The sequence below is a fragment of the Pelodiscus sinensis genome, chromosome 3, assembly GCF_052426305.1.
Source record: "Pelodiscus sinensis isolate ZL-2025 chromosome 3, ASM5242630v1, whole genome shotgun sequence".
Classification (NCBI taxonomy): domain Eukaryota; kingdom Metazoa; phylum Chordata; order Testudines; family Trionychidae; genus Pelodiscus; species Pelodiscus sinensis.
This window is the reverse complement of record NC_143054.1, coordinates 59,163,650-59,235,738: the sequence shown is the minus strand read 5'-3', so window position 1 is coordinate 59,235,738 and position 72,089 is coordinate 59,163,650. Positions and strand designations below refer to the sequence as shown.

General features: G+C 43.2%; 1 long non-coding RNA gene across 1 annotated transcript; it reads left to right on the top strand.

Annotated features, from left to right (window-relative positions):
- The first annotated feature begins 22,982 nt into the window (after positions 1-22,982).
- On the top strand, positions 22,983-57,607 carry LOC142827819 (uncharacterized). Its single transcript, XR_012902579.2, has 3 exons — positions 22,983-24,016; positions 48,820-48,878; positions 50,076-57,607. It is a non-coding gene; the product is annotated as an uncharacterized LOC142827819 (long non-coding RNA).
- Positions 57,608-72,089: the final 14,482 nt, after the last annotated feature.

The window sequence follows — 72,089 nt, the reverse complement described above, 5'->3', positions numbered from 1 at the left end:
TGTTAAAATAAAAATGGCCGCCGCGCTGTGCCGACTATCAGCTGATCCGGCACAGCACGGCAGTCTAGACGTGGCACGGTCGAAAAGGGAAGTCTTTGTTGACCGCTCCAGTAAACCTCATTTCACTCCTCATGCAACAGGAGTAACAGTTATTTCGAGGGAAGGATTTTGGATTGGACTACTGCGTCTACACATGGCGAGTTAATTCAGGCTACTGGCTTTTTAAAATGGTGACCGCCTATGAATATGCTAATAAAGCATGGGATATTTAAATCCCGCTCTTCATTAGCAACTTCGGTATGCTTCATTTGCCTCTCTTGTTCGAACTAGGGGGCAAGTGTAGACATACCCTGTATTATTAGAACATGTGCACAGGCTACCTGTGCTCCTTATAAGCAATGCCAGAAGGCAGTGAGTGTTATTTCACAGATTTTCAATTTCACCAGCTACAATTGCTTTTTTTGGATGACTTTAATTATATGACTTGAAAAATGTTCCAGCTGGGAGTGATCTCTTTTTCTGGATAAACTGTGTCACAGTGTTTTCTGAGTGGGCTGCCACTTTTGGGGAGAATGGGACATACTGAACTGAAGTGACTTGATTGCATAACAGGCAAGAAGAGAGGGAGAATACTCTTCATGCCATGTAGCTTAATAAAGTTTGGGCAAACTATCAGACATGTTATTAACAATTTTTTATAAGGGGCCAGTCCCAAGCCTCATTCAGCACTAAGGACAGCAGTACAAAACAGACTCACCAGTAGTCTAGCAAAAGGGTATGAAGAACTATTCACTTAAAAGAATTTTCTGATACTGTCAAGAATAAAAAGATTGTTGCACAAGGGACTATGTAGAATCTGAGTTTTAAAGGATTGTTTTTGTGGCATTTCTAAGAAATATTCAGTCATGTTACTTCAAATATGATTTTAAACTGCAGCCCGCCAATGTGTTCTTTTAGGGCATGTCTACACTAGGAAATTATTTTGAAATAACTTATTTTGAAATAATAACTCAGGAAATAACTATTTTGAAATAGAGCGTACACACTGTAGGGAAGCCTCGAAATTAGTCTTAAGCAGGCTCCTTTAACGTGTATGCAATACCTTGACTTAGAGCCCCAGGAAATACTGGGGAGTAATTACTTTGACTCTGGGGAGTAATTATTTCAAAATAGCATCAGTAGATCATCCACACTCCCACTATTTCAAAATAAGTGTTGTTCTCCCATGAAAAGCAGGAATTAGTTCTTTCAAAATGACCAGCCCATTATTTTGAAATAATCGGCTTGGTAGTGTGGACACTCTCCTTGTCATTTCAAAAAAAGGGGGAGTTATTTCAAAATAACTCCCTAGTGTAGACCAGGGTTTAGTGATTGTTTCAGGAAAGACGAGGTCTCTGGGTCCCGAGCTAAAGTAAGTCTCCAGGCTGAAAAATGAGAGTGAGTTAGGGATGCATTAATTTATAGATTCACAGGGGGCAGCGACTAACACAATCTATGTATGAAATAAATGGCCTTCTGTTGGCCAACTGACTTTTTAAAATGATTACATTTTACTGTGGTGTGGATATCTGTGACCTTCAACAATCTCTGAGGCCTTGTGGAATTTTGCTGATAACTACCACTACTAAAACCCTTAGCCATTGATAATAGTTTCACTTCCCAGTACTGTCAGCATAGAATGCTGAGCTAATGGCCTCAAAAAACGGTTCATGCTAAAAATGCTTCTGGGTCCACTCACTGTGAAGTAAGTTATTGTTTCTCACCCTCCTCCCCTCTCCCCAGCCCTTTCTTTTGGGTGTACTCACTAATATAATGTGGATTCCATGGCAGAAAGGATTCTGTGACCAGTTCTGTAGCAGCTCTGTAATTCAAAAAATTGCTTTGAGGACTAAAGAACTTGCCATCATTGGGCAAAATTCTCATTTTCGGTTGAGAAATATCATTTACTAATGAGTTAGAAATTGGTAAGAGCTGGGGTAGACAAACGGTAGGAATAAATGGTCAATATTCTACAAGGAGAGCAGGCATCACAGATCTAGTTGAACTTCTTCTACTGGACACAGTTGCCTCGTCTTTTAAAATAATGCTATCTTTCCCAAACCTCCCCAATAGCTATCACATGTTGCCCAGAATCCCAGTGACAATGTGAACCTTTTGGTTTATAGTTTACTCCTTCAGGAGTATGCAACAGTGAAAGCAAAGAGACCCACAGACTTTCCACAGGATTCAAAGACACCATTGCTTTTACTTACTAAAATGAGAGATACACAGACTTAGATAAAATAATAAGACGCCTACAATATCAACAGGAAATACCAAAAGACCTTTAAAAACACATAAATACACTTTTTGGAAGGTTGCAATGTAACATGATTTTATTTCTTATTATTTAGAACAATTGCATACAAGAATGCAAAAAAGAGAAAGAAAAGCGACTATGCCTTGCTTTAAGCTTGCTTTAAACTGTTCTACAAAGAAGTTAAGAGACTTATTGAAAGCCCCATAACAACCCACCTGGCAAAGCTAGAGTGAACTTCCAGGTCCTAGACCTGTGTGTTCTTATCTAGCTCACTAGTTCTAGATACTAGATAAAGTTAAACTTGCTCCCAGACACTTCACTAGAAAGCCCCCTGTCCTGCAAGCAAGACCAGGAACCCACACCTTCTCCTTACCAAATGAACATACACAGAGACACAGGCAGACTCTGAAAACAATAGTTTGCAATTCCCTTGCAGCCATTAATATATCACAATATGAATTTCCTGTGCCTCAGTTTCCTCACTACTCTGGAGAATTCTTCGGGCTGGAGCTGATGGTTCATCTTCAAAATCATGCCCAACTAAAGTTTTCTCATAGACTCATAGACTTTAAGGTCAGAAGGGACCATTATGATCATCTAGTCTGACCCCCTGCACAGTGCAGGCCACAAAATCTCACCCACCCCTCCTAGAATAATCCTCTCACCTATATCTCAGATATTGAAGCCTTCAAATACTTTGAAGACCCCAAGATGCAGAGAATCCTCCAGCTGTGGTCTGTACCCCATGCTACAGGGGAAGGCGAAAAACCTCCAGGGCCTCTGCCAATCTATCCTGGAGGAAAATTCCTTCCCGACCCCAAATATGGCGATCAGCTAAACCCTGAGCATGTGGGCAAGACTCATCAGCCAGACACCCAGAAAGTTCTCTATAGTAACTCCTATCATCCCTCCATTGACCTATTCCCACTGATAATGAATGGACAATTAGTTACCAAGATCATATTATCTCATCAAACCATCCCTTTCATAAACCCATCTAGTTTTATCTTGAAACCAAATTGATCTTTTTCCCCCACTACTTCTCTTGGAAGGCCGTTCCAGAACCTCACTCCTCTAATGGTTAGAAACCTTCGTCTAATCTCAAGTGTAAACTTCCTACTAGCCAGCTTATATCCATTTGTTCTTGTGTCCACATTGGTATTAAGCTTAAATAATTCCTCTCCCTCCATGGTATTTATCCCTCTAATATATTTAAAAAGTGCAATCATGTCCCCCCTCAGCCTTCTTTTGGTTAAGGTAAACAAGCCAAGCTCCTTGAGTCTCCTTTCATAAGACAGGCTTTCCATTCCTCGGATCATCCTAGTGGCCCTTTTTTGTACCTGTTCCAGTTTGAATTCATCCTTCTTAAACATGGGAGACCAGAACTGCACACAGTAATCCAAATGGGGTCTCACCAATGCCTTGTATAATGGCACTAACACCTCCTTATCCCTACTGGAAATACCTCGCCTAATACATCCCAAGATCGTATTAGCCTTTTTCACGGCCATGTCACAATGGCGGCTCATAGTCATTTTATAATCAACCAGGACTCCGAAGTCCTTCTCCTCCTCCGTTACTTTCAACTGATGTGTCCCCAGCTTATAACCAAAATTCTTGTTATTAAACCCTAAATGCATAACCTTACACTTCTCACTATTAAATTTCATCCTATTGCTATCACTCCAATTTACAAGATCATCCAGATCTTCCTGCATGATATCACGATTCTTTTCTGAATTGGCAATAGCTCCCAACTTTGTGTCATCCACAAAGTTTATTAGGACACTTCCACTTTTGGTGCCAAGATCAGCAATAAAAAGATTAAATAAAATTGGCCCCAAAACTGATCCCTGAGGAACTCCGCTAGTAACCTTCCTCCAACCCGACAGTTCACCTTTCAATATGACCCGCTGTAGTCTCCCCTTTAACCAGTTGCTTATCCACCTCTCAACTTTCATATTAATCCCTATCTTTTCCAATTTAACCAATAATTCCCCATGTGGTACTGTATCAAATGCCTTACTAAAGTCGATCCACTGCATTTCCTTTATCTAAAAAATCTGTTACTTTCTCAAAAAAGGAGATCAGGTTGGTTTGGCACGATCTACCTTTTGTAAAACGATGTTGTCATTTGTCCCAATTGCCATTAGCCTCAATGTCTCACACTACTTTCTCCTTCAACGTTTTTCCCAGGATTTTACATACTACAGATGTCAAACTAACAGGCCTATAGTTACCCGGGTCGCTTTTTTTCCCTTTCTTAAAAATCGGAACTATATTAGCAATTCTCCAGTCAAATGGTACAACCCCTGAGTTTAGAGATTTATTAAAAAATTTTGCTAATGAACTTGCAAGTTCATGTGCCAGTTCCTTTAATACTCTTGGATGAAGATTATCTGGGCCCCCCGATTTACTCCCATTAAGCTGTTCAAGTTTGGCTTTTACCTCGGCTATGGTAATATCTACCTCCTTATCTTTAGTCCCATTTGTTAACTTACCATTATCCCTAAGCTCTTCATTAGCCTCATTAAAGACTGAAGCAAAGTATTTGTTCAAATATTGGGCCATTCCTAGATTATCCTTAACTTCCACTCCATCCTTAGTAATTAGCGGTCCTACTTCTTCTTTTTTTTGTTTTTTTTCCTATTTATATGGCTATAAAACCTTTTACTGTTGGTTTTAATTCCCTTTGCAAGGTCCAACACTACCTGAACAAAGCTATGCCATTGAGCAGGTGCAGTTCAATGTGTAAGCTGAATGTAACCAAATGTCAAAGTGTACTATACATTAGAAGGAATGATTTGAAACCACAGGTTGGACCTCATTTGTCTGGCCCCATTGGGACCTGACCAGTTCTGATGGACCTAACCAGTCCACGGAAGGTCAATTCTGGCCCCTCTGCTGATGGACTCTGGGCAATCTTGGGGTCTACCAGCAGACCCAGTTGGGCTCCACACCTCCATCTGTCTCCTCTGCTGGCTGGTCTGGCTTCCATCCTGGCCACTGGCCTGGCTTCCAGGCTCCCTGCCCCCAGGCCGCTGGTCTCTGCATCTCCAGACAGGTTGCAGTGCCGGTCCAGCCCCTGGGCAGGCTCTGCACCCCTGGCTGGGCTGCGCTGCTAGGTCTAGGCTCCAGCCACTAGACGGTTATGTGCCACCAGCCGGGCTGCACTGTGGGCCCTGGCACTGGCCGCTAGGTGGGCTCTACGCCCTTGGACAGGCTCTGCTGTCAGATATGGACCTGGGCACCAGGTTCTGGGCTGCTAGCTCCCTGCTCCCAGGCTGGTTCTGCTGCCAGCCCATGCACTTAGCTCCCAACTCCTCTCCTGACCAGGGCTCTCTGGTCCTGCAACATCCGTGATCCTGCTGGACAACAGATGTTGCCAGATCAAAGAGTCCGCGGCCACAGAGTTTTAACCTGTACTCATACTGTGGATATTTTTGCTTGACATTCTTCAAGAGAAAAATCTAGAATAGTAGGAGTCATAAAAGCAAGCAAGATGTTGAGTGGTGTGCTAAATATTGTAATGTAATTATGTAAATCATTAGTATAACCCCATTTTTAATACAATTTTCTGTTCTAGTCATCCATTGGAAAAAAAAATACACTAGTAGAAAGTGGGCATAGTCCAGAGATGGATAACAAAATGATTATATTCAAGGAAGGATTTCCATTTACAGATAAATTTTAAAAGTTAGGATCAGATGAGAGAAGAAAAGAGTAAGAGGTGACATGGCACAGATGACACGACATATAAAATAATGAATGCTATGTAGAAGGTCAATCAAGTATTCCTGACATGTTCTCTATGAGAGACCCTCAACTTTGGAATTTGCTGATATGAAATAGCCTGAATCTGCTGACATTTAGTGCACTTTACAAAGTCCATCAATTTTCATTTCCTGGCTGATATTTATAGGGATTAATACTGTAAATGACTCTGAAATAGTAGGAACATTGAATGGGTGACTTATTCTATGTTTTATTATTGTAATTCAGATTTGTTATTGTTGTTGTGGGCTAGAAAATGTATTATCATGACAGGTGTCAGCAGGAGATATAGTTACCTGCATTCTTCCAAGTTCTTTTTCTTAATATTTGAGAAAATGTTGTCTTAGGAAGAGATGCTGTGTTATTGTGAGGGTCATCCCTGTGATCTGAAGTCCTAAAAAGTAGAGTAGCTCATTATTGATACCTGCTGGTGAATAGGAAGAAGAACAGTTCAAATCTGCTAAAGAAGTCTAGATTGATAGGGGTCCATAAAAGAGGGAACTCTCCATTGGCATCTGATGGTGAGCAAATGTAACTAATCCATGGAGCAGACCTCATGTTTTTCAGTTATGTGGTTGCTTGGGTCATTTTACTTAAAATATGGTTGAGGCTGGGGGCAATCAAATGCAAAAGTTAAAATGCAAGTCATCAAGAGTGTATCCCTCAAGGTCTCATCATCTGTAAATGACTCTTTTGTCCTTTAAGTCATAACAGGAATTGATCCTAGGTAGTTTTTGTGCTGCAGGATGGCTACCTTTAGATCTGCAATTGTGTGTCCAGGGAGATTGAAGTGTTCCCCTACAGGTTTTTGTATGTTACCATTCCTAATATCTGATTTGTGTCCATTGATTCTTTGATGGTAGCCATCCTGCAGCAAAAAAACTTCAGGACCAGACTTCAAAGAGAAACTGCTGAGCTACAGTTCATCTTCAAGTTTGACACAATCAATTTTGGATTAAACAAAGACTGTGAATGGCTTGCTAACTACAAAAGCAACTTCTCTTCTCTTGGAATTCACACCTCCAGATCAGCTACTAGAAGTGGGCCTCATCCTCCCTGATTGGATCCACCTCCTCATCTCCAGCCTGATTCTGGCCTGCATATTTGTACCTGCCTCTGGAAATTTCCACTACATGCATCTGACGAAGTGGGTCTTTGCCCATGAAAGCTTATGCTCCAACACTTCAGTTAGTCTATAAGGTGCCACAGGACTCCTCGCTGCTTTTGCAGATTCAGACTAACACGGCTACCCCTCTGATACTTAATCCCATTTGGGGAGTGGTAACCTTGGAAGCTGGGCTCAAAACTGCATTTTCCTTGGACCTGAACAGTTTCAGTGTCTGTACTGCTCCCCGGGAGAGCAGTGATCTCAAGTATGTGCCTTGGCTGGGGGAGACCAGGGAGCTAGCCCAGCAAGACAGGGTAGTAAGACGCCCCAGAGGAAGAAGGTGTGTGTCAGTGGCCTTGTCAGCACCCCGAAGAGGTCTTCTGTGACCTCACCCCATCAAAGGGAGATTCCAGAAGACTGAAAAGAGGCAAATATAGTGCCCACCTATAAAAAGGGAACTAAGGACAACCCCAGAAATTACAGACCAGTCATCATAACCTCTAAACCAGGAAAGACAATGAAACAAATGTGAAATTGTGGAACTATTAACTGGGTAAGTCTAACATCAGTAATGAGCAAATTAGTTGAAACTATAGTAAAAAATAAAATTGTCAGACACATAAATGAACAATTTGTTGGGGGAAGTCAACATGGTTTCTGTAAAAGTAAATCATGCCTTACTAATCTGCTAGAGTACCTGGTGCCCCAAATTTAGTGGTGTCTTATGCAGCTGTATATTCTTTGTATGCATATGAAGTTGAGGTATGATTCCTTAGAGAAAGGATCGCCTTGTGTGCTGTTTGATCTCTTCTGTTCCAGGACTGTTGTTTGTATAAAACAAGTTAGACCTAGGATAGACCCAGACTCTGCGTCACTGATTTCTCTTATACTGGGAAGCTGACCTGCATGTTCCTAGATATCTGCTACTATTCATCAGAGGCACCTGTGATATAAGAATGGGACCCTGGTGTCAGAAGAGGGGAGAACAATACTGAGTCATTCATCAAGGTAAATGGCATTTGAGCTATGATAGAGTTTGTTAGATATCAGCCTTCATAGTGTCAGTACATAACCAAAACATTTACTGCAGTAGGTAAGGAAGAAATTTACTTACTAGTCATAGGTATTGGTTGTGTAGTATTGGTAGGACAGAGGTTACATCCTTTTCTGAAGCATCTTATACCAGACCACTGTCAGAAATAAGACACTGGACTTGACAGAATACTAGTCTGTTTGATCTGACAATTCCATTGTCCCTGTAGTTTAGAATTACAGAAACAACACATGGCCTATACCACAATAACATATTTAAAAAGCACACACAATAGGGTGAAAAAACCCTGAACATCTCCTAGGACATTTATTGAGGCAAACAATGTGCCATCACTTTTTGACTGCTCTGCAAAATTGGAATAGCTGATGTCCAGCAGAGTCTTTTCAATAAGCCTGTACTGAAATTCTATCCTTTAACAAAATCATTTTAGTTTGGGGAATACGTTTACTTGCATTATATGTTTCTATGTATGTTGCTACACCATGTTAGTTGTTGCCACAGTATCTGAATATAGACATAATTTGGCATTTCTCTCCATGGACCTCTGTTTTGAATATAGTCCTCTAAAGCAGTATTTCTGAAAGTGTACCACAGAAATACTTTCAGAAGCACTTTAACTAGCCACCCCAGTTTGTTTATGTACAGGTGCTGCAGCCACGGAGCCTCACAGCTCCCATTGGCTCTGTTTCGTCCTTTGCAGCCAAGAAGAGCCGCAGGAAGCAAGGTCGGCCGAGCCGTTGCTTCTCACGGCTCCCCTTGGCTGCAAAGAACGAAATGGAGCCAATGGGAACTGCGTGTCTCTGGCCATGGTGCCGGTACATAAACAAACCAGGATGGCCAGTTAAAGTGTTTCTGAAAGTGTTTCCACAGTACACTTTCAGAAACACTGCTCTAAAGCAATGAAAACGTGGACAGGCAAGAGTTAGTATATTGGTGACTTAATCTTCCAGTACCAAAGTCAATAGGAGTTTTATTAGTGACTGCAAAAGAACAGTAAGCCATGGAAGAGGGATAATTATTTTGATGGTAAATATGAACTTCTTCAGATTGATTCCTCTCCAATTGTGAGACAGAGAAACATTTTGGAATTTTTGTTGTTTTGAAGGGCTCTGGGTGCAGAAAGTTTTGAAACATTCATCCTCCTTTTCCAGAGGCTAAAAGTCAGTGTATTGGTGTATATGTGAGGTTTAGATAACATTATATCAATGATGTTTAGCACACTACAATTCCTAACACACTTTTAAATAAGCCGTCGATAAGAGTAATTTATTATCATGCTCTAGTAAGCATAATACAAAGATCATAAATTCAGTACAAACATAAAGCAATGAAAATGCCTTACTCGTTCTGAAAACATTGTTTTGAAGTGTGAATCAAACCTACCATGGCTGTCTAATACTAGATACATGCAGTTTTACCCACTTGGTTTACCCAGTCTGACCTAGATCAATGTATTCACTTGACAATCTTCATAAATTCCCTTTGGTATTTCTTGCCTGACTGTAGTGGTTAGTACCGCATCTCATCTGACATTAGCTTGACTTCTTATATTTCACAAAGACTTCCCTTAACAAATGAATTTGCAAGACAAATGCATATTTATTACTTTCTTCATATATATTCACCCTTTTGACATAGTGTTTTTCTCATTTCGGAGAGATGAAATTTCTTAATGCATTATAATAACCTCATCTGTATTCCCGTGACATCCTTAAGTGCCTAGTGAAAGGATTTCAAGTCCACACTTATACCTGGTAATGCCAGAGAACAGTGATGCTGGCAGCAATACTGGTAACCAGAAAAGAGGCATCTTGAAGGTCATACAGCATGTTAATACTATTGATGCAGTTAGCAATGTTTTCTCATTAGGGTGGGCTTAAAGAAAAGCAAAAGAGCAGGTTTCACTGCCTACTTCAAATATAAAAAAATCATGTGCAATGTTCTCATGTCTAAAATACCCACTTACAATACCTGCCTCTCCCACTCCTTTCCCTTTGTCAGTTTTCTCCTGTCACCTGTTTTCCACAGTCATGTTTTCTATTCATCAGTTACCTCAGTGACATTTGCCATTCATCACAATCCCATCTATAATTTTTCAAACTTTTTAAAGTATCATTTGCTATGAAGTAGTATAAATCTTAATCCCAATGAAAGATCCATGTGCTATGATGCCCTCTTGCAAACTGTGCCATTTGTTTCAGAAATGAGTGAATATTTGGAGGGGAAACAGTCACATTTGCTTGTATAAAATGTGGCGCTTCTCTGAAAACAATAAGAATAAGTTTTGGTTTCAGTTAAAAATCAAATTTTTGATAATGAACCTTCTGAGAACAATCTGACTACAAGAGATACAGTCATTAAGAAGGTATGTCACCAGCACAATGTGTTAAAATTTGCTGAAAAAACAATAACAAATGGACTGGTAGCAATTTATAGACTAACAAAACATGTAGATGGTATCATGAGCTTTTGTGGGCACAGCCCACTTCTTCAGATGACCAGTGATAAGAGTAAATCCATATAAGGTGTATATCAATAATGTTTTTTGTTCATTAAGACTAAAGTAAAAGTCCACAATTGAAACTGATGTGTATTCCACTGCACACTGTGTCAAAGAAAAATACTGAGTCTGGTAACTGTAAGGATGATGTGTAGAAAACTAGTAGCCCAGCAGAGACTAAAATGGCATTCTCAAAGTGCATACAGGCAAATTAGGATTTGTCTGAGATTCAGTGTTTAGGCAAGACTTATAAAAAAGAAAGACATTGATACCAGCATAAATAGCTGCAAGCCATGACAACCTTCTCCTTTTCTATTTTTTTATATATTTTTTTTAAATTTTTGTCAGGTAGTAATTGGAGGAATTTCCCCAGCACATGCAGGCCCACATGTTTTGGGGATATTGGGTGGTTCACATAACCTGAGAACAACCCACTGATATTCTCAACTACATGTAGTGGGTCTAGTGGTGAAAATGTAAGGGTACATCTACACTGCATCCCTAGTTCGGACTAGGGATGCAAATGGAGACGACCGAAGTAGTTAATGAAGTGGGGATTTGAATATCCCGCACTTCATTAACATGATCTTGCCGACGCGCTAGTTCGAATCACCCTAAGAGATGGATCCAAGGCACTAGGTTTAAATTCAAATGTGGATCTGAACTTTCTCAAATCTTCTGAGTATCTGAAACTCTTCACACTGCCCTTTATAGAGATTATTTACTTTGTGTGGCAATAGAATATGATTTGTTTTGTAAGAGAAAATGTCTGCTGCAAGAGTTAAGAGAAGAGCTCTAAGATGGTCCCAACACACTGTACATGGGATAGTGCTTGCATCACCAGGGCTGGATTAACCAGTGCCAAACATATTTGTGGACCCCCCCCCATGTTGTTTTTAAGGGCTTCTATCAAGGTTGGGCCTGGAGTGGTGGCACCATTGGTACCACAGGATACCTGGTACTGAATCCCAGTGGCATTTTTCACATTGATCACATGCCTCAGGAAGACTACATATGGATTGTGATACATAGCTTCCTCTGCTCCCCCTTTTCCCCCCTCCCCCCCCAGTTTTTCTCATTGAGCTGTGAACAGAGCTTTCATACTGATTAGGGAAAACTCTCCAGAGATTTATCTCTGTCCTCATCCAGACATTGTTTAGCCATGTCTCCGGTACCATCCTATTTCACCCTACGCAACTCCCATGCTGGATCTGTGCAGACAGAGGGTGAAATATGTAGCATTGTTGCCTGTTCAGTTGGGGCACACAATATATCAGGGCCTTTGATACAATGTATCATAATCTAGGGAGGGAGGGGTGGCTGGCGGTTGGCCCATTTCAGGAGTTTATGGAGGACAGACAGGTAAGATGTTCCTTAGGGCCAGAGGTTCCTTAGGGCCAGAGGTTATGTGCTATGGTAACCAGGGTGGTCCTTGCATGTGGCATGTCTCACTGTGATGCAGAAGGGAAGGAAACGGGCAATAAGGGCCCCTTTTGAGTGCGGGTGTGGTGTCATGGCACCATTGTAAACCCGGTACTATACATTATAAATCCAAGTTACATATTCTTTCTCAGCATAGTACTTTCTGGGCTTGAAACCACATTAAAAGCTTCAATGTTCATTTTTCTACTGAGCCCAGGAAAATCAAAGAAAGAATTGGAGTTTTCCCTATGGGCATGAGTGACTTTCCCTTCAGCAGAAAAGAAAGAGTTGGACACACACACACACACACACACACACACACACACACACAACCAACCTTGAAAGCAAGCCAGGGGATATTTTTCATCTTTTCCTCAGGATCTGTCTATGATTAATTGTTGAACACCTCGGCACATTTGACCTGAGATCTGATCTGGCAGAGATGAAAGCCAATGATTTTCAGATCTATCTTCTTTTTGGCATATTTTAACTTTTAATATTCATTTTCTTCACTTGCATCTTATACAACCAAAGCTGCTCATCTGCGGTGGTTGAGTCCAGTAAACGAGTAATTTTCTGCTCTGTGTTATGTCTAAAAATTAGGGTGATATTTTAATTCTCAGTTAATTGGGCTTCTTTAAGTATTTCCATACTTAAAATAAATAGAGGAGCTTTGGCTTATATACAAGTGCAATTGCATTGCTTTCTATCTGTAGGTGTTAACTTGTACAATGGAAACATACTCTGAGAGAAGCTGTGATGCTTCCAAGAAGTACCAAGATCTATGAGTCACCTCAGTACCACCTGCCCTTAACATGAAGAACCCTTATCAGTGCTGTCAAGGATCAACTTCACCGGCCACAAACAGCACATTCATTCCTTTCTGTGCCTATGCAGCCTCCACTGTCCTTCTGTACGTTGGTGATAGGGACATTCCAACCCCAAGTTGTCCATGCAAGCTCTTGGAGTTTCTAGCCCCTGTTTTCCTATACATTAGCATCATTCTCAGATGCACTGCTGCCAAAGGAACACTATACCCAAGCTTCCTGGTTATGCCTCAGACCAGTGCTCTGCTTAACACACCACACTTTGATAAGTTCATAGTGAAAACAAATATGTGTGTCATAAACCAGTGGTGAGAAACCTGCAGGCCAGGCCACCACTTCCCACAGCTCCCATTGGCTGAGACTGTTGAACCATGCCAAGTGGGAGCTACAGGGCTCTGGGCCTGTGCATACTCAAACAAACCATTTTGCAGCTTGCCAGCAGCTAGCCCTGATGAAACACATGCAGCCTGTGGGCCAGGGGTTCCCCACCCCATCGTAAACTATAGAGATTCAAATGATAACAAGTAAAAATTTTGGAAACAATTTGTTATTTATAAAATAGGATCACAACATACAGTCTAGAATTCCTTAGAAGCTGCTCTCCTCTTTAGTCAAGTATTGCTCACCAGCACTTTAAAACACATAGGCTACGTCTACATTGGCCCCTTTTCCGGAAGGGGCATGTTAATTTCAGCGATCGTAATAGGGAAATCCGCGGGGGATTTAAATATCCCCCGCGGCATTTAAATAAAAATGTCCGCCGCTTTTTTCCGGCTTTTAGAAAAGCCGGAAAAGAGCATCTACACTGGCCCCGATCCTCCGGAAAAAGCGCCTTTTTCCGGAGGATCTTATTCCTACTTCAAAGACATCTAGGCACCATTGAAAATAGTTTGGGAGTCCGTTACAGTGTAATCAACATATCCAGTTACATGAAGAAATAAAAATGGTTGCTCACCATGTTGTTTGAGATGTCTTGCATGTGTCCATTACACAACCCATTCTCCTTCCTCGATGCATCAGTCTATCATCTGGGTTCTGGTACAAAGGAACATAAAGAATGTACATCCTTTATACCTTCAGCTCAGATCACAAGGGGAAAGCCAAGGTGCATGAATAACTACCCCTCTTAGTCCTAGTAGGGAAAACTCTCCAGAACTAATGCACAAGATATACGGAGACACTTTGATATATGTAACACATCTCGGAGCATAACAACTTCAAGAAGGTGTATGACCCTTTTTCCATTTTCTGAACTTTGGCTACAAGTTCAGACCAGGCTCTCCAATATTTGCCTGGTAACTTGCTTTCTGACGCGTACCCTGACAGCGCACACAACCTGTCTTTATAGCATTCTTCTCATTAGGTTTTTATATGTGACAACAGAAAGCTCAAAATAATTTTACACCAGGCAGGAAATTCTAACTTCTCCAAGCCTAGAAACCATAAGGCGATGCTAAAACTGGCCTGAGAATGAGACTGGTGCCTTATGGCTTCAGTCAGAACATTTTTGAGGGGGTGTTGAGGAGAGGGGAAGTGCAGGCAAGTCCTAGGCTACATGATCACACAGAAATGAAAGTGAGAAACAAAAGACAGCTTGTACTCAGCAACAGTCAATTTTATTTCATGAAGCCTCAAAAACTATGTAGAATATATTGCTTGAAACAGAGAATGTTTACAAACAAGTCCGGGCATCACAAAATATTTGATCTGATAATTTTGTGAACCCACAAATTTCACTTTGAAGTACTTGCTAACATTTATCTGACCTTGCTATTATGAAAATCTCTCAGTATTTGTGAAGATGGAAGATCTGAAGGATTTTGTTTATTTTTAAATAAAAAGTACCCCAACCGAATAAAAAAATGATCCTACTTCATGCTGCCTTACTGGATAAGCAATGTGATTTGTCCTTTTCATATGTGTTCATTTTTTTAATTGTATCCTTTGGTATACATGGTTGTGACTATTTTCTTCCACTATTTGATCTGAGGAAGTGGGTCTGGCCCACGAAAGCTCATCATCTAATAAACCATCTTGTTAGTCTTTAAAGTGCTACATTGTCCTGCATTTTGCTTCAGCTGTTCCATGCCTGGCTGTGAGGCACAGTCAGCTGCTCCTGGGAAAACCGCAGCATCACACCCCTGTGAGCGTGGACCCCACTGAGCCCCTCACCTGCTCCTGGTGCCTTGGCTGGCTCCCGAGGGAAGTCCCCACTGCGGCCACACATGTCCCTGGCTACGTGTGTGATGGCTAATGGGAGGGAGAGGGAAGGAAGCGCTCGGGCCGGCCCTAGGGCCACCTGAGTTTTGCTGCAAGGATGGTACACTCCCCAGTCACCCCTGGTTCCATCCAGGAGACATCCCACACGATGGGGATCTGAGAGCCCAGACCACGTCTGTCAGATGTGCTCCCAGGCACTGTGTGGGGATTCATCTCGCTTCCTGTCAAACACCATTGATTAGCTCAAAGCCTCAGCCTCCACTGGCAGGGAGTTCCACAGGTTAACACAACACAAGTGCCCTCCCACCCTCCATGGGGCCAGGACACAGACCGGTGGTTCCAATACATGGAGGAGAACCCTACTCCAGGGGCGGTCCTGTATGCAAACATACAGCACGAGGGGGAGGGGAGTAACTGAGTGGGCCCAAGCCACACTACTTGGTGTGGTGTCACCTGGGCTCGGGGTGGAGGGCATGAGGTGTGGGGACAGTGGCTGGGCTGCCTGACTGACCCATCCTTTCTTCTCTTCCCTGCAGTGGGACCAAGCACAAGCTGGGGACCCTCTAGTCCTGCAGCAGCAGCGGCAGCAGCAGCACCCCCAGCCCCCCAACCACCGAGGTAGTGGCTCCGCCACTGGGACCAGCTCCTTCAGCACCACGTGCAGGCCCTCGAGCGCATCAAGGCAGCCATCACTCGGCGCGTGGAGGCAGACCTGCAGTGGCGCCAGGAGGCCTGGGCGCCTTCCAGGTCCAGTGCGTCTGCATGGCGGATTCCATCGCAACCTTCACCGCCCACATTGGCCATGCTATCCATTATGGCATGGCCTTGCCCCATGCCCCCGCCATCCCTCCCCTAGCACTGCTCCTGGGGAGGGGAAAGAGTAGGGGATGGGAGGGAGTTGTAAAAGGAGACAAAAGGCAACCCTACTATGGGGCCTGGGCGAACATGTTCGTCAGGGCCTCCCGGATGCACACCCCATCCTGGTGCACCTAGCAGATGGCAGCTGTGTGGGGCTGTTCATAGGCCTGGCCCTCAGCTGCCATCCATGTGGGGAGGAAGGCCTCCCCACTCCACTCCACAAGATTGTGGAGCACGCATCATGCAGCCACTACCTCCGTGGCATTCTGCTCACCCATCTTGAGACGGGTGAGCAAACAATAGAAGCGGGCTTTCAAGTGGCCGAAGGCGCACTCCATGTGATTGCGGGCCCAGTTGAGGCGGTCGTTGAACCGGGACCGGTTCTGGTCTGGCCACCCCATACAGGGCCGCATTAGCCAGGGCAGCAGGGGGTAGGCCGCGTCCTCGACGACACATATGGGCATAGGCACATCCCCAACAGTAAACTCCCATTAGGGGAAGTAGGTGCCCGCCTCCAGCCTGCAAAACAGGCCAGAGATGCATAGTATGTGGGAGTTGTGTGCCCTGCCGGACCAGCCCGCATAAACATCTAGGAAGCGGCCACAGTGGTCCACGAGGGCCTGGAGTACAATCAAGCAATACCCCTTCCTGTTCATAAAATGGGCCACTCGATGCTCTGGGGACTGGACGGGGATGTGGGTTGCATCCAGGGCTCCCCCGCAGTTGGGGAACCCGAGGGCAGAGAAGCCGGCCACGATGGCGTCCACATCATGCAGGCGGATGACTCTTGGGAGCAGGATATCATTAATGGCATGGACGACCTGCAGAAGGGTGCCTAGAAACACAGGGGAACACATCACATAAGGCAGGGTGAGTGTGTGCTCCCTTGGGCCCGCCTCCCCCGTGATGCTCTCTGTGCTCACTCACACACACACACACGCACACAAACACCAGGGCCCTCTCAGTCCACACCCCTCTTCCCCACCAGCAGGCCTGTGCAAGGGAGGGATGGCCCAAACCCCTGAGTGATCCAGCCTGGAGTCTTGGCTGCCCCTGGGCATGGAGTGCAACACCCTTCCCCCACCCCACTCCACACTCCCCCTGGGACTTACCTCCATCACGACGACACCAACGGTGGATCTGCCCACCCCGAACTAGTGTGCCACCGATCAGTAGCTATCCGGGGTGGCCAGCTTCCATAGTGCAATGGCAACTCTCTTGTCGACAGGGATGGGTGTCTGCAGCCGGGTGGTGGCTCTCTGGAGTACAGGGGTGAGCCAGACACACAGCTCCAGGAACATCCGCTTTTGCATGCGAAAGTTCTGAAGCTATTGCTGGTCGCCCCATTGCCCCAGGACCAGCCGGTCCCACCAGTCCGTACTGGTGTCCAATCTCCACAGTGGCCTCTCCACCCTGGGGTGGGGATGCCACAGGGACGCCATGGCCTCCCTGGTGAGGGAGTCCAAAGCGATCTGCACCTCCAGGTCCTGGAAAAGGAGAGCAGCAGCCTGGAGCAGCAGCTGCAGGCACTCCAAGATGGCTGGAAGGGGCCAGAGCAGGCACATGGCCACCCCTGGCTCCATGGCAGAAAAAACAAGGGAGATGGAAAAAAAACAAGCAAAGGCACTAAGTGACAAAAGGCAGTGGTGACCAAAAGGCAGAGGGCAACCACCAAAACTGCTATGGCTGACAGTCCCTGCAAGAGGTCCTATAGCACGCAGCAGGAGAGAAACAGCTGTCCAGGAAGATCCCTTTAAGCACGTGTCTCAAAGGAGATCCAGCTCCCACCCCCGGAAAGGGCTGGTGCCCTTTTGCCCTCTTCAAAATGGTTCCGGGCTTCTGCTTCTGCGCAAAAGCATCCCGCCAATGTAGACGCGCTTTTGCGCAAAAGCGCATCGTTATAATGATAACTGGGACCAATCTAGACGTGCTTTTGCGGAAATACTTTTAACGGAAAAATTTTTCCGTTAAAAGTATTTCCGGAAAAACATGCCAGTCTAGACATAGCCTATAAGCATAGAGGGCAGAACTAAGTCACAGCTGGGTTATGGGCAACCAGACTTAGTGGTTGTACCAGGAGTCCACAGCCACAAGAGTGGAATCAATCAGGCAAGATTAATCAGGCCAGATCAGTATACTAGAGTTCAGAACAGGCCTGTACAACATATGGCCCATGGGCCTCATGCAGCCTGCAGGGGCTCACTGTGCGGCCCGTGACGACTACGGGCGGCGCGACCCTATCTGATCCACCAGCCAGGCGAAGGAGCAGAGAACCAACGGGGCAGGGGAAATGTGGCGATTCTTGCCACCGGGCTGCCTGTGTGCAGCTACGGCATGAGGAGGCAGGGCACGAGCCAGAGGGCGGGATGCCAACAGATGCCAGGACGCTGGCGTGATGTGTCATCGTGATGTCACAGCCGGCGACCACCAGATTAAAAAAGGCTCTGGCAGCCCTGCAAACTGGAAGGCAGAGGCCAGGTAGGGGAGGGGAAGGAGCTTGTGCTCAGGGGAGGGGGGCAGGTCAGAAGAAAGGGGAAGGCACCAAGGGGCAGGGTGCAGGAGAGACAAATGCCAGGAGACCAAGTGCAGACAATGAGGAAAAGGGCAGGAGGGGAGGTGTTAGTGGGAGGAGGGACAGGGTGATGCTAGGAGAGGAGAGGGTAAGGGCATTGGGAGCCGTTGTTGTGCAGGCCTGATTTAATTGAAAAAAATCTTAATAAAGTATCACCCTGCCCCCCCCCCCCAACCTACCCTTGTGGCCTGCAGCTGTTTTCTTTGGAGTAATATGGCCCTCGCCACTTTCCGAATTGTGCAGGCCTGGTTCAGAAGCAGGAGACAAACTGAGATTAGAACCAGAGGTCAGACACCAGAAGTCAATCCAGGTCAGGATGCCAGGAAGTCAACTGGGGCATCAGGAGCAGGAAGCATAAGACACATAGTCCAGACATGGGTAACTCTGTTTGTTTAGGCAACTTCCTGTTCCTGCTGCTGGCTTAAGTGGATTCAGAAGGTCAATCAGCTGTTCTGGTACTCTGTCAATAGGAACTATGCAGCAGAGTCTTACACTGGGGTTAGGCTTCATATGTCCTGGGCAAGTGGTTGTCAGCACATTGTCAAGTAGAGGGTCAGCATATGGGTGCTCCTACGAACCCTGCAGACCTGGGTTTAAAGCTAGTGGGCCATGACATCACCCCAGAGATGTTTACTTTCTAACATTCCAGGGCTGCTCCCTGATTCTGCCCCAGGCCTTCCCCCATTCCACCCTTTCTCGTAAGATCCCATTGCTACCCTGTCTCTTCCTGCCCTGATCCTCCCTCCCATGTACCATGATTTACCATTATCGATCCTGGAAGTTAGAACTTTTTGGTCCCTGTGTTCCTCCTGACTTTGTGTGTGAAAACGTCTGGGCTTTATGGAAAAAATAAGTGTTCTCAGTAGGGTTTTAGGAGTGAACCAAGGAATACTGGGTAGATTGTAAGGACTCGAGGGAGCTAGAGCTCAAAGGTGACCAGGCTGTTTTGTAAGTGAATGTGATATGAGCCAAGGCTGCAGTGAGCTAGTTCCCAAGAGGGTTTGTCTGTGCAGAGGTGTTCTGTAAAAAACCATACCTTTTGTCCTATGCATAATGCCTTATTACCTATGCATAAGGCTACATTTTAGTTCACTGGCAGTAAACAAAAGTTCTTGGCCTGTCCCCTGTCCATGTCTCATACTATAAACCCCTTACTAAGCCTTTGTGCTTTGGGTGGAGGCAGCCCAGGGGTGTCACAGGTGCTCTGCAGGGGAGAGAGCAGCCTGGGGGTGTTATGTGTGCTCAGGTGGGTAGTTGGTGGTCTAGGATGCCCAGTGGTGCTGAGGGTGTTGACAGTTCTGGCAGACTCCCTACCTGGCTCTGCATGGCTCCCTGGAAGCAGTGACATGTCCCTCCCTCAGCTCCTAGCTTGTGTACTGCCCCCACCCAAGTGCCAACTCTTCTGCAGAGGCAGCACCTAGGGGTGGAGGCAGTATGCAAAGCCACCTGGCTATGCCTAAGGAGGATATAGTGCCACTTCTGGGGAGTCCCCCAAGGATAGCACCACACAGAGTCCTCACCCACCTCACACCTCCAGTCCTGAGCCCCGTCCCACACCCAAACTCCTGCTGGTGCTGCAGAGGGGAGCACAGTGACCTGAGAATGCCCCAGCAGCAGCCATATGGCTGGCCCAAGGGCTGCCTGAGCTGCTCAGGTGCCTCCAGCCACCCATACCAGGTTTGGTATCACAGAGTCATTGTGGTCCAAACAAGCTGTCATGGCTGTGTGTGGACAGCCACACCTATTGGACAGTGCCAGAGTCCACAGTCAGGAGTCAAGAGTCAGCTGGGCCAGAAGCAAGAGACAAACTGCAATCAGAACCAGAAGCCAGATGCTAGTGGTCAAGCTGGACTGGAATGCCAGGAAGTCAATCTTGGGGAGCAGGAGCAGGAAGCACAAGACACACAGTCCCAAACATGGTGGATCAGTTGTTCAGACAGCTCCCTGTTCCTGCTGCTGGCTTAAGTAGTGCCAGCTGGAATTCCACCAATAGGACTTCAGGGGCAGAGCCTCACACTAGAGCTGGGCTTCATGGGTCCCAGGAAAGCAATTGTTAGCAGTTTTTGGTGCATAGCTGTTCCTGCACACCTACGTTCATGGGTCATGATAGGAAGGGACTGTTGTAATCATTCTAGCCTGACCTCCCATGTAACATTAGAACATAAAGTTGCCCCACAATAATTCCTAGAGCACAGCTCTTAGAAAGACATCCAATTTTGAAATTATTAGTGATGGAGGACCCCCCACTACAACCCTTCTTAAATTGTTCCAATGGTTAATTCATCTATTAAAATGTACAGATTAGTTACACCTTGAATTTGTCTAGTTTCAACCTTCAGCCATTGAATTTTGTTGTATCTTTCTCTGTGAGTCTGAAGTGCCTATTTATAAATATTTGTTCTCCATGTAGATACCGATAGCCTGTAATCAAGTTGCCCTTTAATCTTCTCTTTGTTAATCCATATAGATTGTGCTCTTTGAGTTTATCACTATAAAGCACATTTTCTTACCCTTCCGTCAGTCTTGTGGTTTTTTTAAAATCATCTCCAATTAATCAACCTCCTTCTTAAATTGTAGACACCAGAAGTGGACACAGTATTCCAGCAGCAGTTGCACCAGTGTCAAATACCCTAGTCCTACAATGGATTCTCCTGTTTAAACATCCATTGATTTGGTTAGCCCTTGTGCCACAGGGTCACACTAAAAGCTCATGTTCACCTTATTCACCACCACAACCCTCAAATCATTTTTTCAGAGTCACTGTTTTCCAGAATGCAATTCTGTAAGTATGGGTTACATTCTTTTTTCTTAGATGCTTATGTTTATATTCGCCTTTTTAAAACACATTGTTTGCTCATACCCGATTTACCAAGTGATCAGTCTGAATCAGTGTCCTGGTCTCTTCATTTATTTACCATTCCTCTCATTTTTGTGTCCTCTGCAAACATTATCACTGACGATTTTATGTTTTCATGAGGTCATTGACAAAAATATTAAACAGTATATGGCTAAGAAACAATCTCTGATCTGAGGGAACCCATTGAATTACCTGCTCTCAATGATAATTCTCCATTTTACATCATGCTTTGATCCCTATCAGTTAGCCAGGTTTTAATTCATATGATATGGGCCATATTAAATTAATATCATGCTAGATTTTTAACACAAACATCAGTGCTGCTACATTTATCAACCAAACATGTATTTGCATTTAAAAAATCAAATTAGTTTAACAGGTTATATTTTCCATAAACCCATGTTGATTTATATTAAGTACTTAACTTTCCTTTAATACATTATTCAGTCTTGCCCAGATTGATGTCAGGCTGACAGACCTATAAATTCCCAGGTCATCCCATCTACCTTATAAAAATTGTCCTATTAACTTTCTTTCTGGTTTTGAGAACTTCTCTTGTGCTCCAAGATTTCATGCAAATCAACATTACCGTCCAGTTTGCTTCTCACATTTTTTCACAATGTAGTGATTTAAAAATGTTTAACTTTCGTAGCTGCCATTTAACATCCTACAAAGTTACTAGTGGAGTGGAAAGAGTGTTATCATCATATAGAATGAGAATAAAACATCTGAATATATTCCCCCTAAGCACAGGAAAAAAATATTTATTGAACAAATTTGCTACTCCCATTTTGACAGAGTACCACACCTCCTTGATCCTGTTATAACCATTTATTTTTAATATTCCAATTGTGTGAATCATTCCACCAGGTTTCAGTAATATTAACTACATCAAATTAGTACTCAGAAATTTTATTCCAATTCTTCTTAGTTATTACCCAGTCCCCCAGCATTGGTGTATAGGCATTTCAGGAATTTATTTTCTTCATGTCCTCCAGTTCCTTGATTAATTTGTTCTCAGTGTATTTCTTTTCTGCTGAGCACTCATATCTTACCTCTTTTTACCATCCTCTTTAGCTATTAGTTTAACACCTTCCTGAATACTCCAGCTACTCTGTCCTTGAACTAGATCTGTCCCATTCATTGCACTCCCCATACTGCAGGCTTTTGGGTGGCCCCTGCACTCAGCAGCAACGGCAGGAGTTGCAGGAAGCAAAGCAACCCAGAAACCTGCTCCACTCTGCCCCACCATTTCCCAGATGCATAGTTCTGCTTCTTGCTGCCATGGTGAAGCAGAGCAACTCCTCTGGGAGTTGGGCTCTGGGGATCATGACACGCTGAGGCCAGATTGCTCCACTTCTCATCATCACAGTGAGTGTGGAAGAGCTCAACCCGTGCTCCCAGAGAGGGTTTGAGGGAAGGGGAGGAGTTGGGGTAGACAGGGATGGTGCAGGGGTGGGATAAGGCAGGGTGGGGACAGAGCAGGGATAGGAACAGAGCAGGGGTAGAGTTTGGGGCAAGTGCAGGAGCAGAGCAGGGTTGGGAAGAGGTGAACGAGGGACACAGCCTGGGGCAAAGCGGAGGGTTGTCCTAGGCCCCACATTCCTTGAGGGACGTTGCTGCCCTGGACAGATTGGTTCTCCTTCTACTGACATGAAAACCCTTCAAACTATATACCCCTCTGTCCTCACTGAAGGTGGACCAATATTTCTGCTTCTGAGGTCATGAAGTAATACAGTATGGTGCGGTGCCACCCACTGCAAAATGATGTGCTTCTGTGAAGTACAATAGTTATTGCACTTTGTGACAGGGTGTGCATATCCTGCACTGGTACCCAAATAAGGCGCACTTTCCAAAAAATGTTGTTGAATATTTAAATATTTTCACAAAGGGGAAAAAGTGTTCTCTGCTGCTATAAACACTAGGGCTGCGTCTAGACTGGCATGATTTTGTGCAAATACTTTTAATGGAAAATTACAAAGTCAGTGTTCTTGCACAAATACTCGTGGTCAGTGTAGACAGGTGGCAAGATTTTGCGCAAAAGTAGTTGCTTTTGTGCAAAATCATGCCAGTCTAGACACACCCAAAGTGTTCTAACATTGAGGGGTTGAAGCATGGGTTTATGTAAATAACTTCAGGCATATGAGTTTGCATACTTCTGTGCATCGATCCTAATGCGCAACAAGAGTCCCAATCCATTTAGATAATGCCAGGTTAGTCAACCATTTTTATACATAGTCTGCTTTGGCTTGTCTTATTTAATACATAGGGACTAATATGTATGTAAGAAGCTCCCATTCCACTCACTGAGAATGGTGGCTAGAACTTAGCCCAGGACTTTCAAGCTGTCCATATGCTTACAGGAAATACACTTAAACTTACTGTTAAACTATTTTAACCAGAGGTACATGTCCATCATAGGATGAAGATATAATGCGCTTATGCTGTTTTAATGTTTTATCTTCTTAGGTGCAGTGTCTCTGTGTAATACTGCCAAAAGAAGTGAGAAGGACTCCAGGTTCACAGTAAGTCCTCTGTCTTTCTTCCAAACTCCTTTAACTGGTGGTCAAATGCTCAAGTCATTAGTTTAACAAAACTTCCACTGATTTCACCTTTACATCTTGACTTTTTAAAATTGTGTCTTCTTTTGTCCTGAAAGATGATTGCAGGCACTATTATCTACCATTTAATTGCTAAGGAATAACTGAATAATTGACCTAAAAAGAATTCTGTGTCATTAAAATCCTTGACTCTCTCACGAACAATTGATCTAATAAAAAATATTACCTCACCCACATTGTCACTCTAATATACTTGACTCAGCACTGCAAACAAGGTATAAATAATATCAATTAGGTGCCTAATTGCTCAATTGCACCCTCTTGTTGAAAGGATATCTGTCATTAATGCCCACAGTTCATAGTGCATGAAAAATTGCACATGCATATATTTATAGCCACAAAATGAAAATATATTTTTTTAAAGCTGTCCCTTTGTGGTTACTTTTCTACCAATTGTTTTTTTTGCCCTAATTCTTCACTTGCTTTCTTTATGCTTTTGAATTTAGCAGAAGCATCTTTAAAACCATGTTTTGCTCTTTATTCAAAATATAATTGAAAGGTGCCTAACTTTAAGGCACCCTAGCTGAGTTCCCAGCCCTTCCCATCTCACTTCACCAATATTTTATCATCTTTCTTTCTGTTTCTCCTGCTTCTCTTTGTTCTGTCCAAAAAAAAAAAAAAAAAAGTTTTGAGCCTGGAAAGGGGGCATATTAAGTCTCCAATCTGTACTATGCCTTTCTAAGTCAGGATACAAAATTATATTTGTAAATTACCCATAAAAGAGGGATATCAGAATCATTACTTACATTTAATATATTAGTATTTCAGGGAGCGCTTAGTTGCAGTCTCCTTAGAAGGGATTATGTTTCCCAAATCTCAAAAGACCAGGGAAGTACTATTAAAAGAATAGTCTTTTTTCCCTATTTGCTATATCTTCCATTAGCAATGAGGATAGTTCATATGCAAAGCACAGAGGTCTTTGTTACACCTACAGGAACATTTACTTTCTAAAACAGTTAAATGGTGGCATTAGTAATGCAAACACTTGCACTATATTATTTAATAATAGACACTTCACCCGTAAATTTCCTGTCTGACATGACATGCTGCATTTATTGGCTGCAAGGTTTAAAAACCATGAAACATGTATTGTAATACTTTAAAAAAATGGCAGCATCTGGGGAAGAAAATATAGGATGTTTGCTGCTAAAATTTTCACAGAAAAATAAATTGCAATGTTTCTCTGCAAATATGTCTATGTCCAGTGTAACTTTAGGTCACAACAGCCTACTGCAAAGCTTGAATTATTTTTAATTTCTAGATAACACAAACCTATTTAGCAGGGAGTTGTGGGGTGGAATCAGTTCTGTAAATGCAGAACATCATGAATCAACTCCTGAGAAAAAAATAAAGATATTCCCTGTTCGATCTCCCTCCTACATCCAGTCTCTGGCCATATGACATCTAGCCTCTATTACGCTGTAGCTGAATTATCTCCAGCAATTAGAACATTGGACGCTGTACATTAATGATGAATAGCTGTACATTTTTTACCAATTATTTAAATATCCTTATTATTACTAGCTGCTTAGTTGGTATGGTTTCAAGTTATTCACCTGAAATCAAGATTCTTGCCTCAGTTTCTCATTAAGCCCTGATCTACACTAGGGAGTTATTTCAAAATAACTCCCCTTATTTTGAAATAACCAGCAAAGCGCCCACACTACAATGTCTGTTATTTCAAAATAAGGGGATGGTTATTTTAAATAATAACTCCTGCTTTTTGAGGAATAATGCTTATTTCAAAATAGTTATTTTCAAATAGTAGTAGTGTGGACTCCACGGCTGCTATTTCGAAATAACTACTTCCCAAAGTCATGCAGAATAATTACTCCCCAGGGCTTCATAGGGTTCTAAGTCGAGGAAGCCAGTTCACATTAAGGGAGCCTGCCCCAGACTAATTTCAAGGCTTCCCTATACTGTGGACATGCTATTTCAAAATAGTTATTTCCGGAGTTATTATTTCCAAATAAGTTATTTTTAAATAATTTCCTACTGTAATCGTGCCCCAAGAGAGAAAAAACTAGGAAGCAATCAACAAAGGATAACTATCCCTTTGGTTTAAGGAAATATTTTGTGGCTGCTACTTTCCCCTCCAACCATACCCAGCTTTACACCTCCAAGTATGGAAGCCTCTCTTGGACTAAAAATAGATATTATCCCTCCTTGCAGCATGGGGGTGGAACAGTGGAGTGAGAGCTTTATATCTGTCTGGGACAGCAGGGGAAAAAAACCTTTGGCCCCTTAAAGGATTGTACCCTCTTTCTCCTTTTTGTGGGTTCTAAGGGCTGGTCTATGCTAAAGCTGTAAGTTGACCTAAGTTATGCTACTTCAGTTATGTAAGTTTTGTACCTGGGGTGAATTTAACTTAGTTCGACTTACACTGGTATCTGCACCGCTTTGCGTCGACGGGTGATCCTTACTTTTCTTGGGGAGCTGGTGTACAGAAATCAACAGGAGAGCCCTCTCCCATCGACTTTACGAGTCTTCACCAGACAGGCTAAAACAATACTGTTGCATCACTCTCAGCAGTGCCAATTTAGTGTAAACCTGGCCTTAGTTTCCTGATGGGCTTGAGAAGAAGGGCTCTGTGACTGATTGCCAGAAGAGTGCAGCACAAGGGTGCTGAGAAGAAAAGCTTCTGCCTTCTAAAATCAGAGTAGAACTAGGTTTGGGAGTTTTGTTGTGGGGCTAGTCTCCTTTTTAGGGATACGAAGCACAGGCACCGACTTTGCGCTGTGCTAGAAGGTGCTTGAGTCCTCACTCTGCCCAGGCCCCACCTCCAATCTAGCCCTTCCCCCAAGGCCCTGCCTCGATTTGCTTCTTTCTACCTGCACTCCACTAGTGCCCCACCTCCTCCCAGCCTTGTTCTTACCCCCTGAGCTCCCTTTCCTCAGCTTCCAGCATGTCATGAAACAGCTGATTGCGGTGGGCAGGAGGCACAGGGAGGGGCAGATCAGCGGGCCCTCTGACAGACAGGAGGCACTGGGAGGGAAAGAGGAGCTGATGTTGACCTGCTAGTGGCTGCTCAGGACCCATCATTCTTTCCCCCAAAGTTGCTGCCTAGACTATGAAGGATTATTTTTCTCACTTTCAGATTGGCTCAAGCAGTGTAAAATTGTTTTACTTTCACTTCAGTAGCCCACAGGTCCAGAGGGCAGGTTAGGCTATAAAATTATTTTGTCACAACTTGGCTCATACCCAGTGTGACGGGGTCCGTTATGGGCCTGAGCTTGTGCCCCTCCCCATCTTACTGGTCTCTCGCGTACCTCTAAGGTTGTGGGCGCGAGCTCGTGCCCCTCCCCGAGGGTCACGGCCCAGCGAGCCCTAGTCTACCCCTTCGGTCCAGGAGGTGCCGGTCCCACCTCCCAGGGGTCACTTCCTACTCCGGGTCCTTGTCTCTAGTCCCCCCTGCGGGGGACAGTGTGCAGCATTGTGGGCGGGGGCTAGGGGGACCCAGGCCCACCCTCTCCACCGGGTCCCAGCCCGGGACCCTAAGGGCTTGGGGGTTACCACTCCCTCACCCAGATGACGGGGTTCCAACCCGTAGCGCGTCAGCCCATGGGCGCCAAAAGATCCCTGTCCCAGGCTGCTTCCTAGCCGCCCCCGTAGGGTCGTCCCTGACCCCCGAATCACCTGGTCTCACCTCTTCGCTCTCGGCAGCGTGGGTGTCCCCGCACCGGCACGAAAGGGGCTGGGTTGTCTCTTGGCATGCCCTGCCGGGGCCGCGCACGTCCGGCTCGCTCTGCCGGCCCCCGCTGCCTGCAGCTGCCACCGGGCTTTGCTCCCCGCCGCGAGCGGCAGGCGCGTTTCCCTGCCGGTGCGCCAGCGCAGCCATCCCTCCCGGGGTTTCTGCCGGCGGCGGGGCTGTTGCCCGCCCCGTTCTAGTGCGGGCCACTGCTGGCCCGTCACACCCAGTGTAATTGTTCCACAAAGGGTCCAGCTCCCCAGTAAATCAGAATTGGAAAAGGAGTAGGGAAAAGTGTGTGGTATAGTGAGGCTATAACCCCCTCTTCCCAAAGCCATTTAACCCTTGTACAAGGGGATGGCAGTGGAGTCCCAATTATGGTGGTGAGTCCAGGGAAATAGAGCAGAGAATAAATCTCATCACATGTTCTGATGAAACATTTCTTCAAAAACGAATGATTAGTTAAGCCTGAAATTTCCCTGGGAGCAAAGTGAGAGTGATGAACAGCTGATGAACCATAGATTTCCTCCTTGGTTTCCTGCCAGCTTGCCTGGTGGGCTTCTGAATACCCAGATCCAGTGTCTGCAACTCCAGGGCATTGCACCATGTGGACTATGCCAAGGCTGGGGATGCAAAGGCTTCCAGAGTTCTAGGCCAACTGGCTCCCAGACCAGCTCCAGCTCCTGCAGCTTGGTGAGCCAGATGGCCTGGGGAGACAGGCAGCCCAGAGCTATGGATTTCCTGTTCCTGGAGCGGTCTGCATGCTGAGGCTGCCAGGAACAGAGGCTCTGGGACGCCCCGGCAACTGCTCAGAAAATTTGACATTCTTGCCTGCATCACCACAGTTCACTGTTTAGTTGTAGCCCAGCCCCTGAAAAAAATCATGTCAAGTTCACTCAGAAGCTACCAGGGCTTCCAAGGGAGCAAATTCCATTTCAGATACACCACAGAGAATGGGAGGAAGAGTCACCTGAAAGCCTGGTCCCTCATGCAACCACTCAGCAGGCAGAACTGGATCAATGGGCCGTCCTTCTGTGAGGCCTCGCCTGCTCACTCTGTTGCTCTTCCTCCCCGAATCTCATTCACTAGGCTGGGGTACGGGTTCAGGCTCCAGTCTTGGGTGTGTGGCAAATGCCTTTTCCCCTCGACCACTCCAGGGTCCACCCCCCGCTGCCTTCAGGAGGTCCCTTATCCTGCCTTCCTAATGCAGGAGCCTGGTCCATCCCTGGGGCAGCCTGTGTAACCAAGTTATTGCAAATGGTTCTGAGAAGTTGCTATTTACTGAAGTTGCAGTCTAGTTACACTACTTTCTGATATCTGCTCTTACTTCCTGTGATGCCTCGCACAATGGGCCTTGTTTTACTTTATGTAAAACTAAGTAGGTTTTCTAGGTTGCCTTTCTTCTCCTTATTAAGATACACTATCAAGCACTCAGGCAGAAAAGTGCAGTGGAAGCCCGCCTTGGCTGATGGGTAGCTTCAATCTCCATCTAACAGTAGTGTCCTGCCAGGATTTTGTTTTTGTTTTCCTTTCATCTAGGTCAGCTGTTTCAGGTGGCTGTACACAGGGCTACAACAAATAAAAAGTAAAAATGTTTCTCACAGATGAGTCATCTATTCCAAACCTGTGTGCTTTGTTCAGAGCACTAGGAATTTGGATCCCATTAAGAATTGTAGGTTTGGCCCCATCGAGAAATGACTCACATTTGTTTCATGAAAGATTTTTTTTCCTCACACAGCTAATATTCTCTTCCCACCTGCTCCTGCAGTAAAATCAAAATACTAAATTTGGGAGATTACATTCCCTACCATTGCAACAAACTGGTGTCATTAGACACAGGATTTAAAAATAAAGACACCGTCTGGTGAAAGGAAAACATTCGTATACAAACATAAGCATATTTAATTATAACAAGAGCTCTGCTAAGTATTAAAATTGCTTCTTATAAATGTTTGCCAGTTCAGTTTAATCCCAGCATGAAAAATCTCCCCTCTTTTGTATGGACACCCCATCCTTGGAACAAAAGTAAATGGAGAATAAAATTGGGCTTTGAATGTCTAGCATTCTCTTGCATTCCACTATTCATAATGGCATTCTTTAAATGCTGATTTTTCCTCTTTGCTTTCTTTAAGGGAAAAAGAAATATGAGGTAAAAAAAGGAAATAATAACATATATGTACTGCAGAGACTGCAGTGTCTCATTGTGAGCCATTCTGGTTAGTCATAAACTATATGATCAGTCAGTTTAAACTCAGCTATGTTCTAAATGATATCTGAAAGCCTAACATGCAGTCACAGAATGTAATTAGGACTTTTATTGTGCATATTGAAAATTAATGATCAAATGGTCAGCCCAGGACCAACAACATATTTCAACATTCACAAGATATTAACATAACCAATGCAAGCTTCTGTCCACTCACATAGAGTTGTGACAGGAATAAGCAATGCGGGGATGGGGGGAGAGGAGGGAGGTAATGCTTTATACCCTAATGCATCCACATAGGGTAAATTACAATCATTACTTTAATTTTTAATATCAAAAACATTTATGAATCAAATTGAGCCTGAGGTAAATGAGTGCCCTAGGTGTGACCACCTCAAATTCAAAAGTGGGGTAGTGCTCCGCTAGTTCAAACTTAATTTGAACTAGCGGAGCGCTTAATTCGAACTAGGTAAACCTCATTCCACGAGGACTAACACCTAGTTCGAATTAAGTAGTTCGAATTAAGTAGTTCGAATTAAGGGCTGTGTAGCCACTTAATTCGAACTAGTGGGAGCTTAGCCCTTCCCAGCTTGCCCTGGTGGCCACTCTGGCCAACACCAGGGAAACTCTTCTGTCCCCCTCCCGGCCCCGGAGCCCTTAAAGGGCCACGGTCTGGCTACAGTGTTTGTGCCAGTTGCAAGTCTTCCAGCACCCAGCCAGCAGACTCTGCACCTGCCACCTGATGAGCCAGCCACCCGCTGCCCCCCAGCCCTCCCCCTCTTCCCGGGACCAGGCTGGCGACTCACAGGAATCTGCCCAGGGCCACAAGAGGTGGGCGCCCGCTTGGTCAAGTGCGGAGATCGTGGACCTCATCGAGGTTTGGGGGGAAGCCTCCAATGTCCACAATCTCCACACTAGCCACAGGAACGCGGCTGTGTACAGCTGCATGGCTGACAGCCTGGCCGCCAGAGGCCACCAGCGGAGCTGGGATCAGGTACGCTGTAAAATTAAGGACCTGCGGCAGTTCTACTCCCGGGCCTGCCAGCCAGGGGCCGACCTGGAGGCCTGCCCCCACTTTGAGGCCCTGGACCATATCCTGGGGGCTCATGCCATCCATGCCCCCTGGGTGGTGATCGACCCCGGGGCAGAGGGACCCGTCCCGGACCCGGAGGAGGAGGAGCAGGAGGACGCCGAGAGCCAGGAGCCTGCCGGGAGCCTGCCCAGGACCCCCGAGGCACCCCACAGAGCACAATGCCTGTGTCGTCCGAGGCCGGGGAGGCCTCTACATGTGAGTACCATCATGCTCCCCTTATGTGTACGGGAGGGTTGTGGGGGGAGAGGGAGCCCAGGGACCATGCACCTGGGTCTTGCCCGCCATGGAGCAGCAGCTGGGTGTCATGCAGGGGCCCTGGCCTTGCAGAGGGGGGCTGGGTTTCACCCACCTTGTCCCCAGGGAGAATTGACCGCTGCTCTTGTTTCACCACAGCCGCAGCACCTGGGACTGCAGGGCGCACCACCCCGCCTGCAACAGCCACGCGCACCCGGGCCAGCAGGCGTGCCAGGAACAAGGAGGAGTACCAGCGGCGGCACCTGCTGTTCCTGGATCACCAGCTCTGCACCCAGGACCACTGGATCCAGGAGAACCTTCGGCTGCACCAGCGGAGTTTGGAGGTGCTGGAGGAGCAGGGCCGTGCCCTCAGAGGCCACCTCCAGACCCTGGTGGATGGGTTCCTGCCTCCTCCTGCTCCAGCTCCTGCGGCTGACCCTGCTCTTGCTCCTCCTCCCACCCCTGCTCCCCCTGCTCCTCCTGCCCCTGCTCCCCCTCCCACTTCCTCTGCACCCCCCATCCCTCCTGCCCCACCCTCCACACCCATTCCCCCCCGATGCCCCCGTACCCGCAGTGCTGCGAGACAGGAGAGCCAGACAGACCCCCAAGCCTGAGCTTTCCCTTCCCTTCCTCCCTTTCCTCCCCTTCCAGCTCCCTCCTCCCAGGTTTCCCCCTCCCCTCTCCCACCCTCATTCCTCCCTCCCCCCACCCCAGTTATGTAAAATAAAAAGATAATTTTGTTGGCAAAAAGGTGTCTTTATTTGACATTAGGAAGGGGGGCTAGGGAAGGGAAGGTGGAAGAAGGCCACAGTGGGGCATGCAGGGAGAGTTCAGTCCTCCTCCTCCACATGGAAGCTCTCCCGCAGGGCTTCCCAGATCCGGATGGCCCCCCGCTGGGCTTCCTGGATGGCGGCGGTGCGGGGCTGAGCGTAGTGGTCAGCCATGCGGTCAGCCTCAGCCATCCAGGCTGGCAGGAAAGCCTCCCCCTTCCACTCACACAAATTGTGCAGCACACAACATGCTGCCACCACGGGAGGGATATTGTGCTCTGCAAGGTCGAGACGGGAGAGGAGGCATCTAAATTGGGCTTTCAGTCACCTGAAGGCCCCCTCGATGATGCAGGCCCTGGTCAGCCTGGCATTGAAGGCCTGGCAGGATGGGTTGAGGTTCCCCGTGTAGGGTTTCATGAGCCAGGGCTGTAGGGGGTAGGCCGCATCCACCACCAGGCACACGGCCATGTCCACGTCCCCGACCCTGATTTGGCAGTCGGGGAAGAAGGTCCCGGCCTGCAGCCTCTGGCACACGGAGGAGTTCCGGTACACCCTGGCGTCGTGTGCCTTGCTGGACCAGCCCACATTAATGTCCATGAACTGTCCCCGGTAGTCACACACAGCCTGTGGGAGCACGGAGAAGTACCCCTTGCGGTTCACGTACTGGGAGGCCTGGTGTTCCGGGGCACAGATGGGGATGTGCGTCCCGTCGATGGCTCCCCCGCAGTTGGGGAAGCCAAGGGCACCGAACCCCCGGATGACGGTGTCAGGGTCGGCGAGGTGGACCACCCTGCGGAGCAGCACCCGGTTGATGGCCTTGACCACCTTCAGAGAGACACAGCAAAGCGCGAATCACTGGGGCGCCTGGGTGGCTGGGAGTGTTCATGCCCTGGCAGTGCCCCGCGCCCCACTCCTGGAAGCAACCCCCCCGGGCGGCATGTAGTATGGCCGGGACAGACCGACCCCCTCAAATAGTTAGAAGCAAAGGATTAATAAAGGAACAAAGATATAGAAAGGGGAAGTCACATCGGAGATCAGATACAGAGCTGAGAACCGAACCCAGGTTTCTTAATACCCAATTCTCCTTCATATCTGTTATACCCAACTGCTTCCTGATTTAATGGCTATAGACACAAGAACTTTGTTGTGGTGTGTTTTGCCATATATTTACATTATTGATAGGTTACCCTGCAGTGATGTATCATACATTTCCTGATGACTCCTAGTCTATTCCAAACTCCTTAATTTGCAAAATTCCCATTGATTTTAATATTACTTTTGTCTGAGAAAGGAGTTCAAGACTGGGATCTGTAGCTGAAGTAAACATGAAATGTTGACTCAGATTTGTCTGTTCAAATATATTCATTAAAGCAACTCCATCTGTTTAGCTGTCACAGTCCAGGTAATGTGTCTGATCCCAGAATCAGAAGAGAAGAGACCTCAATGTGTGGTCCAGCAGAACAGAAAATGAACGTGACCTAGGGAAACGCTGCCTTCTGAAGCTTGAAGAGACTGCAAGGGAGTAGAGAACAGGTAGACAATTCAGCAGAAGTGAGTTTTAAGAGAGGATTTTAAAAAGTAGCATACTTCAGTAATGAAGGTGAAAAGAGACTATCTGTTGACCATATCTTGGATAGAAACTGATTCAGAACTATAAATTAATCCCTGTTCTGAAGACTTAAGAACAAAAGCTCCTTGCAAAAAGCTCCTTGTAATTAATGAAAAACCTTGTATTGTTAGACACTTAGCAGCCACATTTTATTTCATTTGCATTGTGCTAACCAACAAGCTGGAATTTCATTTATAGTGGTTTTTTTCTCTCTTGCTGATCCTTCATTATCATTGACCTAACAAACAAAACTGTGTACTGACCTCATTGATGTCACTCCAGGAAGACCACTAAAAGACATATACCACCATGTCTCCCTTTGGGGCATGCAGGATTCTAGCTGCAGTGGCGCTCATACAGTCCTGCAGTGCAAGGGGAAGAGAGCTTGAGGATGTGTAAATCTGAGTGCAAGTATACAGCTATATACCACAGTGGAATGAGTGGTGAGAAGCAAAGGCACAGAGGTATTTAGCAGCTGAATGTAACTCTGCTTTGTGGCTTTAAAAATGTTTGAAATAATATGTGACTAGACCACTGAGACTTGCAGAAGGGAAATTTCAAATATTACATTTCTGGCAGCCCTTTCCCATTAAAGCATGTCTGGGGAGCAATGTTATCCTGATATTCTTCAAATATATTGTTGCAAGATATACAGCAAATATACTGCTCAAGGGCCAAATTTTGTCAGGTAATCTGTCCTCCCTACATTAGTGTCCCTCCCATTCCTATGAACAGGAGTAGTACACTTGTATTACAGAGACAGCAACTATTTGGAAAAATATTACCAAGCACTTATGATAGGAGAAAATTTCCCTACTATATAGTGTATCATATGTCCTATGAATACACTGTCATGTTGTCTTAGGGATGGTGTTCGACTCCATTATGACAAACTAATGTAAGCTTTAGAAGAAGATCAATTCTTCTATAAGTATTAGTTTTTTCATATTCCCAGGATTATTCGTGTCATTTTTTCTACAATGAAAAAAAAGATTAAATGGTTGTTATGGAACACAAATAGTTTTTTATTTCATATGCAAGTGAAATCATCATCAAAGTGAACCAACATCAGTGCTTTTAGCCATTGTATACATTGCTCTACACAATTCTGTGAATGTCTTTCCACCTTGATCCATAATACTCTTCTTATTACAGTCTGAGGCTTCTATTGAGCAGATATTATCAATAACTCTGAATTGTACCAAGATGTTTGGATTACAGTTTTCTTAAAATGTGTCTAATGTAAGACAACAAACTAATTTCCCCTTGAACTCTGGTCTCCAGAGATGAAAGACTAGTTGCACTGAACTTCTACTGCATCCTTACCTCCTGCCTACTTAAAAGGGTTTGTTTAATCTCTGTCTTTCATATCTGTTACTCATGGATATCCATTATTAATTTAACCTGTTATTTATGATAACATTTTATTTTAAAAAATGAGAAACAAACAGACCCTATTACTATATTGCAATTTCTCATAAAGATCATCTAATAACCCAGTCTTATTTCGTACTTACACATTTCAGTATCACTCTACATATGTTTAATTTAAGCCATAGAAAATTCAGTTTGCTGCCATTTTGTTAGAGCGTTAACTAAAATATTTCTTTAGTTCATTACATATGTGAAATAAAAAAGCATCTGCCTAATGCTTTAGATTATTTAGCCAAATATTAAAGATATAATCCACAAATTGAATAACCTATCCTTATCCCTTATGGCCAGAATTAATAAACCATAAAACTGATTGATCAAAAATACTGCACCCTCCCTACAGACATTAACTCAGTTTGTGCTTGCTGTCCCCAAAAGACTATGAGCATATACTACTATGTAAAGTAGTGCATACCAAAGTAAATTGGAGACATAACATCAAAAAATATAAATAACTTAAACTAATTTTTAAATGAACCAATTCAATTCGACTGAAATGCAAATTGTGTAGATTTCCAGTGCAATGCTGATTGAAACATGCATTTAGTGGAAGATGATATGAAATGATGTGGTATTTCTCACTACCGCATATTTGAAGTTATGTTAAATGTGTTATGAGGCACAGTCACAAACACTAATTCTGTGAGCTACTTTATTCAGCATGGCTTCTGCTAAGGTGGATTTTTAGCTGAGTTTGACTTCAGTGGTACTATCCCCAAAACCAGAGTTACTCATATGTGTCCGAAGGCCTCCAAGATGCCCATTTAAGTCAATGTGTGGTGTGAAAAATCAGTAGCTTATTCAAGAGCTTATGTCTCCATTACCATAGGTCTTTCCTGCCAAGTATGAATGTAGAGATTTTTTACCCCAGAACCTCAACAAAATTCACCCTGAGGGAAATCCCTTGCAAGCTATGAGGCTACTAGATGATATCTGGTACTTTTTCAGTCTCATTGTTCATTACACTTGAGGGCCAACAGCTACAAACTTTTGCATCACTCCAAGAAACTCAAGAATTAGGATACAAAATTGTAAGCTTTTCACACACAAAATTCGTATTCAAGTAATCAGGAGTTCCACTGACACAATTTGCGGGATTAGGGCACTGATATTTAGAAAACTAATTCTGGGACTTTCAGGCAGCAAGTTTACTAAATTTTATAAACGGTCAGTTTTTGTAAATGGTCGAGTTAGGTCTGAGAACAGTCAGGCTATTTACAGGGATTTACAAACTGGGAGTTGCAAGTTTATGTGAGTGTCATGACTAAATGCCTCCCAGCTAGCTAGCAAGTCTGCTATAAAAACTGATATCTGTATATTTTTAATATCACTTTTCACAGCCTCCCAGCTAACTAGCAGATTCACTGTGAAGTCTGTGCTGGTAAGTCTGCTGTGAAAAATGATATTAATAAGCATATAAATATCACTTTAGTGTTAAATATAAAATCTTGGGCTTAATTTATGAGGGATCCACTCAAAGGCTTGCTGTGTGTGAAAGGGGTCACCAATACAAAAAGCATGAGAACCACTATGCTATAATCTACTGGTCTGTACTGAATGAAGTCCTGAGTATATTCCTGTGCTAAAAGGCTTTGGAAGAGCCTACCATTTAAAAGTATTATATTGTATTAAAAGTATAATATCTTCTTTCCTCTTGCATACTCTTATGAATGGGGTTGCCAACTCTCCCAGTCGGGATGGACCGAATGCCATTTGCAGCAATGGTGTCCAGTTTGATTGAGTTGACAACCTTACTTCTGTAACACATTGTATCCAGCATCAGTTAAGCTCCTTAGTTTAATATTTGTCAGATAACTAATGTAGTTTATTAATTAATTCATTAAACTATTTTTACAGTTTTAGATTTGCTATCTTTGCCTACTTTTCTTGCTGGGTGTTGTAATTGCCTCTTCTTATTAATTATTTTAGTAGAGATTTTTAATCTCTAGAGACCTGTTCTTGTACACTGGAAGCCCTTAGGGATGCAGATAGCACTGTGATATGTAATATCTGGCCTTCATGACCCTCTACATGAGGCCTCCCATTCCTGCTACATACCCACCCCAAGAAACAGTGCAGGGACAGGAAAAGAGCAGTAAAGGCAGGTCCTCCACTTGTCGAGAAGAGTTGCCAATCTTGGTAGAAACCATACAGACAAAAGGAGGAAGCTGGTCTGTTGTGATTTCTGGTTTTAGAGAAAAACAAGGTAAGAAAATTTGTGGGTTTTTTGTTTTTGTTTTTTAATTGACTGTTTATTCCTCATTCACTGTTGTTAAATGGATGCAAAGAAGCTAGTGAATGGAGATTTGAAAACTGCCCACGTTTCAGAAGTGCTGTTTAGGAATTTCCAAATGTGCAGTCTAACGGAGAGTCGAAACAGGATATAGATTTTAGTGGTGGTATTGTAAGTGACTCAGCATAGAGGCACAAAAAAGGTTGCCTTTTCATCAACTGCCTGCATAGCAGTACCTGTATAAGAGGCAGCCACTATCTCAGTTGCTGAACACCTAGAAGTAGAGTGAATTAGAGCACAGTCAGCAATGCTACATTCTTTACAGAATGAGGAGCTGGGCCATAGATATGGCTCTATTAGCACTGGCTGTCCAACTCACCCTAGCATATGCCAGGCACTCTTTCAAAATGTGTAGAACTTGCCACTTGAGTTGATGCTTCCCTATTGGGCCTCAGGCAGACAGGTTGTGCTGGGCACCTCTGGACCTTGCTGCTATGGTGTATTAAAGCCACAGCAAGTTCCACATAAATATTTTCCTCCACTAGCCATGGTGTTTATAGATGGCTAACCCAGTTTTTAATTGATGTGTGTGGGTTTGTTTCAGTTTTTTTTTTTTTTTTTTTTTTAATTTTCAGGCCTGGGTTAACTCCCACTAACTCTAAAGCAGTGGTCTACAAACTTTTCTTGTCACGCCCCACCTTACCTGGTTTTCACCATGGCCTGGGGCTGTAGCTGGGGTTCAGGGCCAGTATTGAAGCTGAGAGCCAATTGGCAAGGCAGAAGATGTGGTTGGGGCCAGAATAGAGCAGGGGAGCACACTCTCCCTACCCCGATAAGGGTTGGTCCAGGCCACACCACACACCCCTAAAAGCTCTTCTTAGGTTTGGAGACTACTGCAAAAATTGCATTATATGAAAATTATTTGTCTAGAAACTATCTACATTTATGGATTATCTCATCTGACTTGTTGGATGTCACTTAGGTGCTCATATGTTGTTCAGACATGGTATAGGAAATAGGTGGCAAGAAAAGATTATTTTAGCAGGATAATTTAAATAACACAGAACTGTTGTCTTGTTAACAATAACTCTCTTTTTTCTGGCTGAACAAGGAAGCAATTATTCCCTCATGAAGCTATCTGATACATTTCACCTGTTCACGCTTTGGTGTCATAATGATTCAATCAAAGCTCTCCAGGCATTCTTGTCCCAGAAGTGTTGGTCATTCTGGCTAGGGATATAAGAACATGTGTTCACATTATTTAAAGCATAAATGTGGCTGGCCTAGAAAAAGACAGCAGGCAAAATATTCCTCATTTGCTTTCTCTTTTTCTTCTGTTTCTTGCTGGAAACCCTCCCATTGAGGCTTCATCATTTCAGTTTGAAAAACTTTTCTTGATTCTTTTTTTATCAAATAACTTGTATCCTCTAGAAAAGGATTTCAGAGAACTGACTCATCCTGCCCCTTGCCTGTGTTTTAATCACTCTAATTAGCTATTAGGCAGTACTGATTATTTTCTCTCAAGTGGGTCAAGTATTAGTAGTAACTTGCATTTAATTAAATCTGCTTGCCTATATTAATTTCTCTTTCAACTTGCTCATAAATATAAACAATGCTTGTTCACTTTCACTTTACAGTTTAGCAAAGTCTAACACCATTCCAAACATTATAAGTGGAAGGGAGGATATTCAGTGTCTGCCAGGTGGCATCTAGCACTTTGCAGAATTGAATCCTAGGTGATTATTCAATAATCAGATGAAAACAAAACTAACACATGTTGGTAAACCTTTCTCAGCTGTATCCAAAGTCCACGTCAATCAATGGGCATCCTCTTGTTGATTTCAGTGATGTTTGGCTCAGGCCCTGAATTGAAAGCTAGACAGGCTCTTCTACATTTATCTTTATAATATTATCTATAACTGTATATTTAAATAAGGCTTATATGCTTCCAGATACTCAGATAACTGAGACTATAATATGAAAATAGTTGAGCCAGGGATATAGAATAGTTCAGAGTGCTCCTTGCACTGTTACTTTCTCTAGCTAATCTAGTCATATACATTGCAAATTTGTTTAATTTATATAAGAATTTTAGGCAGATTCTGGTGTCAAAATAAACAATAACAAAAGAGAGGCCTTTGCTATCTATATCGTAAGTTGTTTTAGCAGATTCATTTCCACTTCAGTGTGCTAATTATTCTATAAAATTCTAATACAAATTAAAGATAAAATCTCTACCAATTGGGTTACACTATTACAAAAAATAATGAAGATCTAGAGAGATGGAAATCTCTCATTTTTCCCATAAATTGCAAGAATAAATTTCTAAAAATAAATGCATTTGCTAGCTTAAATTAACTTTTTCAGGTTTTATGTTACCTGAACCCTCATTAGGAACTCACCAGAAATTATATTTAGTCTAACAAATGACCTGAAATGGGCAGACTGCCTGTATCACATATTGGAAAATGGCAGAGTTTTTCTCTAGATTTTAAATTTTATTGCTTTTTAGGTCAAATGAGAATTCTGCTAAATTACCATAATAGCAGCTCTCAACAAAATTGAATTGTAAGAGAAGTATCTGATTTATTTAATGTTTTCTAAAGGAAGGCTGGTAATGGCTATGTCTACACTGCGTTTTTTTTTTTTTCAGAAGAGGATATGCAAATGGATGTTCATTTGCATACTTTCTTCCAATTCTTTTTGTGGAAGAAGTTTTGCTGCTAAAAAGCCCTGTGTAGACAGGGCCATTTGTTGGGGAAAAAAACACTCTTTTTCACAAGACCCTGTAAACCTTGATTTTTGAGGACTAAGGGATCTTGTGAAATAGGGTTTTTTTTCCAACAAATGGCCCCATCTATACGGGATTTTTTAGTGGCAAAACCTCTTTCCCCAAAAGAATGGGAAGAAAATATGCAAATGAGCATTCCATTTGAATATCCTCTTCCGCAAAAAAGCGACAGTGTAGACATAGCCATGAGTGATCACCCTTTTACCTACGATTCATTTAGCTGAGGCCAAAAAGTGCCTGTGGCCTTCCTCATTTATCTCTTCTTTCTTCAATACATGGCATGGGGTGGGGGACATTGTTTGTTTTTTTTCTGGTCTCTTCAGAGAACTTCAATTACTGGTTAAATAAAAACTTTACTGAATAGAATCTTTATTATCCAACTTTAGAAACTTTATGATCCAACTGCAGGACTAGAGTCTGAAAGAGTTTGTTAACAATAATATTGTATAATATATACAGGAACAACTAATGCAAATTTTTTGAAGTATAAAGATGGACACATACGTTGTTATATTCCCAAGACTGTAGCAAATGATCAGCTAGGGCCATTATTAACATGTGTTGGAGTTAACCATTTAAATAAAATTAATGAGAATGAACATGCCCCTTGAACTGGAATTTGTCAGTACAATTAATCTGGGTGTCATACTGTTCTAAAGAACAATTTCTCTGCTTTCCCATAGCTAGAGTCACTGGGTGCTAATTACTAGTATTTAACCTGACTAAGATTACTGTTACTGGGGAAGCTAATAGGTGGCAACTACGCAAGTAGAGATCTATTCAAATAATTTATTAGAAATTCAGAGTTACAAAATAGTGGAGGTTGTGTGGCTTAGGAAGAGGTATGATAGACTGAGGACTTATGGGAAAGTGGAGTAGAGGAAAAGCTATTGATTGGCAAATAGTGGTGCAATATTTTTTATTTTAAAAAGAAAAGGTTTAAAAAATTGAATATGAAAAAATTTGTTTTAAGTTGAAAAAAATTACTCCAATTCTCCAGGGGAAAACTTGTGATAGAGTAACACAAAATGATTCTCCCCTGCCTTTTTTGTTTGTTTGTTTGTTTGGTTAGCAAACTAGACAATCAATTATTTGCAGAGCTCTCACACCAGTCTTGCATATTTTAAAACAGTTAAAAGGGAAATGTCATTCTCTTCAATCTCTTTATGCTCTCACTCTAGCTAGAGGTGACCTTTTCCCCACAAACTCCAGAAAATTTACAATCCAGGCCCTCATCTTTTTACCCTGTAACTTAAACAAACAAACAAACAAACGAAGTCCTTAATTATTAGCACCACTCCTATTATTAGGGTTGTCATGGGACAGGAGCACTCTGTACAACTGCGCTTGAGAAAGTCCCTGAAACTTGCCAACGTGGAATCCCTGCCTTGTGTATTTGCACAGTACAGTTAAAATGTTTGATACATGGTGAGATGTTGGGGGGAATTGTATGTCTTGGATATAGCAGAGTGGGAGTTCCCCTCCTCAATCCTCCAACAGTCCAGTGTCATGTTCTGACAGATTTGGGATAGACTTTGTGACTTTTAAATTTTTGAATATGTGTCTAGAGACCATGATGGCTGCAGATGTAAATAAATATAGAAAAATTAAGGCTCCTAAGATGCTATAAGAGACAAAGAGATACTAACACATTTCTTTAAACACTCAGCAACCCAGACATCTGTAGCCTAAAGAGAAATAGATCTTATTATTTTTGCTAATATGACTGGGACATAGAATTTCTCTCTTTTTTTGTACTTCCTGTCCATGATTTTTGATGGGCTTTCACCAAAGTAAAACAAACTGTAACATTAATAGAAGATCTGAACTGTGGGTGTCTGAGCATTGTGTAAAGTGCCTAGGATAAAGGAGAGGTAATTTCCAGCATCAAATCCGAGAGGCGTTTGCAGGTTTGTTTATTTGGTACAGCTCATCATCCCTTTGTGTGGCAGAGAAGCTGGTATCTGTCAGCAAATGATATTTAATATGGAGCAGAATTATGCTAAGATGATTTGCATAAATCTATAATGAGATGTTGAATTGATTTCACCTGGCATGCCAGAAGCTGTCTGCTTACAGGAAAAAGTTAATCAGTTTAAAAGATGTTAATTAGCATCCTTAAACACCTTCTTTGTAACAATAGACACTCATTTTGAAGATCCAGAATGTTTACAGAAACCTATTATGAACCTATCAAGAAATACCTATGTGAGAGTGGGAAGAAGGGATGTGAGTAGATAATAAAGAAAAGCAATCAGGTAATCACATTTGTGAGGAATGTCAAGGCAGATAAATCAACCATGTGAAAGAAATGTGAGGAATATGTCTGGAAAAGGTTTTGAACTGGCAAGAAATTGAGTTGTAGAAAGGAGAAATGTCTGTATTACTGACCAAAATGTCCAGAGGGGAATGCAGCATTCTAGAATTTTAGTACCCCTTTCTTTTTACTGTACCTAAGCCAACGTAAGCCTACTTTGATGATCTTTGCAGATAGGTCAAACCATTTATTTTACTTTAATATAGTGGTGATGGATTTTTCTTTGTTATAATTTTTACAAGACAATATGATCATAGATTGTTTGCCTGAGTAGCTTCGTGCATACCATACCAGAAGAGAGCAAAGTCTTCTGTCTCAAAGCAAAAAAGTAGACAAGGTGAAAAAAATCTAAAATGTTAGTCACAAATCTTGATCAAAGAAGTTCTCCCAAGAGGGTATGTTGCATACAGAGCTGAGATCATGAGAACAAAAGGTAGATACCTACAGACTAAGGAGGAGACATGACTAGGAAAGGATTCAGAGGACAGTCTGCAGGACTAATTTTTCTGATATTAGTTGAACTCTTTTGAAGCAGTCATCAAGCTGCATCAACCTGTCATGTGGCGTGAGGGCTGGACGGAGAAGTAAATGTGTATTGGGAATTTTTGGTCACTGCTGTCAGTTCTTTCTACCTCAGGTTTCTACTAGATTATTCACCTATGAAGCTATAGTTTCATATTCTGCCAGTCACTTTTACTAAAGACTCTCAGCACTTTCCAGTCTCTGCTTTCTGAAAACACTGGTAATCTTTTTTATGTCTGTCTTTGCATGACTTTCTTCTATCTGATGACAAGAAGGGTGAGGATAAAAGAGTAAAACAAGGCCTGGAGAATCTAATCATAAATATACAACAGTATTGTGCTGTCAATGATATCAAAACATTTCAAGAAATATGCTTCTGTGTTACTGAATCACAAACACAAGAAATATGAATCAACCTACAAAGTTTCATTTTATTATCCTTTTAAACCCAAAGACCTCATTAGTAATTCAGCACCTGAGTTCCTTCAATCTGAAAAATATTTCCTGCTTACTCTATAATTAATTTACACTATTGGCTGTTGACTTTAGCAATCTCTTCTTTATTCCTTACATTAAGGAAATGCTGCTTGAATTGTTTAAACTGTACATTAGTCTTCTTCTCAGTATTAGGCCAAGACTTCTTGTAGCAACCCATTTCATTTTGTTTTTCTTACCTTTCCGGACACTGCACCCTTCTGTGACTCTTCCACAAAATGTTTAGAATCTGCCTGACTTCCTCTCACAACTTTTATTTCCTAAATTTGGGATCTCTTTACTTGTTATTGCTGAAGTCAGGAAGAATGTAATCAAAACTACACACAACAGGTCTCCAATGGTATTTTACTAGTGACCCATAAAGTGCTGGAATGACTGTTTAAGTATATTAGTGTTGGGTGAAATCTTAATTCAATTTTTTATTGAAATAACTGAAAAAATGCAGAAAGCATCTGTATTACTGTTTTCAAAATAAGGTAAGTCACATGGCTCTGGATCATTGACTTGGTGAACCTACCTCATGTGATAGCATTGGCCTCCTTGTTTTGTTAATTTTTGTTCACAGAAATGGCTGCATTTTTGGTGTTTTATTATAGAAGAGGTAGGGATAGAAGGGAAAAAAATCACAAAAGATGGTAGGGTCTTGTTTCTGTTTATACGTACTACTCATACTACCCAAAGAATGTCCAGGGGTATAGTGGCATTCCCGGTGGTGATCAAATCAACCAGGAGGGTAGGCAAAGTAGGAATGCATATGGTGGACGCCCGTATGCAATCTTCCATGAGGACATGGTGTCCATAAGGCTGATCCCAAGGTCATTCCTGAGGTGATATCATGATTTCTCATCAACCAAAGCATCTGCTTGCCTGTGTTTTTATGCTATGCCATAGTAGGCAGGGAAACGGTGAACTTTCATTCCTTGGGTACACAGTGGGCCCTTGGTTTTTTACCTATTGAGGACAAAAATGTTCCAGAAGTTGCCTAGATTTTTTGCCTCACTTGTGGAGAGGAAGATGGGGAAAGGCCATTTCTGCCAGAGACTGTTAAAGTGCTCAAGATGCACAGCACTTTGCAATAAGCTGTGCAAAGTCCCTTTGCTCCATAAAGTAAGTGGGTATGCACCACAGTTAGGAGAGGATCAGGAGGTACAATAGGAGTTTTGGGACACATTTTCCCTTATTGGAAACCTACCACTCCAAAGAAGATCTAAATGCACATGCTAGAATATAGAAAAGGCCAACCAAATTTGGAAACATAACTTTCAGAGGGAAACAATCGTGTGTGTCAGGCATTTGTCATGGTGATTGCAAACACCCATGTTTAGAAGAGGGAAAGCCACTTACACCAATGAAGGATATAAGTCCTAACATGAGTTATTTATAACATGAAGAATCAGTAGATTACAAGTAATAATTTGTAAATTAATACTCATCTAGTGTGTTGTGATCCAGCACAGACTTCTTTTTATGGACATCAAAATGCAGTGATCTGAGAAGCTTCTGAATCCTAGGGCACTGGAAAGGCCTAAGTGGTGAAAACTTAGATGGGAATGAAAACATGTTTAAACAGCTAATGTGCTGACTTTCTGACAGCACACAAAGGGATGTGTGGAGGATAAGTGGTATAAATTCTGATCATATTGCTGGAAACTGCACATGAAGTCCTCGGAAATATGAAACCAGGGCTAGAAAGATAAGAAGGGAGACTTGGTGGTGGAATCCTCAAGTAAAAGGATCTGTTGAAAAGAAGAAGGTAACTGTTAAATTTGCTGCCAGAGTGGGAATGACGTATATATTGAGGCAACAAAGGAGGCCAAACAATGTTGCAGCAGGCAAATTTTTGGCATGTGAAGAGGCATAGAACTGACTAAAATGATATGGGCAGAGGAAGAATACTATGTTCAAACTCACTATGGCAAGAGAATGAAAAATGACTGGTGAAAGGTTGCTTATATTAAAAACAAATATGGTATATTGAAAACGAATGGTGAATCGAAATCTGGAGTGGATGTTTTGAAAGAGTGATGAAAAAAGGGAACTAAGAACACATAAGCCGAACTGGGACATGATAGATTGCTTTCACAAGGAAGATGTTGTAGAGGCACTTACATGCCCTCTCTTTTTTTCATTGTCCTGGTCCAATGGCTGAAGTCATTGGGAAGGGAAGGTGTAAATTATTTTACAAGTCTGTTCAATGATGTTCTTAAACATAAAATGCCAGATGAATGCTGTAAAAGCTTTGTAGTGCCCATTTTTACAAGTTTTCAAATCCTTGCCACGTAAATATCAGAAACAAGAGTGATTATAACAGTCGTGTTTTTGTTTAAAGACATTATACAATAATATAGGAATTTGATCTTTTAACTTAACAAAATGTTACTGCATTTGTCTGTGAGCATATTTACACCTATGTTTCTAGTGATTTTTATTAAATTGAGTGAAATCTCCAGACACATTTCTTAACAGACCAATTATGTCTATTCAATGTTATACTCAAAAAATTGAACTGTTGTGCTATTTTTCATAAGTGAATATACTCTGACTACTGAATAAAAGGTAACCATCTAATTATCTATCGGTCCTCTGTCTGTTTTGCCAGCATGTAATTGGAGTGTTAACTTTTCCATACTACAGCCTCATATTTGTATAAGTCTCAGAGGGATAGTCATATTAGTTTGTAACTTTAAAAACAATTTTTAAAAACAACGAGTAGTCCTGTGGCACCTTAGCCCTGGTCTACACTAGGGAGGCATTTTGAAATAACTCCCCTTATTTTGAAATAACAAATGGAATGTCCACACTACTCAGTCCATTATTTCAGAATGGTTATTTTGAAATAATAATTCCTGCTTTCCTTTGGGAATAAGCTTATTTTGAAATAGTTATTTCAAAATAATTTCCTAGTGTAGACATGCCCTTAGACACTAACAAATATATATAGTATCATGAGCTTTCATGGGCAAAACCCATTTTTTCAGATAAGATGTCCCCCTTTTTTTCTGCACTCAAGATTATCTCTGTGACTTCATTTCCCATCTGTAAAACATTGTGTGGTCCATTTTAAGTTCTGCATAAAGGCTTTTAATCAACGAGTCATTTTCTGATAATGGAAAGATGACTGAGTGACTCTTCCTCTTCACAGCAGTAAGATTTGGTGCTTTCTTCTGCCAGTAAGCTCTTCAATTGATTGTGATAATACTTCATATGCCTGCTCTCTCCATTATTTTGAATCTTGAGGAAACTCTTCATTAATATAAGGGGGATTGATGTATTAGATTTATGAATTATGTCATCCCATTGCTAGAGAAGCGTTCTTGTTGATGATCTCATCTAATCCCTATAATATGAATGGGAATATTTTAAGTGGGCACTTATAGACTTCAGTTGTTTAATTTCCTCCACTAAGCACATAGTGTTTGCCCAGTAAGATCAGTGTTTAAAGGCATCGATCATGCCTTAATTGAATAGACACAATGAGGATTATTCTATTTGCTCATATCAATTTTAGATCCTAGATTAGTCAGAACTAGTTTTGAATCCTCATGGTTCCAGGTCCTAAAGGCTGAATCTTAATTTTACTAATGCTCTTTTGAGAGTCACATGGAACATGTTAACATTTTTTATTATTTTAACACATCCTTTGTGTTAATGAGCAGACAGGAAAATTCAACTTTGAAAGAGTTCAATATATTCCTTTGTGTCCTAGACTTAACCATATAAAATCTGCACTTGAAAGGTAACCTGATTTGGATAATTGGTGTCATTTTTTAATGTTCCTCTTTCACAGTGAATGTTTGGGAGCAGAACTAAACATTTTTCAGTAAAGTGGATTTTTTTTAAATGATATAATTTTTTTTTAAAGAACACCCTGAAAAGCCTCAGGTATGTTTGCCATAAGCCTATGTAGGAGGTATAGCACTGAAAGTAAAGGCTTTCATTTTAAAAAAATGTTTTAACAGGAACTGCCTTCAGGATCCTCTTTGAAGTCAGTGAAGCCAAAAGCTACTAAAACTTGACAGCTGCTATGCTAACTTGTAAAGGGTCGTCTCCCCCGGAACAGAGTTAAGGCTTGTTGGCTGGGTAATGTGCAGAAGCTTGCACTGCCACAGGCTGTGAATTTGTAAAGAAGTTTGTTCTCCAGGACTGTCAGCACAGATCCTTTTATGAGTGTTAAATTAGAGGGGATAGTTCACCCTCTGCCCATGTTAACCCTTATAATGTAGAAGGGAGGCAGGGGAATCCTCCTTGTGGAGGTTTCATACCTGAAACAAGATGCAGATGCTGTGGAACAGTGAAGTAAAAATGCTCCTTAGATTGTAAATCACACCAGCCCTGTCTGGTGGCTATCATGGGTCAGGCAATTACAAAGTATCGCTTAAGATAGTTTGTGTAAATATAGTACTAAGTCAAGAAAAGATACTCTTGAATGAGCTTTGAATGATGCTTGGATGAGCTTTGCACCAGTGTGAAGACCTGCTAATTCTAGTGGGGGCTCTGAATAGGCATGCAGCTCTGCTCACAGGGAACTCTATGCAGAAGCAGAAAAAGCTTGCCCCAGATGAATTGTATGGCTGTTCTCCCATTGATTTCAATGGGTGCAGGATTTCACTCTGTCTCTTTAAAGAACCAAATGAGAAATATTTCTCAGTAGAACTTTTATCCTTAGAAAATGACTGCTCTTCTGCCTTACTTCAGCTGCAAGTCAGTAATGTATATTTTGTTTGAGATAAAGATTTCAGCCGCGCTTCTTTGGGGCCTGTCATTGCCATCAGATTAAGAGTTTCTTTAGAGGGAAGACCAAGTAAAGTCTTATCTCTTTAAGACTTTACTGAATAGGTGTAAACACTAAAGGGTGTTACCATGGGAACCAAAGTTTGTAATGAGGCAACACCATTTTGAAGGACACTTGAACATGTTACACTCAAGAGATCATGGTGCTTACTTCATGGTAACCAGAAAATAGCATTCAAAGTTACCACTCATCAAAGAGAAAGGAAGGTGTTGTTATGTTGTGAAAATATTTTTAAGGTTTTGAGCATAGAATTTTATAAAATGGTTGTTCTGAGCAAAGTAGTGGAGTAACAGAAAGACAAAAGTGCTGGAATCTCTTGCAACTGGATGTGGAGGTAGAACATTCAAAAAGGGATGGGCTTTGTTGGGGTTTTTTCAGTTTTTTGGTGGGGGGGAGTTGGATGTGTGCATGGACTTAGCGAGTGGGAGAAGCGAGGGCAATTGGCAGAAACGGGAATGGGGAGACTGGAAAAATGCTGATCCATATAGAAATGTCCCCTTCATGTTACTTATGTCTCTGGCAGTGACTGCTGCTTACAACAGCATTAACCTCCACCCTTGTGCCAGTGCTTGGTGAAGGGAGGTAAGGATGAAGAATAGTTCACAGCTATATTTACTACAGGAACACTGGAGAGTGATTCTCTGAAGATGGCATCCAATGACCCTAACCCTAACCAGACTCCATCTACAAGGTGAAACAGAAGGAGGAAAAGTGGCAGATTGTCAGTGTAAAAATTCCTTTTCTTGATGATTAGTCTTCAGAAGGGAAGGATACGGCCCAAAAAGAAGAATCATTCTTCTGTTTGGGTAACAAGTAGGAATCTGGGCTTATTCATTATCCAACTGTTGCAAGGATATAAAAGGCAGTATTTTCTCTGCCATATTTGTGTTTTCATGCCTCAGGATATTCTTAAGGTTTTTTACACAAAACCAGCCATTTTTGTGCAAAAACCTGCAGAGCGTCCACACCTCAAGCGTGTTTTTGCTCTAGAAAATTTACAGTAAAATGGCAGAACAGAGGGCTTTTTGCAGGTATACCTCTTTCTACGAGGAATAACTCCTTTTTGCGCAAGAGTTCTTGCACAAAAAGGTGTGTGTGGATGCTCAACAGGGGTTTCTTGCTCAAAAAGAGCCTATACAAAAAAGTACAGGTGCTCTGATGACCATTCTGTGAGTGGCAATCAGAACTTTCTTGCGCAAGAGTGTCCATGCAGTGTGGACAGTCTCTTGCACAAAAGCATATTGCTTTTGCGAGGAATTTTTGAGGTGTGGACACGCTTTTGCACAAGAAGTTTTTGCGGAAGAAGTTTTTGCGCAAAAACCCTTCAATGAAGACAAAGCCAAGGTGTGCAAGTACCCAGTGACCTTGATACACCTTGATACAGGAGTGCAGTTGCATATCTGTTAGCATACACTCAAAATTACTTAGGATTTGTACAGTGCATCCAGGATAAATTGCTGTTTAAGTGTTAACTTTGTATAAATACACATAGCTATTCAGAATCACCCTTAAAAATATTTATGAATTTTTTATACTAATTGAGAAGAAACTTGGCCATATAATTTGCCTTAGTGAGTATGAGCTACAATGTAACTAAGTTTATATAAACTAGTTAATTATTAATAGCCACTGATCTCTTCGTCACCACAAAATATTTCTGAACTTTCAGTCCATTCATTTTAATAGGCATTTATAGGACACTCAGCATAGTCACATAGTTTAGGAGTGACTTTAAGGATACAGCCTAAATCCACCCTTGTTTCCTCTTTCTTTTGACAGACTGGCCTGACCACATCTTTTACGGTGCTTTATGATTTTATCATATGTCAAAATGTGCACCATCAACACAGATATGACAACAAAAAAGTTTAGTTTCTGTTTACAGAACTGACAAACATAACAGACTCCAACAGAAAGTACAAATAATATATTCAGGTAAGTCTAGAATCTGCTTTTGCATGACTTGCTGTACATAAAGGTACAATTAACATACCTTCTAGTCATCTCTCTATTATTATTAGTCATAGTAGAAGATATTTATTATTGAGCTTATTGTCACAGCTGCTGTGTGACAGGCACTTTTCAAATATTGAAACAGAGTGAAACCATAAAAGATGAAAACCCAAAAGTGAAGAATAAATAAGCAGTTTTCTCATAAACACAGATGACAGTTAAAGAATGTGTAAATCTTGAATGACATTTGTTTAGTGGGCAAATAAAAACTGCATTTGCATTCTAGAAACATACATTTCACCATAAATATTCCAGTTTTCACAACAGCTTGATATAATTTGATAAGCAACTTGTTATCTGAACTAATATTTGGTCACATTTTTTTTTGGCAGAACTTACATGGTGTATCTCAGGTCAAAACTTTTGTTGCTATGGTAATGTTCTCCTCCCATGTAGGTTTTTAATTGTCTTGCACAGAGATCAAAAAATATATGGGGAAAATGGCTCATAGATAAGCTATTGATTTCCCTTGTAATGGAATTATCCTTGTTATCCTTATTGCAAGCATCTGGCAATTTGCTATACATGCTGTCTTAGGATCTAACCACCTCTCCCTTCACCCACTTCCCCACACCTTTCCCTCAGAAGCCACTGTGATCTTGCATGCACTGCATCATATTTACTGAATGCTTATTTACCCCTCTCTTACTCAGGAGGCTGGCATTACTTTCAAGGAGTTTGATCTACACTTATATCCCCTTTCTGCTGTCTGTCACAGCCTTAAGGCAAATTCAGTCTGCTGTGTATGAAACGAACCAAAGTTATTTAAGATCAGTATTATCCTTTGAGTTTTATGAAGCTCAATAAGAATTGTAACTTGTGCCTTAATACTGCTGCTCGGGACGTTTCCATTGGAATTAGGTGCTGTTTTGCCTAAGCAAGGACTACATAATTGTGTAGGTCATTTTTGAGAGAAGTGACTTTCAAGGTGACTTGAGATATCAACTGGGATTATATTTTCAAAGATGTAGAAGTAGTGATTATTTGTGAGGGAGATACCAGAATCTCTGCTGCGTATGAAGTCCTTTTCTCTCAGGTAATTCAGTCAGTGTGTACTTATTTATACCAGAGGTTGTTTTTGGTTGGTTGGGGTTTTTTACATCTAACACACAGCCACACTTGTTTATTATTTGAGAAAGTGATTAGCCATACTGCACTGTCTAATAATGGGTTGAGAGAAGAGTTCACCAAATAACAGTACATTCCCAAAGTTTAGTACATTTACCTATCAAGTTTCTGGGGTAGTCTTGATGCAGAAGAAAGCATTTTAAAAAATTCATAGCCATGGTGTGATCTCCTTTGATGGAAGGCATTTTTCCCTTCCCAACTGCTGAAGCCAAACCATAGTTTAGGAGTACTTTTGGATTCTTTGTTGCTGCTAAGCTGTGACAATAGAAATCATTACCTATGGATGCTGCTATCCTCTCCAATTGACTAGGAGACTCCAGCGCACCCTGGCACATAATGACCTGGCCTCTGTTATTTGTGTCTTCATCACCTCTCAGCTAACTACCACAATGTAATATATGGGGCATGAATGCTTAAACACTTAAACTGAATTTAGAACAGAACACTGTAGTTGCATCTCCTCAGCAACACAGGCTACTACCAGCATATTTAACCTTTTCTCCACTTTCTACAGTAGCTTCCCATCAAATTTATTATCAGATTCAAGGTCTTGGTATTTATCTTCAATAGGCTCCATGGCATGATCCCAGAACATGTAATCTTCAAGGTGAAGACTGTGGTCTACAACTTCACTCCTCTGTCCTGATGGAATTACCTACAATAAGGATAAAGATTATCTGTGTAGGAGACAGAATTTTCTTAGGCAGCCAGTCTGTGGAGTAAACATCCTAAGGACCATCAGAAACCTTCCCACCTTCCACTCCATAAACAAAGTGCATTTGTTCAAATTGGGCTTCTCTGACAAGCAGACTTGGTAACAACAAGACATGCCACAGCAAACACTTCTCCCTCTCCCTTGAGGGAGTGGGTGCACAGGACAAATGTTAGTCACATCATTTGAGTTCACTATTGGAAGATTTAATGAATATGCTCCCTAAATTTGAATTAGAACTTGACCAGGCGATGTTTGTAGTTTTCTTCCCAGGCAACCAGTTCCTTCCCATTCAATTTCTATAACATATGTGCAACTAGTACATATAAATACTCAGATAAGCGTTTGTTTCTGTATATGAGCACATGAATAAGTGTATTCTTCCCCTAAGGGCTCAGCAGACCCCTCAGTATATATTTGCCATGTGTGTTAGGAAGCAGGGGGAGACACGTGGGGGAACCATAGATTTCCAACATCTTGAGTGTGATCATTCCACCTAAAGCAGTAGTGAGGAAAAAAAGATGGAGGGCAGAAAGGGGGAATCTTAGCAACAGAAAGAAAATTTTCCCTTGGTGACTTTTTGCCAGCTCCAAACTATGCAGAATATCCCAAGTTGTGTCCAGTTACAGAGGCAGAGTGAATTAGTACCTAGGGCCAGTTATCCTATCAGGCTCCCTGCTGCCTCCTGCTCATGGCCTAGAGGCCTCCAGTGTAATCACAAGAGGAGGAAACCAGTGTTACATGAGCAGAGAGAGACTGGCAGCAGCAAGCATTTCTGGTCAAGCAGTGGTAGGGAGCAGTCTCAAAACAACCAAAAAATGCTTCTGACCAGACCAAAATCTTACAATAAATCTAATCCTAAATCCCCCCCCCCCCCATTAGCGAGGAAGTCATACAAGCAGTTATTTTGAAATGTGGGGTCTGTGCACATAGATATCCTTTCTAAAACTTCCTAGTCCTGCCTCTCCTTGTTCTTTGTTTCAGTTTTAAAAGTATTTCCAATCCTCTCCTCAAGAGAGCCAATGTTCCCACAATTTCTTCAGGCACTATTCCTGTTTAATAACATCTAGGTTAATTAATGTGCGAGATGTATGAACAGGATTAGCCACATTTTAACCATTTTAATGGCAATGAATTTGTTATATTATACTTCAACTTTGTTTCAATTTGTAATCATGTAGTGATCGAGCAATGTCATACTGCTTTCTGGCAAGTTGGGATTTTTCCAATATGGCTCTGCAACCTTGCAGCTCTCATAGTGAAAATTGTTTGTACGAACTGAACATATGCCTGCTATTTTTTAAGAATCAGCAAAAGTATTTAAATTAGAGATTTAAGCACATGCTAAAATTTGAGTTTTATGAGATTATGCAGTATGAGTAGGGACCACTCACTATGCTATGGATGTAGAATTGTGCTCGGACGCTACTTCAATAGCCTACTCTCACTAATCACTTTCCCCTTTCTACCTAACATGGCTAATACAGGCAGTCCCTGGGTTACATGGATCCGACTTACATCGGATCCCTACTTACAAAAGGGGTGAGGCAACCCCACACTAGCTGCTTCCCCCCAGCAGACCAGGGAGATGCGAAGCTAGCGCCTCCCCTCCCTCCCAGCAGGCCAGGGAGACGCAGAGCGGCTTTTCTCAGCAGACACCTCAGCTTGAGAATATAGGACTGAGGGAAGTGAGGTGTGGGAGAATAAAACTGAGCTCTGGAGAAATGTTTGGCCAGAGTTTCCCCTACAATATGTACCAGTTCCGACTTACATACAAATTCAACTTAAGAACAAACCTACAGTCCCTATCTTGTATGTAACCCGGGGACTGCCTGTACAAAAGCAATGGAACTTCCAATAAGGATCCATTAATACTGTCAGATGAATTTTCAGTTCCTCATATGATCAAGATTGGATTACAGAACAAGTGGTCCCCAACGTGAAGTTAGCCAAATTCATTAGTCTTTGGATAAAATTGTCTAAGAATTTGAGCGCTCTCTCTAAGACTTGCTGTAAGGAAAAATCATAGTAAGTAACATGGGGAGATAAAGCAGACATTAAGAAATTTATATTGCCTGTCAAAGATATTTACTCCCCTCATTGGGCATAATTTATGTACTTATGATCACTTTATCACTGTCAAATCCTCCCAAGTTTTAATTTAAGAAAAACTGGTACTATGAAAAAAATCACTAATTCAGTTTCCTACTAATGTTCTAGTTTGACATGCTTTAAAAAAAATCAAAGCCATCTGTGACTTACATGAATGAACACTTAAAAGTAAATAATCTTTTCTTTCATATTATAATTTATAAGTAGGTTAACATATTAAAAATATCCAGACAGTGGCTCCTGGGCTGAAACTTTTCTTTACATATGAGTTTTATTTCCCTAAAAATAGGATTAGATAATGCAAGTAACAGGCTCTTAACCACAGTGTTGTCACTAGGCCCCATGACAATAGATGTTGGTCTTCAGAGGCTATAAAAGGTGATTGGTGTGGTGCTGTGCCTATAATTCCTTTTAAAAACTAAACACAATAAAAGCTGCAGTAGTTTACAAAGAAATACATGACTCAGGTACATCTTTCTCATCTTTGAAATCCCTGGTGGACTTGAACAAAGAGAAGATTCCCATTAACCAATGGACTATTATTTTTGTATATTCCTATTTAAGTCTCTGAATGAAAGGAGAGTTTTTAAATCACAATCTTCATATCTGGTAGAAGAATTATATATGTGTAACAATTACAATAAATATTTTAAAAGGGTGATCTCCCATGAGACAGAAGGCAGTCTTTTAGTAGCTGTTATTAATGTTATTCATACACTAGAATAGAAACAGAAAGGTGCATTTTCTATAAATATTCTGCAGTTGTTCACTTATGTTAAGGTTAATTAGGGTTGCACAACTCTGGACTGTTAAAGGAAGTTTGACTTATCAAACTCCATTAATTATCTCCTTTATTATGCATTACAACTATAGCAAAGGGTGATATTTTAGATGTAGATGAACCCTGTATGCCATGTAATTTGGTTGACACTGGACTTACCATTTTAAGGATCAATTAACCCAGTGATTCCTGCCCCTATTTCCCTATTATACAAGTTGCACCTCTAAAAGATGGGCTACAAAAGTGGGGGGCAGAGAATCCATGCACAGCTCAGCTGCGCTGCAAGAGGGGCAGGGAATTGGTGCATGGCTCAGCTGGACTGCGGGTGGAGCCAGGAAGCGGGAAGAGAGGTGGCAGGGGATGCTGAAATGGTCCATCAAAATCCCTCATCTGGGACCAGCAAGGTCCTGGGGGCACTGGACAAGGGAGGTCCAATCTGTACCATTAATTTCTCCATCCTGCTGTATGGCCCCAGAAATTAACATAAAACTAAAATGAGGTCAGCCAAAAATTAAATTCAGCAAGCATATATAGCTTAACTGAAACACACAGAAACCTGTTGGGGAACATTTTAACTTGCCGGGACACTCATTAATGGATCTCAAAGTCACTGTATTGTTTCAGGCTAATTTCACAAGCCAGCTCCACAGGGAGGCTCAACTTCATTTTCAAGTTTGATTCCTTCAACAGAGGTATGAACAAAGACATTGGGTGGATGGCTTGCTATATTCCACATCCTAATGACATAAAAAAACCAAACAATGGGTACTTAAAAACATTTAGTACCTTCTCTATCAGCTTGATGTAGCATGGGCACTCTAATTGACCATTCTTTTCCCCTATTTCCCCTTCTTTTTCTTTCTCTCCTCCCTTCCCCTACCGGCTATTTATTTAGAAACTGGACCTTTAATAACTCCATTCATCTGAAGAAGTGGGCAACTCCTTTGAAAATGTTGGGAAGGGTCCACACAGCTTTTGAAAAGGGAGATCCATGTATTAGAATTATTTGAAGGTAGCAGTAAGTACATGGACAAGGTTGATCCACTTAATTCAGTGTATCTGGACTTTCAGAAGTCCCATACAGTTCCCATACAGAAGGCTCTTAAGCAAAATAAACCATCATTGGATCAGAGGGAAGGTCCTCTCAGGGATCAGTTACTAGTTAAAAGATAGGAAACAAAGGGTAGGAATAAATGCTCCATATTCACAGAGGTGAGAGATAAATAGCAGGGTCCTCTAACAATATTGGGGCTAGCTATTCAACATATTCAGAAATGACCTGGAATAAAGGATGAAGAGTGAGGTGGAAAAATTTGCATATGACTCAAAATTACTCAGTTAAGTCCAAAACTGACAGTGAAGAATTATAAAAAGATCTCAAAAAACAAGGTAAACAGTTCACAAATAGCAGATGAAATTCAATATTGATAAATGGTAAGGCAATTCACATTAGAGAATATAATCCCACTACACATACAAAACAGGGGGTATCAATTAATTATTACCAATCAAGAAAGTGTTCTGAATTGTGATGGATAGTGCTCTGAAAATACCTCTTCACTATGCAGCAGCAGTTAAAAATTAACAGAATGATAGGAGCTATTAGGAAAGGGATAGATAATAAGAAAATATCATAATGCCACTCTACAAATCCATTACATGTCAACCCTTGAATACTGCTTGCAGTTCTGGTCATCCCATCTCAAAATATATATTAGATTTGGAAAAGGTAAAGCAAAGGGCAACAAAAATGATAAGGGTATGGAATATCTTCCATATGAGGAGAGATTAAAATACAGGTCTTAGAAAACAGTTGAATAAGGAGAGATGACAATGAATGGATCACTTGAATTTACCCTGTTCTGTTCATTCCCTCTGAAGTATCTGTCACTAGTCACTGTCAGAGAGAGGATCCTGGGTTAGATGGACTATTGGTCTGACCCAGTGTGGACATGGGTATGTTCTCACTGAAACCTGTTGGAACTTGGTTTGCACTATTGGAATGGTAAAATCAGTTGTTATAAACTTAATAGGCTCCAATGGACATAAGGCATAAGGAAGCAGTCAACAAAGTCATTCCCTGTTGACCGATCTGTGTCTTGACTGCCGCGCTGTGCAGACGATCAGTTGAGCTGGCACAGCATGGCGGCCATTTTTATTTTAATGAAGCGGGGGATATTTAAATCCCTGCTTCATTGACTATGTCGGGTAGTCTAATTTACATGCCTCTGGCAACAGAGGCATGTAGTCTAGACATACCCTTAGTAATGCTTCTCTTCTACCTTTCCTTATTACATGAGATACAGATGTTAGAAGGGAGAACATTGCATGAAGCAACTTACAAGCATTTCATAGCGTTTAAATGTTAAGCACATTTATATAACCCTAATACATATTTTAACAATACTAATAGTCAGGTGAGCCGGATTGGTTTCTAGCTATGCATTTGTCAGTGTACATTTGACATCTACAGGTACTGGCATGAGCTGGCACTTGGTCTATCAGTGTCACAAACATAATATAAGAATGGCCTGGAAAATGGAGGAGTTAGAAAATGCAGAAAGAGCTGTGACAACTAGCCTAGGGTATGTCTACACTACCCTCCTAGTTCGAACTAGGAGGGTAATGTAGGCATACCGCACTTGCAAATGAAGCCCGGGATTTGAATTTCCCGGGCTTCATTTGCATAAGCGGGGAGCCGCCATTTTTAAAACCCCGCTGGTTCAAACCCCGTGCAGCGCGGCTACACGGGGCACGAACTAGGTAGTTCGAACTAGGAAGCCTAGTTCGAACTAGGAAGCCATGCTGCACGAGGTTCGAACCAGCGGGGTTTTAAAAATGGCGGCTCCCCGCTTATGCAAATGAAGCCCGGGAAATTCAAATCCCGGGCTTCATTTGCAAGTGCGGTATGCCTACATTACCCCACTAGTTCGAACTAGTGGGGTAGTGTAGACATACCCCTATGGTCTGAGTTTGCTGGTGGATCTGCGCTACTGAAGACATTGTGGAATTCACCCATGTGTCTTTCCCTGAAGACCCTGCTGATTGGGGATGGCACCTCGTACTACATGAGCTTCACATTCATGTACTATTATATCTGATATTACACTAAAATGAGATTGTTGTGAAGCTAAATGACTTCCCTCCAAATGTGAGTGTAAGGGATATCTATGCTTCTCTGGGTGTACTAGCCCAGGACAAGAAGCAGAATAGGAGAGCCCTGGAGCTCAGTTGCTGCTGAGCCACAGGAGAGACCAGATATTTCTTTTGGGGAGCAGACACCACTGCAAGAGCCCAGCCCCAGAATAGACCAAGGTTTTGCCATCAGGGGAAGCAGACAAGGATTCCTGGGAGCTGCCGGAGCTACCCACAGCCAAGTACACTGAATAGGAACATGAATAGGAATAGAATCCTTGGAACATGGGAACCTACAGTCAGTCTCTGGTAGAAAGTAGCTCTGGGGGACCAAACTTTAGTCTGGTCCTGCTGCTCTTAGGGTTCTGGGGTGGGATGCCTGAGCCCCTAGATTGCACTCGTGTTTTCCCCCTACCTGAGCCCTATTTGTGATTCTGAGCCAACTAGAGGGAGCCAGAGCCTCTCCACAGAATATTTGTAGCTGTCCGCCCCAACCAGGTGGCTGGGGACTAAAGATTGTTTCAGCCCTGGGTAGAGCCCCTTGATAGCCTGTTAATTATAGGATGCTAATTATTGTGTGCCCCAGCCAGATGTCTGTGTGCTAAAGACTGTTGTGCTTCTCCCAGCCCAGGAAGGAGGGAGGGCTGGAACTCTTCCCTGTAAAACTGTTACATGATCTCTGCCTATAGTGAGGCAGGGTGGCCTTCCTTCCCCTCTTGAGACTGAGGGACACCACACACATACACTCTTTGGTTTTGCAGCCACGGTGAGCACAATTTCAGTTTACTTGTAATATTTTCAAATAACTTACAAACAAATGGTAGGGTGATAATTCATGACTTTATATATTAAAGGTCCAGAAGGGACCACTGTGGTTATCTAGACTGACTTGTATAACACAGGCCATAGAACGCTCCCCTTCTCCAAATTCCTGGAGCATATTTTTTTGAAAATATCCAAACTTGATATAAAAATGGTAAATGATGGAGATCCCACTAAAACCATAATAAATTGTTCCAGTGATTAATTACTCTCACTTTTAAAATTTCCCTCATATTTCCAGTCTGAATTTATCTAGTTTTTCTTCTAGATTGTATTTGTATACTGTAATCATGTCATCCCATGACCTTTGCTTTGTTAGACACAAAGAGCTCAGTCTATTAGCTTATCACTATAAGACATGCTCTCCAGTCCTGTAATCATTCTCAGGGCTCTTCTCTGAACACTCTCTAATTCATCAACATCCTTGGGATCACAGACACAAGAATTGGACAAAGTATTCCAACAGCAGTCAGACAACTCCCAAATTCAGAAGTAAAATAACCTGTTTACTCCTACTAAAGATTCCTCTGTTTATGCATCCCAGGATCACATCTGTTCTTTTAGGCTCCATCATGCTGAGAGCTCATGTTGAGCTAATTACCCACCATGACCCAAATATTTTGCTAGGTAACTGCTTGCCAGGATAGAGTTCTCCATCCTGTAAGTCTTGTCTACATTCTTGGTTCTTAGATGTATTCATTTACATTTAGCCATATTAAATTGCATGTTGTTTGCTTGAACTGAGTTTACCAAGTAATGCAGATAGCCCCGAATCAGTGACTTGTTCTCATGCTATTTACGACTCCCCAAACTGTTGTGTCATCAGCAAACTTTATTAGTGATGATTTTATGTTTTCATCCATATCATTAATAAATGTGTTCATTTATTTTACATTTTTCTACCTGTCAGTTAGCCAGTTTTTAATCCATTTAATGTGTGCCATGTTAATTTTATATTGTTCTAGTTTATTATTCAGCTATAATGTTACATCTAAGCATATTATATCATCACTATTATTTATGTCAACCAAACTTGTAATCTCTTCAAAAAAGAGTTATCAAGTTAATTTGACAGGATCTATTTTCCATAAACCCATTATGATTTGCATTAATTTAATTATCCACATTTCATTCTTTATTAATTGGATCCCATATCAACAGCTCTATTGTCTTGCCAGGGATCTACGTCAAGCCAACAGCTTATATTTACTTGGTTCATTCCATGTATTCTTTTTAAAAATTGGCACAAGGTAAGTTTTCTTCCAGTCTTCTAGACCCTTCCTCATGCTCTAAAACCTATGGACAGTCATAGAATCATAGAATCATAGGACTGGAAGGGACCTCGAGAGGTCATCGAGTCCAGCCTCCCGCCCTCAAGGCAGGACCAAGATCCGTCTACACCATACCTGACAGATGTCTATCTAACCTGTTCTTAAATATCTCCAGAGAGGGAGATTCCACCACCTCCCTTGGCAATTTATTCCAATATTTGACCACCCTGACAGTTAGGAATTTTTTCCTAATGTCCAATCTAAACCTCCCTTGCTACACTTTAAGCCCATTACTCCTTGTCCTGTCCTCAGAAACCAAGAGGAACAAATTTTCTCCTTCCTCCTTGTGACACCCTTTTAGATATTTGAAAACCGCTATCATGTCCCCCCTTAATCTTCTATTTTCCAAACTAAACAAGCCCAGTTCATGAAGCCTGGCTTTGTAGGTCATGTTCTCCAGACCTTTAATCATTCTTGTAGCTCTTCTCTGTACCCTTTCCAATTTCTCCACATCTTTCTTGAAATGTGACGCCCAGAACTGGACACAGTACTCCAGCTGAGGCCTAACTAGTGCAGAGTAGAGCGGCAGAATGACTTCACATTCAACACTGATGTTTCAGCAAGCTTCTTAGCTATCTCTCTAGCAAAACTGTAGATGGTCTATGTAACGGGGACGCTCCGACACCCCGCTACAGAGCCACGCCGTCCCCGGCATTATGGGGTACGGTGGCTCTCCTGCTGTGTCCCTAGCTCTGGCATGCCTGTGCCAAGGCCATTCAAGGCAGAGCGCCGGAGGCCCCACCTCCCTACGCACAGGATGAGGCATCGGTGGGCCACGCTGGGGGGAGAGTGGCACCGACATAGGGAAGACTGGGAACGGGCCATCAGCATCCACCCGTCTTGGACATGCCCACCCGGTAGCGGCTGTGGATTAGATGCTCAGCTGCCCCGACCCTCCTCTGTCAGACGCTGAGCCGGCGGGATGATTCAAAAGGACGTCACTGGCTGGAGGAGGGGGGGAGCAGAGGAAGAGGATCCCAAGGACGCTGGATTGTGCTCCATCTGGGGAGTAGACGGCTGACTGAGGGAGGTAGGAAGTGACCCAGGGCACGGCAGAGGATGCCCGTGGGTTGGTGCGTTATGGGTAGTTACCCCCACCAACTGAACTGTGTGAGAGAGATTCCTTCAGTTCTTAGGGCCCTGGGTCAGGGCTTGGAGTGGGGGTGGGCCTGAGCCCCTCTACCCCCACTCAACTGAGGTGCCGGCAAGGCAACCAGTTGAGGACTCAGATTGCACAGGGCTATACCCAAGGGACTAACTACATGCCTAGCGTGACATTTCACCAAAGGGTGGTGGACACTGTCTTGCTCGAGTGGGTGAACCCTTGTCCCAGCTGGGGGGCAGCAGCCTGGGCAGTGGGGGACTGCCACTGCTGGGACACACATGGGGAAGAATGTGGGTACACCCTCGGGGGGGGGGGGGGGGAGAACCCAGAGGGACGTATTTCGGAGATTTGTTATTGTGTTTAAGGGGAGCCAAAAATGGAAGGCTCCAAACTATTGGAATGAATGGCCGAGAACCAGCGGCAGTATCAACAGCAACAGATGCAGCTAATTCAGCAGCTGATGTCACAAGGAGGCAGGAGCAGCAGAGACAGCTCATACGGGAGCTCTACAACCTACAGCGATGGACAGCAGGAGGGGCCGCTGGGGGTGGAGCCGCTGGTCTAGCAGAGGCCAGCCCCAGGAATAGTGCTCAGCTACCCATACACCTCACCAAGATAGGGCCAAGTGATGATCCGGAAGCATACTTGGTGATGTTCAAGAGGGTCGTGGAGGCCACCCAATGGCCCGAGGACCAATGGGCTACACACCTGGCACCCTACCTGACCGGCTCGGCTCAACTGGCCTACCGCGGTCTCCCAACCCTGGACGCTTTGCACTACCATAAGGGCAAGGAGGCAATTAGGAGTCACACCCAAGACCAATTAGGAGTTACACTCAAGACCTACAGGCAGAGGTTCCAGCAGGAATGGTACCCACCGGGGGATCTTCCGAGAGCTGTGGCCCAGAAGTTACAAGAGGCAGGACACCGGTGGTTGGAACCGGACCAGAAAACCGGGGAGCAGGTCACGGAGATAATTTTCCTGGAACAATTCCTCGAGATCTTACCAGAAGAAGGTCAAAGGTGGGTTCGCGGTCACCGACGCAGCTCTCTGAATGAGGCCGTGAGCCTGGTGGAGGATCTCGTGGTGGCAGGAGGAATGGGTGAGCCCGAGAAGTACAGGAAAGAGCCACCCAAACTGCAGAAGGAGATGAGAGGGACCTGGAGAGGTGGAGAAAAGGTGCCAGGACCCAGCAAAACCACCGGAGAAGGAGAGGGCCGGTGGTGACTGGCCCCGATATGGCCAGTGCCCATACGTAAGGAAACGCCTGGAGAACCCGACAGCCCTAAGAAAGACCGCATGACAATGATGGGGAAGGAGAGTTCCCGGAATGAATGTTTTGAGTGCGGCCAAGAGGGCACTTTAGGAGAGACTGTCTATTTATGAACTGTTCATTTGGACAAGTCCTAACAGTAAACTGGGGGGAAACACCAGAGGAGGGAAGGATAATGGTGAAGCTCCTGTTAGAGGGCAGCGAGGTGGAGGCCCTAGTGGACACAGGTAGCAGCTAGACCCTCATCTGGGTGGACTTAGTAAAGAGGGTCCATGAAGCCGGCCCTCCGGTGAGCATGCAATTTGTACATGGGGAGGTACTTACCCAATGGCATGGGTCCGCTTGGTAGAAGATGAAGAGGTGACAGTCTGCCAGTCTGCCTTAGTCCCAGGTATACCATACCCAGTGATATTGGGATGGGATTAGAAGGGGTTCTGGCATATCTGGCAGGACTGGCACTGCCCCAGGGAGGTGGGACAGGCCTGCCACAATAGAGGGGCAGCTAGGTGAGCCTGCAGGAGCCCGCAGGAACTGAGCCCAACAGAGACACCACCAAGAGTCCCAGGAGCAGAAAAGGGGAGCCTACCCTGAGGGACACGGGAGATGGAAGACGTCCTGGAGGGACAAGATTTCATGGAGGCACAGCAAGCCGATCCGGCGCTGCAGAGGGCCTGGAATCCACGACAGATGGGAGTGGGGACCCTCAGATGAGGCAACCTCCCGGACCCCATTTTGAGGTACGAGCGGATAAATTGTATAGAATCCTAGAAAGCCCCGGGGGGAGAGGAGAGCTGTGACAACTGTTAGTCTTGGCGCAATAAAGAGGGCAGTGCTAGAGTTGGCCCATGATAACCCCTGGGCTGGGCATTTAGGCTATGAGAAAACCCTGAAGTGTATTTCGCAGAGGTTTTATTGACCCGGCATCCACAAGGAAGTACGGGATTTTTGTGAGTCATGCCCGGCTTACTAGAGGACCAGTTCAAAGAGAGGGCCTAAAGCCCTGTTGGTGCCATTACCAGTCGTGGGAATACCCTTTGATTGGATAGCCCTAGATCTCTTGGACCCTCTGAAAAAGTCATGCAGCGAACACCAGTATATAATGGTAATCCTGGATTACACTACTCGCTACCCGGAGAGTGCCCCTCTGAAATATCTCCGCCCCGACTCTGGCCAATGAGTTGGTGAAAGTCTTTTCGCAGGTGGGAATCCCACAGGAGGTCTTGACAGACCAGGGTACAAATGTAACATCTCGGTTGATGGCAGAACTGTGCCACCTCTTAAATGGAAAGTAGCTGAGAATGTCGGTGTACCACCCGTAAACAGACGGGTTTGTAGAGCGTTTCAACAGGACCTTAAAGTCCATGTTCCATCGGTTCGTAGAAGAGGATCCCAGAGACAGGGACAAACTTCTCCCGGCCTTGTTATTCGCTATTAGGGAGGTGCCCCAAATATCCACAGGATTCTCCCCGTTCAAACTGCTGTACGGACAGCAGCCCCGAGGGATCTTGGACATTCTACAGGAGACCTGGGATGAACAGGGGCCCTGCAAGGTGGGGATAGTACCCTATATAGTTCAGCTGAAGAGGTGGCTGCAAGAACTAGGGGAGTTCACCTGGGTTAACCTGACTTGAGCCCAAGAGAAACAAGCCTTATACTACAACCAGGGGGGGCTGGTTGTGGGTCTTTGAGACGGGGGATAAAGTGCTCCTCTTATTGCCCTCAAAAGAATCAAAATTAATGGCCAAGTGGCAGGGGCCTTTCACAGTGATGCGCCGGGTCGGCAAGGTAGATTACGAGGTATGACTGTTGGGGAAGTGTAAAGATTCACAGATATACCACATAAACCTCTTGAAAAGGTGGAAGGTCCGGGAACAACTCTTAGTGGATCTCATTCCGCCTGAACCTGAGTTGGAACCCTGCGCAGGCAGACTTGAAACATCTACCCTGGTGCACCTAAGGGGCGAGTTGAACCTGAAGCAGCAGGCTGAACTCCGCGAGTTCCTCCAGAAGTACCCCTCGGTATTGTCCTCACATCCCGGGAGGACCACCCAGATAAGCCATCACACCGCCACCACACCGGGTAAGAAAGTGCGTGGCGCAGTTCGTCCACTCCCAAGAAAGATGTGAGAGACAGTAAGAGGGGAGGTGCAGTTCATGCTCCAATTGGGAGTAATCGAGGAGTCTCATAGTGAATGACATAGTCCCATTGTCCTCATCCCCAAGCCTGACAGGTCGCTCTGGTTTTGCATAGACTTTCGTAGGATTAACACAATTTCCCGGTTCGACGCGTACCCGATGCCGCAGATTGATGAATTACTGGACCAGCTAGGGAAGGCCCGCTATATCTCGACTCTCAACTTAACAAAGGGCTATTGGCAGATCTCCCTTATGCCCACCTCCAAGAAAAAGACAGCCTTTTTGACCCCGTTCGGGCTCTTCCAATTTGTAACTATGCCCTTCGGGCTCCATGGGGTGGCAGCTCATGGATAAGGCTCATGGATAAGATACTAAAGGACCACCACTGATATGCAGCCACGTATATCAATGATATAGTCGCGTATAGCCTCTCTTGGCAGGAACACCTCCACAATATAAAGGACATCCTAGAAGCCTTGCAGGAAGCCGGGCTGACAACCCGGGCCAGTGCTGGTTTGGACAGCGTGAAGTAATGTACCTTGGGTACACGGTGGGAGGGGGCACGTTACGACCATTAGTGGATAAGATCAGTGCCTTGAGGGATTATCCAGCTCCAACAACCAAGAAACAAGTTCAGCAGTTCCTAGGCTTAACCAGGTATTACCACCGGTTTGTGCCAAGGTTTGCGACCATAGCAGCCCCTCTCTTAGACCTAGTGAAGAAGATACAACCCAATAAGGTACAGTGGTCCCCGCAGTGTGAACAAGCCTTCCAAGAACTGAAAGAAACACTGGTCCGTTGGCCGGTCTTGGTACAACCGGACTTTTCTAAGCCGTTTATTGTACAGATGGACGCCTCGGAGACAGGCGTGGGGGCCATTTTTTCCCAAGAGGTGGAGGGGGCCAAGCACCCCATCCTCTACCTAAGCCTAAAACTTCTGCAAAGAGAGCGGAATTACGCTACTATCAAAAAGGAGGCCTTAGCCGCAAAATGGGCAATTTACTCACTGAGATATTATCTTTTAGGAAACCTGTTCACACTAGTGACCGACCACGCTCCATTAAGATGGATGAAATCAATGAAGGATGCCAATCCATGAGCGATGAGATGGTATCTCTCATTGCAGCCCTACCAATTTGAAATTGCGCACCGACCGGGTAAGACCCATGGAAATGCCGATTTTTTTTTAAGGATAAACGACTTCCAGGATGAGGGGATGGACTGGGACCTAAGGGTGGGAGTGTGTAACGGGGACTCTGGTGCCCTGCTATGGAGCAGCGCCATCCCCAGCACTATGGGGTGAGGCAGCTCTCCTGCCGCATCCCTGGCTCTGCCGAGCCTACGTCAAGGCCGTACACCCGCCCAGTAGCAGCTGGGGATTGGACACATGGCAGCCCCAACCCTCCTCCGTCAGACGCTGAGCCAGCAGGATGATTCAAAAGGATGTCACTGGCAGGAGAAGGGGAGAAGCGGAGGAAGAGGCTCCCGAGGATGCTGAATCGTGCTCCGGCTGGGGAGTAGACGGCTGACTGAGGGAGGTAGGAAGTGACCCAGGGCACGGCAGAGGATGCCTGTGGGTTGGTGCGTTACAAACTGTAGGAGAGAGATTCCTTCGGTTCTTAGGGCCCTGGGTCAGGGCTCGGAGTGAGGGTGGGCCTGAACCCCCCTACCCCCACTCGGCTGAGGCGCCAGCAAGGCAACCAGTTGAGGACTCAGATCGCACAGCACTATACCCAAGGGACTAACTACACGCCTAGCGTGACTTTTCACCAAAGGGTGGTGGCCACTGTCTCACCCGAGTGGGCGAATCCCTGTCCCAGCTGGGGGACTTCCACTACCAGGTCACAGTCTAATAAAGATTTCTCCCATTTTGGCTGAAACATTCATTGAGTTAGAAAATAGTGGTCTATAATGTTTAGCTATTCCAAGGATTTTTTAGTAATGTCAGTATGAGACCTCTTGTACTTGTTATTAAAGTTGAACTACCCCATGATCACACAGTTGTTTTCCCTCTATACATAAGTGCATAAGGCAGTAGCCTTCCTGTTCCTTGGTGTGATTTTGTGGTCTGAAGCAGACATCAACTAATATGACATTTTTTGTTTTATCGATTAGGACAGTGATCCATAATAATTCAAAATCATCTTCTTTTAAATTATCAATGATTCAGAAAAAGAAAATGACACACAGTGCCATCCCAGCTATCCTTTTACTCACTTGATCCTTCCTAAATAGCTTATAGCCATTGATTTTAACATTCCAATTGTGTGAATCATCACATCAGGTTTCATTAATACCAACTAAATCCAATTTATGAACATAAATGACCAATTTCAATTCTTCTTGTTTTTACCCATGCGCCACACAGTGGCATACAGGCAATCCAGGAATAATCTTTCAAGGGACAGATGGGTCCAATGACTCCAGATACCACTAAATTTTGGCAAAGTTTAAATCTTCAACTGAATTTTGTGGCTCAGATTATTTTAAATCTGTCCAGGCCATGGATGGTTAAAATAAGCCAAGTTTAGGTTTTCCTCTCCAAATTTTTTCATCGGTAATGTACTTTGGTTGTATCGTAACAATTGCAACAGTAGCTGCACATCTTATTATACTGATTTTTTTCAAGATATCACCTTTGAATAGGTTTACTTGTTGCTAAACTAATAGACAGATGAAGATTCACAATCTTTGCCTCTTATTTTTAAAGAAAAAGTTAAAAAACAGTCATCTCCATTACCTTTAAAAATAAAAACTTTTAAAATTTTCTCATGGTGCATTCGGTTTTCTGGAAGGAGAAATTGCTAGCAAATAAGATGAATTTTTAAAAGAAGGTAAGTCTTTATTATGTTAAACTAACCTGGTTTATTAAATTGATTATCTTCATTGGAATTCAGAGAGGAAAGAAATTAAGATAGTTCATATCTTGTATTTATGATGGGGTCTCTATTCTCAAATATTAAGAACCTAATTTGTACCTGGATTATAAAAATGTCTGTGTGTTAGATGCTGATACCCTTACTCATACTGAATAACAAACCAGAATTTAGCCCTGTTTCTGCTAATCAATTGTCAATTGTAAGTGTAAACCAGGTAATCTGAGGTCAGATAATCACACTTCCACATATAAATGTTGGGATTTGTCCATGAAAATGGCTATACCCACATGATGTGTGAACTCACAGATAATGTGGCTAAAAATGTGATCCCAGTGTTTACAATCATGAGTCTCATACAGTGTGTTCTTACTCAGTAAATGACAGAAAACTGATCTTGGGAGAGGATTTATCCTCCACTGCTCATAGCTCTGGCACACAGTTGAAGCACCAATAGTAAAATCATATCTGTCTTCTATAGATGCCCCAAATGGATAAGAGTTTTGATAAAAATAAGGAAATAACAGATAAAAAAGGATAAGAATTCTACAGCTTTTAATTTCCTTTCAGCCTTTTCTTCTTGTCAAAACTGCTGCTAAATTTAATATTCTTAAAAAAAAAAAAAAAAGCAAGTAAATGGCAATTTTTCTCACCTTTGTAGCTTGAATCATTTAAAACTGAGCTGGACAAAGCACTTCAGAAGACACAGGGAAGGAATAATCTTATACAAGTTAAACCTCTCCAGTTCGGCACTCCCTGGTTCAGGAACATCTGTGGCCCAACATGATTTGTTACCAGGAAAGGGTTTTTTCCCCACAGACACCAGTTCTGTGTGTAAGTGTTCTGTGCTGTAATTTAGCTCTAATTTACCCCTAAATGTCTTCTTAGAGCCCAGCAAGCAGTGGAAGTGCTGGTAATGCTGCTAATCATAAGCATTTTTTAAAGCTTTATTTACTTGTTTCCTTGTGCCAATGCAGTAAAATTGTGTAACAACACTAACACTTTCTTATGAAGAATGCTGATAACCTTTGGCTAGGCATAGGTTTATATAGGACGTATCAGTACAGTCATACATTATTAAGAAGCATTGCAAGCATTGTTCCATTTATTTGTCTCGGTGAAATAAAAATAAAGAGACTTGCTCTCTACAATATTGATCTCCTGGCAAACTATTATTGACCTATTGGCAAACTCTCTGTTTCTGCACTGGTCAGGTCCTCAGGGTGCTGGACTAGAGGGCTTCAACCTGTATTGTTATGAACAGGGATTAGGTGACTAGAGTGTCCTTTTTTGTTCTTCTCTCACTTACACTGGTGTAAATCAGGAGTAGTTCTATTGAGTTTAATGAAGACTTCAACTCGTTTAACACTGGTGAGAGATGGAAGTTGGTGTAATGAGTCTCTGATTCCTTTGAAAGTAGCTATAAACATGGTGCTCATGTTGGGAAGCAGACTGTAATGGCTAGAGTTTCCTGCATAGTTTATTTTGAGGTAGCCTATTTTGAAATTTAATTTTGAAATAGAGCACTATTCCGGCATCTTCCTTATTCCTTGTGCAACAAGCTTTACAGGAAGCCAGAGTAAGCCACCCACTGTTTTGAAATTATTTTGAAATAATGTGTGTGCTGTTAAGATGCGCACCACACTATTTTGGGATAATGGATATTATCCTGAAATAGCATTGCTGTGTGGATGTACCTCTGGGCCTCAGTTACCCCTTCTCACAGGACTATTGTTAGGATAAATACACTAAAGATATTGAGGTGCTCAAATAGCCTAGTAATAGATAGGCATATAAGTACCCTGGATAGTGAAAGGGGAAATGGTGGGAAGGAGGGGGACTAAGGAAGAGGTTGTGCAGCCATAGTCTGTGTAGGAAAAGCCTTATTTACTATGAGATTTGATGGAAGAGAGACAATGAGCACTTTGCAGGTATATGAAATGAAATGTTGCCGTAGAGAATGATTGTATTTGAATCTAATCAAATATTGACTTATATACAAAAAGGGATATAAGGAATACACTAAGAATACACTAAGAAACTGCATCATCTGCTCAGGATACTCCCTACACAAGCACAGGAACAAATCAACACACCCTTAGAGCCCCGAACAGGGTTGTTCTATCTATTACCCAAGATCCACAAACCTGGAAATCCCGGACGCCCCATCATCTCGGGCATTGACACTCTCACTGAAGGACTGTCTGGCTATGTGGACTCTCTGCTCAGACCCTACGCCACCAGCACTCCCAGTTACCTCTGTAACACTACGGATTTCCTGAGAAAACTACAATGCATAGGTGATCTTCCAGAAAACACCATCCTAGCCACCATGGATGTAGAGGCTCTCTACACAAACATCCCACATGCAGATGGAGTACAAGCTGTCAGGAACAGTATCCCTGATGATGCCACAGCACAACTGGTGGCTGAACTCTGTGAATTTATCCTCACACACAACTATTTCAGATTTGGTGACAACATATACCTCCAGACCAGTGGCACTGCTATGGGCACCCGCATGGCCCTGCAATACGCCAACATTTTTATGGCTGACCTGGAACAACGCTTCCTCAGCTCTCATCCACTTACGCCCCTTCTCTACCTACGCTACATCGATGACATCTTCATCATCTGGACCCATGGGAAGGAGACTCTGGAAGAATTTCACCATGATTTCAACAGCCTCCACTCCACCATCAACCTCAGCATGGACCAGTCTACACGGGAGGTCCATTTCCTGGACACCACGGTATAAATAAGTGGCGGTCACATCAATACCACCCTATACCGAAACCTACCGACCGTTATACTTACCTGCATGCCTCCAGCTTCCATCCCGGACACACCACACGATCCATTGTTTACAGCCAAGCACTGAGGTACAACCGCATATGCTCCAACCCCTCAGACAGAGACCTACACCTACAAGATCTTCAACATGCATTCTGTAAACTACAATACCCACACGAGGAAGTGAGAAGACAGATTGACAGAGCCAGACGTGTACCCAGAAGCCTCCTGCTACGGGACAAGCCCAAGAAAGAAACCAACAGAACACCACTGGCCATCACCTACAGTCCCCTGCTAAAACCTCTCCAACGCATCATTAGTGATCTACAACCCATCCTGGACAATGATCCCTCGCTTTCACAGGCCTTGGGAGGTAGGCTGGTCCTTGCCCACAGACAACCCGCCAACCTGAAGCATATTCTTACCAGCAACTACACACCGCACCATAATAACTCGAACTCAGGAACCAATCCTTGCAACAAACCTCGGTGCCAACTCTGCCCACATATATACACCAGCAACACCATCACAGGACCTAACCAGATCAGCCATACTGTCACTGGTACATTCTCCTGCACATCTACCAATGTAATATATGCCATCATGTGCCTACAATGCCCCACTGCTATATACATCGGCCAAACTGGACAATCCCTACGTAAAAGAATCAATGGACACAAATCTGATATTAGGAATGGCAACATACAAAAACCTGTAGGGGATCACTTCAATCTTCCTGGACACACAATTGCAGATCCAAGGGTAGCCATCCTGCAGCAAAAAAACTTCAGGACCAGACTTCAAAGAGAAACTGCTGAGCTACAGTTCATCTTCAAGTTTGACACAATCAACTCTGGATTAAACAAAGACTGTGAATGGCTTGCTAACTACAAAAGCAACTTCTGCTCTCTTGGAATTCACACCTCCAGATCAGCTGCTAGAAGTGGGCCTCATCCTCCTTGATTGGATCCACCTCGTCATCTCCAGCCTGATCCTGACCTGCATTTTTATACCTGCCTCTGGAAATTTCCACTATATGCATCTGACGAAGTGGGTCTTTGCCCACGAAAGCTTATGCTCTTACACTTCAGTTAGTCTATAAGGTGCCACAGGACTCCTCGCCGATTTTGCAGATTAGACTAACACGGCTACCCCTCTGATACTATACAGAAAGGGCTAAGGGAAAGAGTACATATAATGTAGCCAAATTGTATGTCCTTCTGGAAAACAGAACTAAGATGTGATGAGATTTCTAAATATATAGAGGTCAAATCTCATCAATTTTAATTGGATAATACCTTGCTTGTCAGTAATTATCATTGGTGCATTTCAGACAGAAGTGCATTTTCTCTATGAGTGTCAGCTGATGACACACAGAAATAGACTGGGGTATCTATACATATCTAGACTAATTTACAAACTTCACGCTATTTGCAAAGTTATGGAACACTTATGAATAAAGATCCCAAAGGTTAAATGGTATGGACAGCACTTCAAAATTCTTTGTTTTTTTAAAGGGTCAGTTTTTTCTTTGCTAATCGGTTCTGTTACTTTATGGAATAGACCAATGGATGGA